General features: G+C 38.3%; 3 protein-coding genes and 2 long non-coding RNA genes across 6 annotated transcripts in view; 3 read left to right on the plus strand and 2 right to left on the minus strand.

The window, feature by feature from the left end:
• Positions 1 to 1,419, plus strand: part of LOC145051028 (uncharacterized) — a 2,226-nt gene extending 807 nt beyond the window's left edge. The window contains exons 2-6 of the mRNA XM_078999180.1: positions 1 to 242; positions 340 to 875; positions 1,127 to 1,168; positions 1,251 to 1,303; positions 1,414 to 1,419. The exon at positions 1 to 242 is cut by the window's left edge and continues 176 nt beyond it. Of these exons, the coding sequence (XP_078855306.1) occupies positions 1 to 242; positions 340 to 875; positions 1,127 to 1,168; positions 1,251 to 1,303; positions 1,414 to 1,419 (879 nt within the window). The remainder of the gene's footprint in view (positions 243 to 339; positions 876 to 1,126; positions 1,169 to 1,250; positions 1,304 to 1,413) is intronic.
• A 1,857-nt stretch (positions 1,420 to 3,276) lies between these two features.
• LOC145055331 (uncharacterized) lies at positions 3,277 to 25,736 on the plus strand. 2 transcript variants are annotated; one of them, XR_013685140.1, is made up of 2 exons: positions 3,277 to 4,045; positions 25,108 to 25,736. It is a non-coding gene; the product is annotated as an uncharacterized LOC145055331 (long non-coding RNA). The 2 variants fall into 2 exon arrangements; XR_013685139.1 differs by lacking the exon at positions 25,108 to 25,736 and adding an exon at positions 16,333 to 17,091.
• On the minus strand, positions 13,175 to 14,042 carry LOC145055332 (uncharacterized). The gene is made up of 2 exons (XR_013685141.1): positions 13,550 to 14,042; positions 13,175 to 13,454 (listed from the first exon to the last, which is right to left on the minus strand). It is a non-coding gene; the product is annotated as an uncharacterized LOC145055332 (long non-coding RNA).
• A 29,058-nt stretch (positions 25,737 to 54,794) lies between the features above and the next one.
• LOC145051029 (uncharacterized) lies at positions 54,795 to 55,832 on the minus strand. The gene has a single exon (XM_078999181.1). It carries the CDS (start codon positions 55,830 to 55,832, stop codon positions 54,795 to 54,797), a length of 1,038 nt encoding a protein of 345 aa, XP_078855307.1.
• A 710-nt stretch (positions 55,833 to 56,542) lies between these two features.
• Positions 56,543 to 57,866, plus strand: LOC145051030 (uncharacterized). Its single transcript, XM_078999182.1, has 4 exons — positions 56,543 to 56,598; positions 56,914 to 57,045; positions 57,164 to 57,438; positions 57,661 to 57,866. The coding sequence occupies exons 1-4, from the start codon at positions 56,543 to 56,545 to the stop codon at positions 57,864 to 57,866; spliced, it is 669 nt and encodes a 222-aa protein (XP_078855308.1).
• The last annotated feature ends 14,223 nt before the right edge of the window (positions 57,867 to 72,089 follow it).

Here is a 72,089-nt window from a genome sequence, read left to right on the forward strand (position 1 = left end):
ATTGATGGTACACACTTGTATGGTAAGTACACAGGTAAGATGCTCATTGCAATGGGAGTTAATGGTAATAATCAGATTTTGCCACTTGCATTTGCTATTGTAGAAAATGAATCTTATAATACTTGGAATTGGTTTCTTTCTCATGTCAAGAATCATGTGGTGAAAGACCGTGAAGGCATATGTCTAATATCGGATCGTCATGGGGGAATCCTTAAGGCTGTCAATGAGCATGGATCTCCATGGTTAGAGCCACGTAGTTTTCATAGGTATTATTATATTTCTTAATTATTGTTTATGACATTTCAATAACTTGCTTCATTAACTTACATTTTTTTAAAGGTATTGTTTACGACATTTCATCAACAACTTTTATGACAAGTTTCATAATTCAGTGTTGAAAGCTTTAGCTTATCGTGTCGGGAGTCAGAATCAAATTCGAAAGTTCAACTCCATCATGGAAGAAATTGGAAAGCTAAATCCACATGCTCGACATTGTTTGGAGAGCCATCCACTTAATAGATGGACACTTGCATATGATGGTGGCAGGAGATATGGGTTAGTCACAACAAATTTGTCAGAGATTTTCAATAGTGTACTTAAAGGTGCTCGTTTTTTACCAATCACAGCTTGTGTGCAACTTACATTCTATAGAATGGTGCATTATTTTGAGGTGAGACGTCCTTTAGGATCTAGTTCTCTAGCTAATGGAGATGCACATACTCCACATGTTATTGCAAAACAAGTAGCTTTGATGGCAAAAGCAAGTGCACATTCCTTGAGATCTTTTAATCGAGAAAAAGGTATATTTGAGTTGATAACACAAAAAGGTCGAAATGTGCAAGTAGTTAATTTGGAACAAAAAACTTGCACATGTGGTAAGTGGGAGACATTTAAATAGTTGGCAATATGTTGATAAATGTTACTCGATTGTATATTATTGTGCTACTTGGACATCTGAGTTCTCCCCGCTTCCTCATGAAGCATATTGGCCACAATCACCATTTAATGCATTACTTCCAAATTTAGAATTATTACGGAATAAAAAAGGTCGGCCTCGTTCAACAAGATTAAAAAATGGTATGGATATTAAAGAACGAAGAAATGTCACTCTTTGTGGAATTTGTAGGCAACCGGGTCATAATCGAAAACGGTGTCCGTCTAAGCCAAGGTAATTAAACATATAATATTTTTTATGGTATTGTTGTGGCTATTCTCTTATTTTATTTTATTTTTTTTAATCGTTTTTACAGGTAAGGATCTGTTATCGGCTCAAGTTCAAGCTAATTGTGATGTTTTTCTTTTTGTAACAAACAATATTGGAGTTTTTTTTTAATTGTGGTGTTTTTCTTTTTGTAACAAACAATATTGGATTTTTTTTAATTGTGGTGTTTTTTTTTTTTTTGTATCAAACAGTGTTGAGTGTTTTTTACCTTAAAAACATTTTGTTTGTAATGTTCGAGTTTTACATCTTAAAATATATTGTATGTTTAATTTTATGATGGCTAAAAAATTGTATGTAAAAAAATAGATATTTAAAATAAAAAACAAAAATAAAAAACATAAATATAAATTTTTATTCAAAAAAAACAGTAAAAGTTTGAAAAAAAATTATTATTTAGAAAAACAGTAAAAATGTGAAATAAAAAAGAAACGGAGAAAAGTTGGATATATTTAAAATAAAAAAAAACATTAAGAAAAACTGAAAAATTAAACAAAAATGAAAAAAAATACTAAAAAGGTAAATAGTTTTAAATGTATACTAGAATGGAAAATAGTTTTGTCTATAACCCTACTATGGACAAAAACTCCTATTTTCAAAAACAACTTTGAGCTTTGTTTTCTTTCGAAACATAATTTTAAGACATTTTATTTGACTAGTCTTTAACTAAGTTTTTACTTTTTATGCACTCATCCACAACTAATCAAAACTAGGGGTGACAATTGATGAAAGACACGACAAAAATACATGTCACGAAACGAAATTGAGACGAAATTGAAATTCGAATTCGTGTTCGTGTCAAGTGTAAAAAACATGACGTTTTGTCGTGTCGTGTTCAAAATTTGACACGAAATTGACACGATTTAACATTTTTTGTCATGATTTTCGTGTTTTTTGTGTTTTGTATGAATAAATATTAATTAAATACATTAGTTGTTATTTCATGTTATCTTTGTCGTGTCGTGCCGTGTTTGTCGTTTTTTAATCGGTTCGTTTTCGTGTTAGTTAAAAAAACCCGAGATCGCGTCGTGTCGTGTTTGTGTTAAATAAAACCTTGTCGTGTTGTGTCGTGTCGTGTCAGACAAAAACACGACACGATTGCCGATTTGCTAGGGGTGTGCGTGGGTCGGTTTTGGACCCCAACCCAACCCAACCCGTAAATGATCGGTTTCTGGTTTTCAGAACCCAATAGGATCGGTTTCTGGTCGGTTCGGTTTCTCGGGTTCTGATATCGGTTTGGGCGGTTTCTCAGTTTCTTGGGTTCAACCCATACACTTACGGTTTCTGCGTTTAAATCCATGGGTTTTGGGTTTAAACCCATTTTTCAGAAATGGAGCAATAAGTTAAATAATTCAAAAAACACCTAATTGAAGTTAAATACTTCAAAAAAATGAGTTTTACAACCAAATAATCTATTACAACCAAACACACAATCAAGAAGTGAAAAACTGAAAAGCAATTGTAACCAAGAAGTGAGAAACTGAAAAGCTATCAGGGAGAAATTTGAAAACTGAACCTGAGAAGCGAGAAGGAATCGTCGGAGGCGTAGCGGGCTAGCAACTTTGGAACTTGGAAGGGTGGCGCCGACGGTTTGGGAACAGGGTTGAGCTCGTCGGAGCTCTTGCTACTGGAGTGTACTTGCATCGTCGTCTTCGTTCGGGGGAGGTGAGATGAGCAACGGCGTTGCCGCTAAGTGAGAACTGGATGCGATTTACAAATTAGCCACATTTAGGCTTGTAATATTAAATATTGTGTGTTTTTTTTAATATGTACATGGTTCGGTTTTATGAGTTTAGTGGGTCGGTTTTATGAGTTTAGATATGGGTCGGTTTCTATGTAAAAACCGAAACTGAACCCGATTTTTCGGTTTCTAAAAAATTTAAACCCTAACAGTCGGTTTTGTTTCGGTTTCGGTTTTTTCGGTTTTAGTCGGTTTCTCGGTTTCTTGTTTTGGGTTTGCTCACTCCTACGCATTTGCCACCCTAATCAAAACCCTTTTTATCAAACATATTTATTATACTACCTGATAAGGTATACCGTATACGCGACCTAAAATTACTCTGGAGGCGTTTCATAAATCTTTCTGTTGTCTTAGAGGAAAAGGTTTGAGACGTCCATTTTCTATTTTTATCGTAATGTTCAAACTCTAGAGTGAAAAGTCACCCAGCCTCTCGTCAACACTTCTCTCCTCTTTGCCCTAAATCGACAGCCGCCACACAAACCATCGGCAGTTCGGCACCTGCGTCGCCGGTCTATCGCCGCCGGTCCATCGTATCCGGTCAATCGTCGCCGGTTCACACCCTCCCATCGACGCACCTCTGTTCTCCACTCGAAGTCAAACAGGTACTGCTCTCATGTGGCATACATCACTTCCCTGCTAATCAAATTATCAATTGCTAATCAATCGGATCCTTGATTCCATTCAACCAAATAGTAGCTAAAATCATAGCAACTTGAAACATGACCTTCTTAACAAACAGAAAAGCTTTGATTTCCTATCATTAAATTAGCACATAGTTTACAATCAGCTGCATTTTTGTTTATTCTGCCATTCTACCAAACTGTTGAATTCGAACCATGCTCTCATGTTATCTCCATACTTCTCTTTCATCAATCACAACGGAAATCCAAATTCCACTATTCATTCTCAAACCATCTCTCTCACATCAGAAAATGTATCATTTTTTTTAATATTTTAATTTGGTTGTTTTGGCTGATATAAAGAAAAACATTCTGAAGGGAGATTATCTCTTCCAGCTCGTAACTTTTTGATATTTTTTTCATGATTTCCTCCCTCTCCAAGGCCTGCACACAGATAAATATGTTGTAAGTAATCTTTCTTTATTTAAGAGTCATGAAATCTGTGAGGCCTCAATAAGTAATTACATGTATAACATAAAAGAGTTATTAAACTTCACAACTTCCAGATTCTACTTTAGACTATTTGGCATGCTAGTTTATCTTCAATAGATCTGTAAGTTAGTAGTACATTTTAGTTTCTATCTCATATACAAAATTTAGATTAACTTATTGCTCAATTTAACTATCCCACTTGAGTTTTCTTAAATTATATCATTGTCATTATACATTTATACTCTTTTCAAGAAATTTTCTTTTATCATTGCATATGGACAAGTCTTGGATGAAAATAGTTTACAGGACAAAGGACCCAAGATATGAGTTGGGTGTGATTGAATTGCTTAATTTTTCATATTGTGATAAAGAAGTGTTGTCAAAAGTTCCATGCCCTTGCAAAATATGAAACAATTTTCGACATCATAATAGAACAACTATATTCTCACATTTGATGCAAATGGGAATTGTTAGTTAGTTATGTTAGAGGGATATGTCATGGTGAGTCATACAATCTGTCGGATGATGATTGATGATATATCAGTTGATGGGGCTAGTGATGATTCAAATGATGACGACCTTGAAGAAATGTTAAATAACATAGGTCAAACATTGATCATGTTCATATCTATTTCTAAAAAATATAAGATTTTTTGAAAGTAAAATGCTATTTTCTGCATGTTTTTGTAAAGTTTGCTGTCTATTTTTGGTTTTTATGGAAAATATTTGAAAGATATACAGAAACTAGCACTTGTAGCAGCAAACTTTAATCATCTTCATATCTATTTCTTAGAAAATATTTTTTTTTTGAAAATACAATGCTATTGTCTGCATGTTTTCTAATGTCTGCTACCCATTTTTGTTTTTTTTCTGGAAAATGGTTGAAAGATATGTAGAAATAGCACTTTTAGCATCAAACTTTGATCATCTTCATATCTATTTCTTAGAAAATAAGATTTTTTGAAAGTACAATGCTATTTTCTGCATTTTTTTTTCTGAAATTTGCTGTCCATTTTTGATTTTTCTTGAAAATATTTTAAAGATATACAAAAACTAGCTCTTGTAGCATCATACTTTGATCATCTTCATATCTGTTTCTTAGAAAATAAGATTTTTTGAAAGTACAATGTTGTTTTCTCCATATTTTCTAAAGTTTGCTGCCAATTTTTGTTTTTTTTCTGGAAAAAAACCTAACAAGCTATGGATCGATCAATGCAAAATCATGATTTTGGAAGTGGCAAAAAAAAGACCTTTCTCATACTCACCACCAGATTTAAGATGAACAATAACAAAAACTATAAAAATAGAAAAGACAAAGATGGAAGAGATTCCTAGTAAAATGAACCAAAAAGAAAAAGAGGAAGCAAAGAAATATTGATCATGATGGAGCTCCTCCATGATTTAATCTTACAAAGCCTTCACCATCCATCTTCAGAGTAAAAACAATAATAATCGATTTAATCACTCCACTTATATCCACCATTACTTCCTTTTTCATACTCACCTCAAAATCAAATAAATTTTCAAAGTACCAGTATACGTCAAGAAAATAAAAGAAACAAAAAGAGCTTCTTAAGATGAGATGAAACACTATCTTGCTAGTTCTTGAGGTGGGCGAATGGAGAAGATAAGCTGAAGAGTAACAGTGGTGATACTTTGACTTGAATTTTTGAGGTGGAATCTAATTTAAATTCTTTATTTAGTGAAAAAAATGATATCATTAAAGAAACCAACAATTACAAGTCAAAGCCTTCTTTTAGCCAGTAAAAATAGTTTTTACTGTATGCCCTTAAACTACAAAAAAAAAACGTGAATGACCATTTAAAACAAAACCAGATTGTTGGTTGGGCTAGAGTGACATTAGCCCCATCTATTTCTTAGAAAATAATTTTTTTTGAAAGAACAATGTATATTTCTGTATGTTTTCGGAAGTTTGCTGTCCATTTTTGTTTTTTCTGGAAAATATTTAAAAGATATGCAGAAACTAGCACTTGTAGCATCAAACTTTGATTATCTTCATATGTCTTTCTTAGAAAAATAAGATTTTTTTTTTAAAATACAATGCTATTTTCTGCATATTTTCTAAAGTCTGCTGTCCATTTTTGATTTTTCTAGAAAATACTTGAAAGATGTGCAGAAATCAACATTTTTAGCATCAAATTTTGATTCATATCTATTTTTTTTTGAAGAATAAGATTTTTTGAAAGTACAATGCTATTTTCTGCATGTTTTTCTAAAGTTTGCTCTCCATTTTTGGTTTTTCTGGAAAATACATGAAAGATGTGCAGAAGTTAACACTTTTAGCATCAAATTTTGATAATCTTCATATCTATTTTTTTGAAAAATAAGATTTTTTGAAAGTATAATGCTATTTTCCGCATGTTTTCTAAAGTTTGCTCTCCATTTTTAGTTTTTCTGGAAAAATATTATAGGCCCAAGGACACATTCGTTTTCAGCAGAAGGAAGAACAAACCAAAGCACCCCAATACTAAGTTATTCCTTGATGTCTTTTATCTTTATGATCTTTTAATTTCTGTCAGTTCTTTCTTTTGTAATGCTCCTCCTACGTTCTGTTATTATGGGGGGTGATGTGTGCAAACTCACTTAGTTTTAAACCTACTTTTAATTATCAAGTAACACACAAAAGGCAGTGAACCTATCAATTGTGGTATAGCTAAATAAGCAGGGTATCGATCACAGGGAACGGCAAATTAAATTAAAAACTAATTTTATCTAAGTTAATTAAGAAGTAGGGGTTTTCTCTAGTTTTACAAGACTAGAAACTTACTAATTATTACTAATTTAAGACTAAAAAATAACGACTTAACTAGATTCAATAATTGGAAAGGAACTTTTGTTTAGTTCAAATTGGTTAACTCTATGGTTGATTTCAAGGTAATGGTGCAATGGATTAATTATTTCGTTGGTTACCAATTCAAGTGATTAGATTCGTGTTCACTACCCTAATCCTTAGCAAATAAACTAACTTAAACAGTGGCCAATTGTCTAATTTAATTATATTCACTAGATTAATTATTCGGGTTAAGTTAGACTTGCAATAGTTAACTAATTTATTCTTTTAATTAACTCCTTGTTTGATGGTCATCTTACAAGCTTGCACATGAATTTACTCAATTTTCTTATTAATTCTAGTTTCATATTCATTAATCCTAGACATATAGCATAGTGATCACATAGCATATGAGGTCAATAATCAATAGATGTTCATGCTAATCAATTATCTTCCTATTAACAGAAAATTAATTATTATTCACACATAAGGTTATTTAGCAAGCTAAAATAACAAAAATTCACCAACTTGGAATTAATCCTACCAATCAATCAAACCATATTGTCAACTTTGTATCCCCAAACAGAAGTCTAAAGGTTTTAGCTCATAATTGAAGTAAGTAACAGCAAACAAACAAAGTCAAATTGCTTAATCATAATGATAAAACAAAAGAATAAATGGAATGATGAAATTTTGCCTCAATTACTCTCCGGAATTGAATTCTAGCTTCCTTCGTCGTCTTCTAGGGTTTCTCTGACTTCTCATTCGTAGCAAAGTACTTCTGAATCGTCCCAGAACTCTTCTCTATCGATCTGTGGAATTATCTTTAAATATACGAATCGACTCGTCGAGTCATGTGGTGACTCGTCGAGTCCCTCTCACATTCCCCGTATTGTGATAACCTTCTGGGATCCCGAGTCATTATCTTCTCGATCCTTCGATTGGACTCGTCGAGTCGTCACCCCTACTCGCCGAGTCAAAGCCATTTTAAGTGTTTTTCCTTCTTTATTTCTTCCTTGATCTTCTCACTGCTTCTACCGCTTACGAGCTTCATCTTTGGACTGAAAAACATAATTTAACACTTTTAAGTACCTTTTGTCCATAATATGCAATAATTTAGCTAATAAATGAGTAAAAATGTATACTTAATATGAACTATTTATGCACATATCAAAATACCCTACACTTGTCTTTTGCTTGCCCCCAAGCAAAACTGAATTTTAAACATATTAGAATCATATATAAAAACTCCAATCTAACCCAGCCATTATGCCAAGACCGCAACGCATGCATTTGTGTCTAAAATTTTTTCTAAAGACCTCCCATACTCCAAATACTCACAATCCTCATAAACATTTGCCCACTCATCCCGAACTATGCTCATTTTATGCAACCCTCCAAATCCATCCGCAGAAAACCTCTTACCCTCAAGGTGTTTTTAATTGAGCAACCCGAGCATACATAATCTAGAATTACAACTTTTTGATACCACTATGGAGCTCTTTTGAATTCATCTCTTCTTCGATATTTGCTTTGATCTCTTTGAATTCACCACCTTTATTGTTTGATTTTCGGGTATCTTCAACTTTTTGATTTCTTGGAATTTTGATATTTTGATCTTCACTTTAATTGCTCCAAAATTCATACAATTTCTCTTGTAATTCTTTTTTTTTTTAACATGTACCTCTCTTTTTTCACTCAAATCCCTATCCAGGAAGATTGTTATCATTAGCCAATAAAGGTTGAGGTTGAGCGCCCCTGCTTAAGCATGTAGGGATTTGAGTGAAAAAAGAGAGGTACATGTTAAAAAAAAAAAAAAAAGAATTACAAGAGAAATTGTATGAATTTTGGAGCAATTAAAGTGAAGATCAAAATATCAAAATTCCAAGAAATCAAAAAGTTGAAGATACCCGAAAATCAAACAATAAAGGTGGTGAATTCAAAGAGATCAAAGCAAATATCGAAGAAGAGATGAATTCAAAAGAGCTCCATAGTGGTATCAAAAAGTTGTAATTCTTAAATCTTTCAATTACAAAGATTGTTGACAAGGTAAGCAACTTCTTTAAAACTTAAATCTTTCATTGCTTGTTATATATATATATATATATATATATATATATATATATATATATATATATATATATATATATATATATATATATATATATATATATATAGGAGTAAGATCAAATGAGAACACCAAAAAGGTTGAGAACGTGAGAACAAAGTATATTCATTTGTGGAGAAATGATAAATTTTTACGCCTTTAATTTCAATTGAAGAGAAAAAACATATTCATGTTGATTGTGCATAAAAATTGATCATTTCTCCACAAATGAATAGATGAATCACAAATGAATATACTTGTTCTCGTGTTTTCAACCTTTTAGGTGTTCTCATTTGATCATTTCCCCCGGTTCCAAAAAAAAATTTGATCATTTCCCTATATATATATATATATATATATATATATATATATATATATATATATATATATATATATATATAGCTTAGGTTATTGTATTGCAACTGATTACTGTGTGGATGTAAGAATGATTGTGGACCAATCATTTTAGTTATTTTAATAAAGACATTTATCCCTATTAATAAATTAAAAAAATAGAATAATACCATTTAATTAAAAGAAAGGTAAATATGTACATTTCCATTACTTTCAAATTAGGAAAAACAAATTTTAGAATAAATTTTTTTGATTTAAAGGGATTTTTAATTATCTTAATTTTGGATTTTTTTTAATTAGTTCATTGTTAGTTGTGTCAGAATGTTAGTTCGTCATAATGATGCTCTATTATATTGTTTTGTTAGAATGTTATTCTATTAGAATATTAATGAAAAATAATAAAGTTCTTGAACTTTGAATTGAATAATAACAACATTCTAATATATTCATAAATATTTTTACATGCTGATACATTTTAATACAATTATACATATTCTAATAGAGTGTCATCAAAATGAATAATATTCTTAAGAATAACATTATCAAATATACAATTATTGAACAAATACACTTTAGCTCTTTAATGTAACTTGTTATTGAACTCAATTCCAAGTCTTTCTCTTGTATGATCAATCATTGATTCCTTCTTCAAGCCATTATGAAAGAATAATTCATTACCAAATGAAAAAGAAAAAACTAAAGTCCTTTGTACAAATCTGCAGAGTTGTGAATTGCTTCAAAACTCATAACCAAGAATTGTACAAAATGCACAAATCACAGAGGTAATATCGAGATTCTATTCCAACGTAATTTAAGTTCAAGATTCAATTCAAGATTCAAATGATCAATATACCTGTAAATCAATTTTGGTATAATGTTCACATACAACTAGAAGATACAACCATAAATTGTCAATAAAACATCATACAACCAAAAATTACCAAGTTGTCTTGACAAAATTAAATACTTCATACAACAATACGCAGTTCTCATCAAGAAAGTGGATAGAGAAAGATCAAAACAGGTCTCACAATAAGCATTTGAATCCAAAAAATCAAATATACCTCCATGATTTCTCTTCGACAAGTTTGGATAAATCTCCAAGTCACCTTCCCCCAAAAAATTCTTACCTTATATCAAATTAAATAACAAAATATATCAAATTAAACAACAAAATCCTGTCGATATAAGAGTAATACGCAAAACCCTGACGACCTACTAGAAAACAGGAAATTTTAACTAAAAACATATATATAAAATTAAATATCAAAACCCTGGCGACCTACTAGAAAACAGGAAATTTCATTTGGGAAGTTGAGACTTCAGTTAATTTAAAGTTTGAATTGAAGAAACAATGTCGATAGAAGAGTAATATGTCAAACCCTATTCCAGTAGAACCAGTCGGCGACCAACAATACAATACTAGAGGAGATGAAATTCCAGAAAACAAAAATCAATTTGTTACAAGAAAGTAGAAATCTAAAAAATAAGAATCACCGATTACCGAGTTAGTGAGAAAGAGAGGGAGGGAGATCAGGTGCATCTCGCTTCAATTGTTTATCAACAACACTTCAATATTCCCGGAACACAACAATGCACACAAGAGTGGCGTATCAAGCATCAAAGTGGCGTACCTTGTGCCATAAATGGCACATCCTCACTATAATGACGTATCATTGATGGTCCACTCCAACTCCAAGTACTCCATTGTAACTCTAAGTCCTCAATGTAAATCCTAAGTGCTTCATGTTAATTTTCATACCCCAACACTATTACCTATCCAAACAGAAGTATTGACATTTTCAACTCAAAAAACTAGACATGGAGCAAAAAGGAAAAAAAAAAGGGGGGGGGGGTGTCTTTCATACCATCTTCAACTCAAGAAACCATGGAGATGTGTTTTTGTATGTTGGAGATACAAATCATGGATGTATGGAAAAAACATCATGTCTTTGTTGTTAGCCCACAAAAATGGAGATACAATCTACATGGATAGGTGAATATAAAAAAGTATTCATTCAGAGTTTCGAGAATGCAACCTCTTATGGAAAAGATCGAAATGTCAGTAAATAAGGATTTCCAACCTAGCTTCCTCCCTCGCAAGAACTTTTGGTGTGGCTTATACATGTACATGCAAGGAACTTGCACATTGGCATCTGTGTTATGATAGTCATCAACTATATGACCCGACTTTACTGTCCAGACAAGCTAAATCGGCGGCCATTGTTGTATCGGTGTTGACACCTTCTGGAGTAGTTCTTTGCTTGTTAACTTTAGGAATGTCATAGGTTTTCGCCTCAAGTTACCCATAACAACAATCAAATCAATATGGCTATCACCATGAGCATGCACGCTCGCCAAATAAATAATAAAACTAGTCATTAGGGATGTTAGATATGCACATATAATGACAATTAGCTAGTTTACCTTATTAAACTGAATGTGTTTCAACAATCTTGATCGAGGGAGGATTTCTAGTGTACTATTGTAGGTTCTTTATAGCTACTTCTATATCACCGACACCGCTATCTGTAGCATCATATATCCTCCTTCAGTTGGAACTCACCAACAATTTCAGCTAACTTTTCATGGTTGTTTGCCTACAAAGGAACACAAACATCAAATGCCTCGGTACAAACTCTAGCAGCCACCACAAGGAAATCAATATGACTTCTTTTCAGAAACCATAAAACTTAGCGGATGAGGGAAGTGCTTTGGGGCTGACCAAAACGGATTACCATTTATGGTTTTCTTGTATGGAGGAAAATCATATACCAATTGCCTCATGTTGTTGTTGAAGTACTCTTCAAACCTACAAACAAGACAATTGTAGTTATCGATAAGAATAAACCAATTAGAGCTAGGTGGACTAAATGCCTAGTTATCATAACTAAAAATAACTCAATAACTTTTGGAAATTTTTGTTTGTGATTTAGTTTAATAACTTCACATTCAAAAAGCAGTAAAGCAACATTTAAATCGACAAGAGCAACTTTACATCGGTTTATACATGTCTAGGGGCAGCACCCCTAACAGGGTCCAAGGGGCATTGGCAGTGGTTTTGCTGATTTACATCGATTATGACTATCATGCATTTTCCCCGCTAAAATCTCTTGATGACATCATGATGATGCAAACGTTATTTATGTCCATTAACTAGCAGTTTTGACTCCAAATTTGGAGGCAACCGCCATAACCACTTTTTCCTCCGGTATAAGAACATTCTTCATGTTCCAGAAAACGAGCTACAAACCATATACTCTCAAAATCTGATTTTAGGATTTGTTCTATCTCTCAAGAACACATTAACGTGTATTCTGTGTTTCACAATCTGGATTAGGTCTGTCATTCAGATTGGTTCATTCTTGGATTATCCCTCCGGTATAAGAATATTCTTCAAACCGCCTCCATGTACATATTCTTCTACATGCACATACATATTCTTTTAGGTTTGATATAAGGCATTGGCTTCTAAGGGTTTCTTCACTAGCATCTCTTCGAATTCTACTTTTGCGAAGCAACGGTCAATGCTCTTGACATGGGTATCTTATACTTATGTAACATGTCGTTCGAGGTGTGGTAGTTATCAATGGCTTGGGGTTTTACCACTCTGATGTCACACATATTACCCTATTTGCCACATTGTAGCATTGGTTTGTTGAAAACCATGCATTTTGTTTTTATCAACACAGAGCATTGCCTCCTTGTCAACAGAGTTGACAATGACATCTAACTTACCCTGCCAAAAGCTACGACTAAACGGATATTGGTACACAAAATCCACATCAAATAGAAGATGTTTGTCAGGGATGTCGCAGAAGCAACAATTTTTGATTTTAACTGCCCAATGTTACACCCACGATACAAAAACTGTTTGCTTAGTTGCTTGTTGACAACTACATTTGGATATGCAACTATCAACATCCTTTCTCGACCACATGATACCCCCATTAATGCTAGGCTCTTTGCGAACTTGCACCTCAAGGAACCACACCCTGTAAGAAGAATCTTGGAATTGAGTTCCAAACATTACAATTTGTCCCTCATAACGACTATTGATAGGCTTAATGCATGTCATCGGGTACCAAGGGAACCCCAGGAAGAGACATGGTCGAGTGCAAGTAAAAGAGCTGAAAACATTATTATATTAAGTGTCAGATTGAATAAAAACATAACTATGATGCTCTGAAACAGAAAGATAAAAAAAGGAATGTGATGAATTAACCTAGTGAACGAGGCAAAACATTGTAGACAATGTCATTTCCACATCTTGAGTAATGATTCCACCAAAAATGATACATGAGCCCCACAGGCAAAACCACACAGTTGTTTATACTTAAATTTGACACTTGAGATCAAGGCTCTTGTGATATCGCCGCGTACCAAATCTACTGAACTATCATCCAATTCCACTTCTTGAGCACTCTTGTTTAGTTCTTTCAGAATATGAACAAACCTATGTCCACTATCTTCTAATGAAGCCATTGGAAAGCATCCCATACATCTGTATGACAGAAGCGTAAATGGATTCATGGTGATTGAAGTTGGGGTCGCTAAAACCAAATAATTTTGAATGTCTATGGTTCTCTCTTAAAGTCCTAAAATGATACATCTCTGACTTCTTGACCCCTTCCTACATATGGCTCATAGTTCTTGGCGTTTTATTTAATATAGAATGACTTGTTATTAGGTTGACAACTTTTCTTCTCGAAGATCTCTCATCCCTTGGATCATACTAAACTTGATATCGTCACTATATTCAAACTCTAGGATCTCATCGTCTTAACACTATACAAGTGCAAATGCAGGCTCCAAATTTGTAATATTGGTAATCATGTCGAAGCATGGTTCTTTAATTACTTTCAACATCGCGTACAATAACCATATAATTGTTGAATATTGATTAGAACAAACAATCTTGATCGAAGGAGAACAACTTTATTCATGTAATATTGGACCAACAACTATACAACTGATTCTTGCTATATATATATACACACACACACACACACACCAGTTGTATAGTTGTTGGTTCAATATAATTTTACATGAATCAAGATTGTTATCTTTCAATCTAGATTGTTTATTCTATTCAATATTTAACAATTCTATGGTTACTTTATGCAATGTTGATGGTAATTAAGGAACCATGATCCGACATGATTATCATTATTATAAATTTGGAGCCTACACTTGTAGAGTGTTTAGATGATGAGATCCTAGAGTTTAAAAATACAGACCTGGTTTAGTATGATATAAGGGATGAGAGAACTTCATGAAGAAAAATTATCTAACTTGACAACCAAGTCGTTATATATTGAAAGACGCCATGAACTACGAACCATCATGGGGGAGGGGGGGGGGGGTCAAGAGGTAGTATATGTATCATTTTTTTTGAATCTTAGAGATAACCTTAGATATCCCAAAGTATTTTGTTTTAACAACTCCGAATTTGATCACCATGCATCCCATTATGCATCTGACATACAAAGCTTTCGATATATTCATGGGTGATATATATGGGGCGCTTTCACGTGGCTTCATCAGCACAAATATTTGTTGATATCACAGAAGAACTAAACAAGAGTGCTCAAGAAGGAGATGATAGTTCTGAAGATTTGGTGTGCGATGTTATCACATGAGCCTTGATCTTTGAGTGTAGAATTCAAGTATAAGCTCCTACGTGATTTTTCCCTTGGGGTTTGTGCGCCATGTTTGGTGGAATCGTTGCTCAAGAGATGGTAAAGGCGTCGTCTAAAAAGTTTTACCCCATTCGCTAGGTTAATACAACACATTCCTTTTTATCTTTTTGTTTTAGAGCATCATAGTTATGTTTTTATTAAACCTTACACTTAATATACCAATGTTTTAAGCTCTTTTACTTTTACTCGGTCGAGCGTCTTCCTAGGGTTCGCTCGGTATATGATGACATGCATTAAGCTTATGAAGAACCGTTATGATGTACATATCGCCATGAGCCTAGAATTGATGGGTGTGTCATGTTGTCGAGAATGGATATGGATAGTCATATATCCAGATATAGTTGTCAACAAGCAACTAAACAAAAAAATTGTATCATGTGTGGAACAGTGGACAATTAAAATAAAAAATGCTAGTTTTGCGACATCACTGATTAACCTTGGAAAACATCTTCCATTTGATGTGGATCTTGAGTACCAAGATCTGTTTAGTCATAAATTTTGGTAGGGAAGTTAGATGTCATTTTCAACAAGTAGGCAATTCTTTGTGTTGATAAAAAATGCATGATTCCAACAAACCACTACTATAATGTGGCAAGTCGGGTATACATGTGGCATCACAGTGGTAATTCGGTAATTCCCCACATCACTGTACATAAGTATAGAACATTGCTTCGCATAAGTGTGGTCAGGATTCGAAGAGATGCTAATGAAAAAACCCTTAGAAGCAAATGGCTTCATATTATACCCAAAAGAATAGGTATAGCCAATAAGGTCTATATACCTTCTTTGTTGAAAGTTAAGCCAAACTTAATTATTGAATTTAATTTAATTAGTAATTGATGTTGTCTTTGAACCAATGCCATGAAAGGGTGTAACGATTCTGGAAGCTATGTGGCAGTTATACTAGAACCGTTGCTTCTAGTTAATGGTATTTAACAAGTAACCTATGTGTGTGCATAAATCATTTATACATGTTCCGTGGGCTATTTCTCCAACATTCTTAAAATTTGAATCGACTTCAATGTTCTTAAGAATTTTTAGTCGGAAGTTGAAAGTAGCTAGTTTTGACTCTAAATTGTTTTTGCTTTTTTCGTAATTAGTTTAAACGAGTTAATTATTTTTTGGATGTATACATATTTACTAGATATTGCTTTACTGCTTTTTAAGTGTGAAGTCATTATACTAAATCAGGAATGGAAATTTCCAAAAATTAGGGAATTGTTTTTAGCTGTGATAATTAGGTTTTTAGTTCGCCTAACTTTGCTTAGTTTATTCTTGTTGATAATTATGATTGTCCTGTTTCTAGGTTTGAATAGTACTTTAACAACAACATGAGGCAATTGGTATGTGATTTTCCTCAAGATAACAAAACCATAAATGGTAATCCGTTTTGTTCATCCCCAAAGCGCTTCCCTCTTCCGCTAAATTTAATGGTTTTTGAAAATAAGTCATCCTGATTTCCTTGTGGCGGCTGCCAAAGTTTGTGTTGAGGCATTTGATGTCTGTGTCCCTTTGTGGGCAAACAACCATGAAAAATTAGCTGAAATTGTTGGTGAGTTGCAACCGAAGGAGGCTATTGATGCTATAAATAGCGACATTGGTGATATAGAAATAGCTATAGAGAAACTACAAGAGTACACTAGAAATTTTCATCGATCAAGGTTTTTGTAACCCATTCGGTTTAACAAGATAAACTAGCTAATTGTCATTATGTATGCAGTATGCATATCTAACATCCCTAGTGACTAGTGCTATTATTTATTTGGTGAGCGTGCATGCTCATGGTGTAGCCATATGGATTTGATTGTTGTTATCAGTAACTTTAGGCCACAGACCTATGGTATTCCTGAAGTTGACAAGCAGAGAACTACAATCATTGTTCAAAGAACTACTCCAGGAGGTGCCAACACCGGTACAATAATGGTTGTCGGTTTAGTTTGTGTAAAAATTAGTTAAAATTTGACGGTCAAACCATCGCGAACCGATATGTATTAAAGATCAATTGTGTGTAATTTTATGTTTATACTGTATATTAAAGATATTATACTCATCATTACTTTTAGAACGTCTCAAACAGCTCTACAAACCGTCTATCGTTGAGGATCAAATCGAAAATCACCAAAATTTAATTCTATTTGTGACGTTAAAAATAAATTTCTGCATCGAGTATACCTAAGACAGTAAGCAAGCTCTTTCAGAAAAAAATTACGTATCGTGATTTTATAACACGAGATTCGAAAAACGGAATTTATATCACAAAATATATTATACATGTTAGAACCTATAATATTCACCATAAGGTTAACATTGACTTCAATAATGTAGGAAATGGCTTCAAATGAAAGCTAAGAGGACACTTTTATTTTTATTTTATTGGTTTCTCTTCGTTCCTCTATCCTCTCGTCTTTCTCTCATCTCTTTATCCTTGTCGGAAAAACGAAACCAAAGGGAGGATGTTGCTGCCTCCGTTCCAGCCACCACCCCCTCTCCTTATCGACAAGCAAGCCGTACCAGACTTTTTTTTTGTTCAGGCGTCAAAAACAGCTTTACTAGGAGCTTCCTGTTGAGAAAAAAATGCAAGCCGACAACCTCCGCTATATGCCTTGCCCATCCCTTCACGTTTTCTGCCGGCGAAGAGATCAATGAGACCAAGAGGATCATCGGTCTCGATGGCTTCTCCTCCCTTGATGATCTGCCATCATCGTACCAAGCTCCACCATCATTGCCTAGCCATCTTGAGACCAACCTTCTTTTTCCTTTTCCAGTTGAATCCACTACCGGAGTTTCCCATTACTGCTTTCCATTCGTGTTTTTTTTTCTTTCTTGATATTTTGACGACGAAGACCCCACCCCCTTTGTTGGTATTGATTTCCCCAAAAATAACCCCTCACTTTTATTAATTAATCAACATCAGCCCCCATTGGTTTAAGTTCTTACAAATCAACCCCTTGTTGTATTAACATGATCAAAACAACCCTCCATTTGGTAGTTATTGACCAAAACAACCCTTCCAATCATTATATAAGATTTAAAGCAGCCCTTTTGATTAAAATCATTACAAATATAGTCCCAAAAATGTTTCAAAGTTCAAGAATGGTTATTTGGTGGTTTCACATGTAAAGCTTCACAAAAACAAACCTAGATCAAGATCAGACATCGAAAGTGAGTTTCTATGACCTTTCTTTTACAGTTTTAATATTTGAGGAGAATACATGCGGGTTTAATGAAGTTTTGATGATTTGGGGGAGGATGCATATAAATCATTTTTACTAAAATTGTGAAATTTGTCGCATATAATAACAGAATTGATTTTCGGATTTTAAGAATCGTTACCTAAAGAAATTATGTATCGTATCAATTATGTAACTTATCGATTTCTATGGAAATTGTTAGTTTCACATTGGTTGAAACCTGGAAAATGTTACAAAAGCAGTTGTTATGTTGTCCAAATTTTGTCATGACAGACAATAAAATGTGGAAATCCTTTAAGTCTTACAAATCTCAAATACTAAAATACTCCAATCAAATATTGTTCCTAAATAATAATAAAATTATAAGTATTCAAAATCTTATAACTAAAAGTTTATGATTAGGATGCGTAGACACATCGTTAGGATCCAACACACACGTGTTTCGTATATGAGATATGTTTGTGTCTGAAATCCACATGAGTTAGGATCATTTCCTAAGCTGCATGGGCTATGTTTATAACCAAATTAAGACTGTATATCGTAGTCAATGTCCTCTGTGTTATAACCGTTAATCCGTATGAAATGTGGAATGTTGGGTATAGATCGACGATATTGATTTATAAGGTTGACATCCCGCCAACAGTTGCTAGCTACAACCATCGTCCGATAAGGCAAAAACGAGCGTTGACGTTCCTACACTATTTACTCCACGACGTTGATAAAGCGTTGGTGTGAAACTTTAAGCACGCCCATATTAGTGCCATTGAATATTCAAATTTAGATGACGTTGATAAAGCGTGGGTGTGGAACTTTTAGCATTGAAGTTTCTACACTATTTACTCCATGAGGTATGAAACCGGTCGTTTTTATTGGCTTGGCGTGATTTAGACCACCATGAATATTTTTGACTTTTTTATTTTTATTGGCTTCACCTAGTTAAAGAACCACATGTATTTTCTATTTTAGATTTTTAAGAAGATACTGCCATTCAATATTCAAATTTAGATGACAATAATGTTTATGTCGTATTTTTGCAAAAATACGATGATTTTACATTATTTTCTTGCATCATTTGTCTTTGTAAGATTACCGGTCTTTTTATTTTTATTGTGTGTAGATTTTATTAATACTTTTAAGAAACATTAAAATAAAATGAACCTAATGAGTTGCTTTGTAGAAAACAATATTTCAATGGTAAAATTGGGTATGGAAAAAGTGATTAATTTGATCTTATTATCTCCCTAAAATCTCGCTAAATTTAATTTATCTCTTTTTCTCTCGATAAATTCTCAGCCACAATCTGTTCTATTTGTTGGCTCTCAATGTTTGCCTTTTCTTGGATAGGGTGGGAATTGGTTAAGTTTATGGGTTCGTCGATTTTTTCGAATTAGTTTCTTCGGTTTGAAATTTTTTTTGTCAATCGAAAACCAAACCGAACAAAATTCAAACCCCTCTAGTTGGAACTGAAAACCAAATTTCGATGTAGTTTGAATTGATTTGAAAACCGATAAACCAAATTGATAAATAGATAAAATGTTTTTTTTTTTTATCTATTAATCAATTTCTGTTGCGTCTTTGGGGCTTTTTAGAAAACTATATATCAAGGGTAAATTGGGTGTGGAAAAAGTGATAATTTGATCAGCTCTGTAACATCTAATTATCTCTCCTAAAATCTCTTAAATTTCACCTCCCTCTTTCTCTCTCGATAAATTCTTGGCCACAATCTGTTCTAGTTGTCGGCTCTTAATATTTGCTTCTTCTATGATAGGGTGGGATGGGTTCGTTGGTTTCTTGGATTTGGTGTCCTCGGTTTGAAATTTTTATAATCACTTGAAAGGGTTTAATGGTTTTTGATGTGTGTAAAACCCACTAGTTTTAAACCTACTTTTAATTATCAAATAACACACAAAAGGCAGTGAACCTATCAATTGTGGTATAGCTAAATAAGCAGGGTATCGAACACAGGGAACGACAAATTAAACTAAAAACTAATTTAATCTAAGTTAATTAAAAAGCAGGGGTTGTTCTCTAGTTTTACAAGACTAGAAACTTACTAATTATTACTAATTTAAAGCTAGAAAATAACAATTTCACTAGATTCAATAATTGGAAAGGAACTTCTGTTTAGTTCAACTTGGTTAACTCTATGGTTGATTTTTAAGGTAATAGTGCAATTGATTAATTCTTTCGTTGGTTACCGATTCAAGTGATTAGGTTCATGTTCACTACCCTAATCCTTAGCAAATAAACTAACTCAAACAGTGGCCAATTGCTTAATTTAATTATATTTACTAGATTAATTATTCGGGTTAAGTTAGACTTGCAATAGTTAACTAATTTAGTCTTTTTAATTAACCTCTTGTTTGATAGTCATCTTACAAGCTTGCACATGAATTTACTCAATTTTCTTATTAATTCTAGTTTCATATTCATTAATCCTAGACCTATAACTATGTGGTCACAATATATCATATGAGGACAATAATCAATAGATGTTCATGCTAATCAATTATCTTCCTATTAACAGAAAATTAATTATAATTCACACACAAGGTTCTTTAGCAAGCTAAAATAACAAAAATTCACCAACTTAAAATTAATCCTACCAATCAATCAAACCATATTGTCAACTTTGTATCCCCAAACAGAAGTCTAAAGGTTTTAGCTCATAATTAAAGTAAATAACAGCAAACAATCAAAGTCAAATTGCTTAGTCATGATGAATAAACAAAAGAATAAATGGAATGATGAAATTTTGCCTTAATTACTCTCCGCAATCGAATTCTAGCTTCCTTCGTCGTCTTCTAGGGTTTTTCAGGCTTCTCAATCGTAGCAAGATACTTCTGAATCGTCCCAGAACTCCCCCTCATCGATCTGTGGAGTTATCTTTAAAAAAGCGATCCGACTCGTCGAGTCAAGTAGTGACTCGTCGAGTCCCTCTCACATTCCCCGTATTGCGATAACTATCTGGGATCCCGAGTCATTATCCTTCTGATTCCTCGACCGGACTCGTCGAGTAGCTATCTGACTCGACGAGTAGAAGCTTTTTTTTAGTGTTTTTCCTTCTTCATTCCACTCTCTAGCTCCTAACTGCTTCTCTTGCTTCCTTTTGCTTCCGAGCTTCATATTTGGACTGAAAAACATAATTTAACACTTTTAAGTACCTTTTGTCCATAATATGCGATAATTTAGCTAATATATGAATAAAAAACTATACTAAATACACACTAAATATGCACATATCAGTTTTAAAACATGAAGTACGTAAAGGTTTAAAAGTGATTAAAGGATTTATTTGATCTCACATATGTAATATATGAATTGGAGCCTCATAACTCCATAATTGGTATTGGAATCATTCATATATGATTAAAAGTAATATAATGTCTTAATTGAAAAAAGAGAATAACATATATGTTTTCAGGTTATATGAATCAATCTAGTAGAGTCTATGCTGTGAAAAATGTCAATGTGGCGACTATCTCTCCATTGTTACTTCTATTGAGCTTTTAGAGTTTCTAGTAACCTAATCTCCACTTTAGGGATTTAAATCATCCTGTTTACCATGTCGATATTTGTATTGGGTGTTTCTTAATCATTATTAAGTGTTGAAGAGTTCATTGAAACCATTCATACAACAAGTAGACCCTTAGTAAAGTATATTGCCCTTATAGGAAAAAGTATGCACTTTCGTTAGCTTTCAATAGATACACAGTTCATGTGGAATTATTTTGTTAATTCACATGGGCTGTCTGAGAGGATTTTACTTTTATCCTTTTATCTTTGTCTTTTGGGTTAAGTTTTTCTTTCAATCACCTCCGTTAGTATTATAATGTTAAGTAGTGAATGTATTAGAGTATTTGTAGCTTAGGAAGTTTGGGAATCATAATTTACTTATTAAGTAGGGTAAAAGAGGAATACTTATGCCTAATTAAACTTGTATAGGTGAAGATTAAGTTTTATATTTGTTGGGAGTTAAAGTAAAAACTTCTTGCAATATTAAGGGGAATATTTCTTACCTTGGAACACTTGTCCCTGCTATAGGATGTACTTTGACTTGTATTTTCTTCCATGTGCAATACTATAACTATATATTGCTTGGATACTATGTGTATACGTTTAACATCCTAAAGTACATTTTTCTTTCTTTCTTTTGTTCTTTTTTTTTTAAATCAATCATGTCATCTAAAATAAGGGTTCAACCCATAACACTCATAAAACCAATGTATCACAAACATAATCGAAATGCGAAAGCTGAGTTTTAATTTTAAAATTCATAACACAAAATATAATATAGATAAGTGTCGTGCCCTCATTTTTTAAAACCGATGGAAACTTTTCTTTACACTTTAAAATAATGAGTTGTCTTTGTTGCGGAAAATACAAGTTTAATAAAACGTTTTGAGATAACAAATATTGTTTCATAATATTAAAATACCAATGATGTCATAATTAATATTCAACATAGATTACAACATAAATACTTAAAGGTCTTGAAAACTATTACAAGCTCATATCTTATTTCACTCGACATCCTATTTAATTTCTAACAGCCTTAGTTTCGATACCTGTTATGCATATAAATTGAGTGGGTCAGGTTTGTGAAAACCTGATGGTGAGATACATAGGGTTTTCAAGCCTATAATAATTTAATGATATTAAATCATATTAATAATCCTTCAAAAATAAACATTACCAAACAATATAGATATACATAAATCCAACGTAAATATCTATAAGACACTCTACCCAGACATACTCATATAAACGATTCTCATAAATCTTATTTCAATGATTATATAGAAGAGTCACCTAACCTGATGAATCTTTTAAGTAACTGTTTGAGTACACAACTAGGGGATTCATTGGCCAGTGTAAGTCATTTAAAGGCAACCAATGTTCAAAGTATTTGATAAATATGGTATTCTATTTTATCTACGTCTCTGGGTTATAAATCTACATTAGCAACGAAATTCACAAGACCGTCTAGGATAATCAAGTGTTGTCAGAGTAAATCTTACTATGGTAGATGACTCAAACATACTTTCCGGTTGTCTGAATCAGACACATCATTTATAGTTGTCTAAAATGTTTATATATATATATATATATATATATATATATATATATATATATATATATATATATATATATATATATATATATATATATATAAAATGTTTAACGAAAATCTTATTCACAATAACGATGACGTTTCAATAATCAAGAAATGGTCTCCTCGTTTCTTTAAGCTTTTTTAATTGTAAATATTATACATTTTCTTTTGTAAATGATTTTTTTGGCTGTAATGTTTTTTTCCCCTTCTTAGCCGTAATTTTCCTTCGTTGCCATATTAGTCACAATTTTCTTTGAGTTTTTATTATATTTTTTTCTTAGTGTTTTTAAATTTTGTATTTGATCGATCATTTTAATACGTGTCTTGAGCTCTTATTCAACGTTTCATTATCTTTGTTTTTTAATATTTTACGTAAGAAAATGAAGTACGAAAGGCTAAACGTTTTATTTATCGTGATTATTATGTTTTTTTTTTTTTAATATTTTTCAGATTTAAGAAAAATAGATTTTTTTATGGAATGGATATCCATTGGGATCCCCAAATCCGACGGAGATTTTTCTACCCGAACCCATTGGGGATTAGGCAGATTGGAGGCGGGTACGAATTTGAGTATCAGAGTTTGGGTGTGGGGATGGGTTTTATAGTATCCGTCAAAATCCGCCCCCGTTTGCATGTCTAGCAACAACATAGTAATTGCCATTTTTTTTAAGAATTGTATGCCATTAAACTGGAATCTGGAAAAACCATTCGTGGCATCTAGTCGTGAGCATCAATATATTTATGCAACAAACATGAAATTAGAGTAATTTGTATTTTCAAAATAGCATGTACCTTATTTACGCCATCATTTTTCCAGTATTAGTGTTGAGTAGTACAAAATCGAATTCATGAACATAGTATGTGTTATAACTAATAAAAAATCGAATTTATCACTAGCTGAGTAATAAAAATGTGATACACATTATCAAAATCATAACCTGGTAAATGTTTTCTTAAGTAGATAAAAGCTAGCACCACCATCGTTTTTTGATGGCGACACCCATGGCAGTGGGTGTGTGAAGGTTGCTCCACCTAGACGTGTCATGTCGTGTCGTCTCGGGTTCGTGTCGTGTCAATACATTAAACGGGTTGAAAGGATTTGACCCTAACCCGACCCGTTTAATTATCGTGTCGTGTCGTGTCAATCCGTTTATTTTCGTGTTGGTTTCGTGTCGGGTTTCGGGTTAAGGTTTAGACCTTGTAAATATGTTGTAACATATCGGGTTGAAGTATTTTAGTGGTTGGAAAGTAGGAGTTGTGGAGGCAAAAAGAAAAAAGTGAAACACTGGAGTTATGAGATGGAATGACAAAATTTATAGTAAGTTTAAAAGGAAAAATGAAAAGAGTTAAAGTTGGGGAGCAAAAAGGATAGGTGGCGAGGATGACTAAAATTAAGTAACTTTGAAAATTTGAATATTACTTCTAATTCTTGAGTTTGGCCCACTACAAGTCTATAACATATAGTATACTTATAAAAATATGAAATTTATTATAAATAATATATAATTAAACGGATCATATTCGAGTCATCTTCGAGTTGAAAGTCTTAACCCTAACCCTACCCGTTTAATTATAGTGTTGTGTCAACCCGTTTACATGAATGTGTCAAAATCTCTACCCCTAACCTGCTAATTTCGTGTCGTGTCATGTTTTGCCAGGTCTAGCTCCACCATCTCTACGTACATTTACATACTTTTTTATATTTTATGAAGAACACGCATAATCGGTTTTAGATCCACGTCACTGAAGTTCTGTTTGGCTACTTCAATTGCAGTAGAGAGAATCACGGGCGGAGGTCGGCAAGCATGAGAGAGAGGATTTAGGGGTTTTAAAGAAATAAGTAGGGTGGAAATAAGTTTCGTGGTTGGTAGTTATGGTTTATGGAGGTGCGATGGTTATGACAGATAGGGTTACTGGAGGTGAGCTAGTGGTCAGATGATGGTGCATTGGCATTGGTTGTAGGAGTGACGGAAAAGAGAACGTTTTTTCTTACCGGTTCCACATACTCCTTTAAGGTTTCCAGAAGAACAACCTACTGAACAATTAAGGAGAGATATGGTGATGGTAAACGGTGGTGATGAAGAGACGAAGATGGATGTGCGATGGTGGTTAAGGCGGCTGTTGAGATCAGGGTTTCTAGAAAAGGGGAGAGAACACATTAATATTTGTGGTTTCTTTCCGGATTTCAATGAGTTTTCAAATTTGAACAATTTTTTTTACATAAAATTCAAGGAATTTGAAAGTCTTTCAGCTAAATTAGATAATACTGAAATATGAGAAAAGATACGAGACGCCGGCACAATAAAATAAGATATATGCATTGCAGTGGATGTTTGTAATTACTGTATTATCATTTGGACGATATAAATTATAATACTATTTTATTAGTGGTTACTTGTATTATTAGTTTAATGGTTTGGACGTCTTAAAAAAAGTATTATTATATTCAACCTAGTGATAGAAATAATTAGATTTCTTTATATATATATATATATATATATATATATATATATATATATTTCTTTTTTTGCACTTAAGAGTTTGGCCACAATTGTTTATGGTACAGTAAGCTTGCCTAGTCATCGACTTCATCACACATATTTCTCTTGCCTATTCCAGCTACTTCAAATGAATGTAGATCGATTTCACCATTCATCTTTCCATCTTTAATAACTTCACATACATTGATTGTTACACTCCACCATCATCGACCACCGTCAACGCCTTTTGCCCGACGGTTTCCTGATTTCCATCCCCAAGTTCCTCAATCATCACAGATGAAGAAAAATTGACCTTCTCACTTTGCTCTTTGGTTGTGGCCTTTGCTGTTAGACAAAAAGTGGTATTGGCACCACCGAAAAAAAATGGTGTTTGTGCGTGTTCTTTTACACCAAGGTGACTTTCAAAAAATCGAAGTGGTGTCTTTATCGTCGCCGATTTCGGAAATTCAATTGAAGTGATAAACATTTGTTTACCATTTTTCGATTAAGGTAAACTTGTGTCTTGCACGTTCTGATTTAAAGTAAAGTTCCCACACCCCATAGTTTATTTACAGACGTTTTAATGTTCTTAGTTGACTTCATATGACTTGTAATGATGTAATTATTTCTGTGATTAGAAAATTGCGTTGTAAGACTTTTTTTTATCCTTGATGTTTTTTTTTTTTTTTTTTTTTTTTTTTTTTTTTTTTTATAAATAAGTTTGAAGGTCATCATGTTGTATTTTGTATGCTTTGAATATTCATCTTATGATATTAATGAATCTGGTGTTTTGTACCCCTCTGATAAGGCATTTATGGACATGGCTGAAAGTGTCATCCGTAACGAAGAAAAACTTCATCTCTCATTTGGGCTTTCAACCTAAAGTTTCTTGAATGTCCGGATTGTTTCATGGTGATAGGTTACCTCATCCTTGAATAAAAAGTAAAAAGTAAGTGTATCTAGCTAGTATAGAGTGATTTTGACACTTTCTTTTCTAAGGTAGCATTTAGAAATCATTTGTATTCCAATTGCAAAAGTATTTTTGAAAAAACATATATTTGTATGTTGAATATGAGAAAAAACTATACATTATAGGAGTAGCCAATGAGGAAAATCATTTCAATTAGAATAGGAGATTACAGTCAATTAATGTATTTGATCTAACAAATGTATGTTACCTTTTTGATCTATGAGAATGTTTGACATATGTTGCCTAGTTAGATAGTTGGTATCATTTAGGGATTTTGAAGCTCACTGATATGTTTCCTTTTTAATGTTTAATTACTTAACTACATTACTCCAACCAAAAAGCTATTAAAGGAAGAGTTGCATCTTTCCATTAGTACTGGAGCAACAATGCTAAGGTAAACCATCAATTTCTAAAAGGTGAATTCTTATGTGTTGCTATTATTCTTCTCTATATTATAAACCTAAATTTTCCTGAAAAAATGGTCAAATTGGTCAACAAGGATATAAGTTCTAGAAGGTGGTGAGTAAAGCTTTGCCCAGTAATGGAAAATCGACTAGAAATGTGTTTCAACTGTGAATGTTTCGGTATGTTATAGGTTAAAAGTTAATTACCTAAAATTGATAAATTATCATATATTATGAGAAGGAGAACGAAACATTCCTTAAAAGGGTGTGGATACCTTCTCTATCACAATGCGTGTTAAAGTCATGAGGGCAGCAGATCCCATAAGAACTCTGCAATTAAACATGCCTGGGCGAGAGCAATCTAGGGATGGGTGATCCGCTGGGAAGTTTTCGTGTCGGGAGCCCAAAGCGGATAATATTCTGATACGTGCTAGAGGGGGATGTAGGCCTGGCAATGGAGCGGGTTTTGACCTTGATCTGATCCAAACCCTTAACAATTATACGGGTTTGGAGCATAGTTTTTGATTCATTTACCCGTTAACGACCCGTACCTGCTAACCCTTTTATTAAAAGGGCCGAGTATGGATCATCACCGATCCGCTCCATTTATAACCCTCATATAAATTTTAGAATTATACATTTATATTTTATATTGCCTAAAATTTACTTTAAATTCCAATCGAAAGTCCAAAGAGAAAAGGCCAAAGACTAAACTATTTATACATAGGACTCGGGGACTCAAATTCTAGACTTTCAGTCTTCTCCCAAGAATCATGATGTCATTTCATTTATATTACATCTTGTAATCACCAATTTCATTTATAAATCAATAAATTCATTTATCAACTAGAAGAAAGTTTGTAATTGTTATTCTCTATCAATGCAATCGAGGGTCAAAACCAATTGGAAGTAACTACAATAATGATTTTAATTCCAATCGAAAGTTTTCGAGTACATAATGTGTTTTCTAAATAAGCATTTGTTTTATTTAACAAATATGATTTTACGATTTAAGTAAAATGTGTTTGATTATTCAAAAAACCTACAGGTTACGGGACGGGTTTGGATATCTGCTGATTCGGTGGATAAGGTTATGAGTTTGATTATTCAAAATCTTGCGGGTTACGGAGCGGGTTTGGATCGGGTTTTTGAATTTGTTAAAAGGGTTTGGATCAAGGTTGACTCACTCCAAACCCGCCCCATTGCCAAGTCTAGGGGGATGTTACAATCCAAGCATCTTTCCTAAAAGCAAGAACAACCAGTTCACAAAATTCTTCTCCTCAACCATCTTCGACTTCATGCTATTAATTAATCTTGTTTATCCATATGGCGGCATGATCAACAATATCATAAATTTCGGGCCTACATTTGTACAATGTATTGATGATGAGATCCTCAAGTTCTAAGATGGTGCTGCGGGCCAATATAGTAATATCCACGGGCAGAATGAAATTCAAGATGAGATGCCTAGAAATATTGTTAAACAAAATGTGCAAATCTTTCTCAATTAGTGAAGACACCTCCAACTACCAACAATATATGGAAGGCAGTCTCATTACGTAGGTGAATAAGCGGACTTCGTGTCATTTTTGGACTTTAAGAGAGAACCTTACACATCCTAAAGTATTTCATATAATTAGTGATCATAACTCTAAGTTTGATAACCATCTTTTATGTACTTGGCTTACATTATAAGGCATTCGATAGATTGATGGGTTATATGAGGTGCGGACATGTGGCGTATTCAAAAAATGATGAAATGAGGTTTGTTAATATCGCAAAAGAGTTGAACGAGACTTTGGTACAAGCTAGCTGATCTCGAGGGCTAAATATGTGAGAAGTGGAACAAGCTAATACAACAAGATGCTTGATCTCGAGGGCTAAATATGTGGAATTGGAAACATAAAAGCTCCAGTGAGATTTTGTTAGTGGGGCTCGTGTCGTGATGCCCTCGTTAGTCCAATGGCTAGCATGTTTGGGGGATCTTGGCTCAAAATATGGTACAAGCAAGCTCTAAAATGCTTTATCCAATTAATCGAGTTATTCATAACATTCCTCTTTAAGCTTCAGATTTTTATTCAACCTAACAACTTATATAAAAATGCTTTCAACTCTTCTCCTTTAATTTGATCGGGTGTCGATTTCCAAGGGTGAGTTACGGTTCTTAAAGCTAACTTTCAGGAGCGTTTAAGATATATTTTGGCTTTCTTTTGTAATGCCTCAAAAATCACAACCAATTTAAACTTTTCAAAACAACCCAATTACTATTAAAAGTGTTTACAAAACCATTGTTTCCAAAATATTATTTAAAATCAGAGTTTCCTAAGATCAACCACATAAAATCAGGATGTGTATGGTCACGTCTTCGCCTTCCCATGATCCTCGGAAGTACCTGAAACCATAACCCAAAAACTGTAAGCCAACGCTTAGTGAGTTTCCCCCAAAGCACCACCACATAAACATAACAAACAACAACATGCATAAATGAGCCTTTAGCATGACTGGACCGCCTCGCAAGGCCTACGACCTATCTGGACTGCTCCCAAGCCTTCGACATGTATGGACCGCCTCGTTGGGCCTACAACCTATCTGGATCTCTCATCGGGCCTTCTGCCTGACTGGACCGCCTTGCAGGGCCTACAACCTATCCGGACCGCCCCGAGTATCTTGGCCTTAAGCACAAAGCAAGACCACCTCAACCTAACCAACTATAACATGTCGACATATACATAATAGATAAACATATAACCAATCAACAAACAAACATGCAGATCTACAGATCACTACTGCATGCTAACATCCTATATACCACGATATAAATCTAACATATCACTACATCATAACAACATCCTATATACCAGGATAAAGATCTAAAAGATCACTACATCATAGCAACATACAGTAAACCAAGATATCAATCCAATGGACCGGGCCTGGTGCCTTCGACCTGTAAGTACAGTGAGGAAAACTCATATCTCAATCTGAACAATAGCTAATGAGGTCCCAACTCCGAGTCTCAGCTCTAAACGTTACCTATCCATCCAAATGACCAATTCTCAAACACAATCCAAAATACCCAAAATACCCCTAGGTCAAACTTGGTCAACCCTGGTCAAAGTCAAAGTCAACAGTTAAGGTCTCAAAAGTCAATATCCCTTCCTAGCGGAGTACGCCCTGTATACCAAGAGAGTACGCCTAGCGTACTCTGATGTTGACAAAAAAGCGGGGCACTGACCGCGTAAGCGCAACGTACCTTCAGCCCAGTTCCAAAACTCTATTAAGAGCTTATTCCATTAAGCCCTTCAGTCTAAAACTTAGATCCAAGCCCAAAATGATGTCCTAAGTCATAAAGTTTCCAACTTTATGACTTTGCATGGCTATTAAATGCTTAATGTCCATAAGCCTATGTTCTTAACCCAATAAGACCATCTAACACATGCATGGGTTACATACAACACTCAAGGTTATATTTTTATGGTTCATAATAGCTCCATAATGGATAAAGTTTCCAACTTTATCTGTTACAATGGTCCCAACAAACAAGATCTAGTCTTTAAGACTCAAAGGGACCCAAAAGCGCATCTTTTCAACTTAATCCATTAAGTCTGTAACATCCCAAAATTCAAGACTAAAAATTTCTTTTAATAAAGTATCACTTAAAGTAAACTCATCATTTCAAAACATAAACAGAGTATTAGTTTTCAAAACACATGTTCATTATCAGAGTAAAACATTCCCAGGCTGACTAATCTATGGTGTGTGTCATGCGATCATCCCGAGCTCCATCATCCCCTACCGGAAGTACCTGAAACCAAAACTGAAAGCCGTAAGCACGAAGCTTAGTGAGTTCCCCAGATACCACATACCATACAAACCATTCATAGCCAAGAACCATACATAACCGACTTATCCATAATCAAGTAAGGTGCTATGTGCCAAACATAGTCTTGCCATTATGCCACGGGCCGCACGTGGTCTTCCTGGTCAAGCCTGGGCCGCTTCCTGGGTCTTACAGACAAGTGCCAAGGGCCACCCCCTGGTCTTACAGACGTGTGCCAAGGGCCACCCCCTGGTCTTCTATGCAAGTATCACAAAGACAACCGTACATACTACTCTACTTAGCTAAACAGCATACAATGTGCCAGAAGCCACCTCCTGGTCTTTCATATATATAGCATACAATGCGCTAGGAGCCACCTCCCGGTCTTTCATACATATTGCCTAGGGCTAACCCCCGGGTCTTCCTATCATCCATAATAACATATTGTATGCCAGGAGCCGCCCCCTAGTCTTTCATGCATATTGCCTAGGGCTAACCCCCGGGTCTTCCTACCATACATAATAACATACTGTGTGCCAGGAGCCGCGCCCCTGGTCTTTCATGCATATTGCCTAGGGCTAACCCCCGGGTCTTCCTACCATACATAATAACATACTGTGTGCCAGGAGCCGCCCCCTGGTCTTTCATGCATATTCTAAATGGGCCGGCATTGGTGCCTTAGACCCATACAAACAGTGAGGAGACTCACCTCGCACTGCTGAACTCTGCTGATAATCCTCTGGTTGCTGACCGACAACTCTCTAAACTCCTGCTCCACTAGCTACCCGAGCTACCAATATCAAAGCAACACTGAGTCTAACTGACCCCCGAAAGATAACCAAGTCAACTCAGGTCAAAGTCAAAGTCCTGGTCAAATTCAACCTTCCAGGTCAACCCTACTCGTCGAGTCACCCTACTGACTCGCCGAGTTCATAAGTCCAGAGTCCTTCCACTCGTGACTCTACTCGCCGAGTCAGTCCATGACTCGCCGAGTCTACCGATTTCCGAGTCCTGACCTGTCCAACTCACCAAGTCTCTAATCGACTCACTGATTCGAGTCTAAGCTCGAAGGGTTTGGGGTTTCGCGACTTGACTCGCCGAGTCCAAGACAATCTTCATCCAACTCGCCGATTTCATGCCCAACTTCATCCGACTCGACGAGCTGTTCATCCCACTCGTCGAGTTCCTCCTCATCTTCAAGCTACTCGCCGAGTCCACTCAAAGGACTCGCCGAGTCCATCAAGTCCTTCATACATGCAAAGGACTTTTGAGTCATGCAGGGACTCAAATCTGTAGATCTACCCTTCCCAAGCCTATTCCTCACGTAAAGTTGCAAACTTTACGTGTAGAGAAAGAGATCTAAGCAAAATACACCATAAACTAGGGTTTAAGGCCAAGGGGATTCAACATTGACTCAAGGGCTGATACTTTAAGCTTCTCTAGTCCATAACACACTTGGATCTGAAGTAGCAACTCCAGATCCGGCTTCTAACTCGAATGGGTGTCAACCATGGATTAAAAGCCCCAAATCTCACAACCATGGAAGACCTAAAGGAGAGAGGGACGACTTATTACCTTCAATATCTCAGAAAGGCTCCACAAACTCCGGATCTATAGTCCCTTCTTGCTCCTCCAAGTTCCTTCTTCCTTCTCCAAGCTTTAATGCACCTTCCAAGGCAACAAATGGCTCAATCAAAGGTTATGACGGCTAGGGTTTGGTATCCAGGGCTGAAGAGGCAGTAAGGGAACCCTAGGAAGAAGATTAAGACGTTTATATAGGCTCTAAGTCCCGAATTTAGGGTTTTCCACGCACAGACCAGACTCGCCGCGTCACCTTGGCCTACTCGCGGAGTCGGTCACTTACTCCTCTGCCTGGATCCCGCTCGGACTCGCCGAGTCCCTCCGTGGACTCGCCGAGTCGACCCCTAAACTTAGTGTTTTCTTTCCTTTCTTGGTCTTCAAAACTTTGGGTGTTACAACTCTCCCCCACTTAAATTAAACTTCGTCCTCGAAGTTTGCCATGGCCCACTTCCTGCGATCCGACTTCAATACCCACCAATTATCCCAACACCAGCTGCCTACCTTCGCTGGTCTTCCACCTGGTCATTCTGACTAACGTAAACCTCGCGGTTAAACCTCGCGTCAAACCTGACCCTGAACAACTCAGAAACACAACTTACTCAACCGATAATCCTTCTGGTACTCACCGAGTACTGCACTGAACCTATAGGGGTTCACCCCTTCTTTCCGTGGGCAAATTTCTTGCCTTCCTGAGGCAAAGCTCCATATCTAACTATTTCCTCTGACACTGTGAAGGTCCTATCCTTCACCAACTTCATCACCCCCGCTATTCCCAAAACGGGTCATCACCGTCTGTAATCACTGACACTCCTCTCTGCCAGAACTTGGTGCCGAGCACCCCTCGACCAACTATCTGAATTTCACCATAGACTGCTTACCAGCACTGCTACTGGCTGGAAATTTCTACTATTCCTTATCTGCCTTCCGGATGAATTGAGATCACCTTGGTCCCTACCAATCTACCAATATCTGGATTACCGGCTCCCACCGGTCGCTAGCCCCAACTCAACTCCTAGTCACTCCCAGCGAATTTCGAAGAAACTTTACCAATAATCGCTCAATCCACTCTGCCACTAAATCATACACCTGACACATTCACTCTAACGAGTAGGGACCGATGAATGCTACGGGCCACCCCGTAGTCTTACAACATTTCCACGCTGCCAGCCAACCAAAGTTACGGTCCGCCCCGCAATCTTGCTAAACCAGTGCTACGGGCCACACCGTAGCCTAACCATACTCACATACGATTGCTGCGGGCCATACCGCAGTCTTGCTAATCTAATGCTACGGACCACACCGCAGTCTTACCAATCTAATGCTACGGACCACACCGCAGTCTTACTAATCTAATGCTACGGACCTCACCGCAGTCTTACTAATCTAATGCTACAGGCCACACCGCAGTCTTACTAATCTAATGCTACGGGCCACACCGTAGTCTTACTATACTTCCCTTACTATCTAGCCACTGGTGAATGCTACGGCCATCCGGTAGTCTGACAACACCTTCCCACACCGTCTAGCTGCTAACGGATGCTACGACTAACCCATAGTTGATCATACAGCACCACCGAGTACTCCCAAGTGGTACTCATGTCCCAAATGGAACTCCCAACCGATTCCTATGAAATCCGCGACCAGAAATTTCGAGAATGAGGTCTCACAGTTGGCAAGTTTTCCAAACTTCCAATTTACACTATCCTCCAATCATACAGTCACCTGAGCCGTCTTTCTTACTAACAAGAGAGCGAACTTATCCCAGTTTCAAGACCCCTTCTACTCCCATAACCTGATTGTTTCTCCCCCACTTAGCCTCAGCTAAGTCTTTACTGCCTGCGAAAACCCGAAGATTTCCATTCCTTCCTTCCTTACACGATAGGCATGATAACCACCATCGCCCTATCCCTGCTAGCGATCCGTCTCTAGCCCACTCCAACTACCGTATGATTACCGAATACTAGATGAACACCGCCCGCATCCCTGATGCTAAAAAAAATCCTCTAAGCTCTGACTACTGTCCTTACAGTCCGAATAACTGGGCACAAACTCCTTGGTGATAAGCCACTTTCCTTGGTGCTTCCGAAAGCCATCCCGAACGCCCAGATTAAAACCATCAAACCCCGATGATGGTGGCTGACCACTTCCCGAATCATTTTCAACCGTAACCGAGATGATACTGAACACTTCGAACCCGAAGTGAAAGATGATCTACACTAGCTACTAATAGCTCCTGGTATGCAATTGGCATATGGCAATTCCAAAATACAATCCAAATACAAGCAGAGAGACAAATCATACATAAAATTGCCTGAGTCCAGGGTAAAAACTTCCCTAATTCACATAGGAATGAAAATAGCCATAGATACGTACCTGCAACATTCCTTTCTGTAATCCAGATCTTCCGCATCTGTCACTGCATGGCACTACCTTCTCGCTCATCCGTAATCCTCATAGTCGTTGGGGCAGGCGCACTCCCTGCTCCTCCCCTCATCGTCGGGCAGTCGGTCCTCTTGTGGCCCACCTGATTGCAGTGAAAACATAATGGGCTTGCCCCCCGTGGGCAGTCCCTGCTGACGTGACCATCACTGCCACACTTGTAGCTGCCGGAACCCCTGGAATGACACACTCCCTCGTGCGGTTTCCCGCACGTGCTGCACTGACTTCGGCCCTGCCGACCCACTAATCGCTGATCTGAAGTCTTAGGTCTCTTCCCGGAACCCTCCAAAGTGAATGTCTGATCTGAATTCCTCTTCGCAATGTGCTCTAGATCGATCTCCCTCTCCCTAGCTCTGGCAATCATAGAGTCCAGGGTCGGGCATGCCGAGAAGCTGACATGCTCCCGAATCTCCGCTCTCAACATGTCATGATAGCGGGTCCTCTGCATCTCATCATCCCCTGCATACTGAGGAACTAATAGGGCCCTCTCCCGAAACTTGGCGGTAATCTCCGCCACCGACTCTGTCGTCTGTCTCATGTCTAGGAATTCTCTAGCCAGCTGCTGAAGCTCCACTGCCGGTGCAAACTCCGCCCTAAACCTGGTCACGAAGTCTGACCAGGTCATAGCCTCGACGACCGAGGCTCCCAATGAGTCCCCAACTGACTCCCACCGATCTCTAGCTCTGTCTCTCAAACATGCCGCCGCAAAGCGGACCTTCGACCCATCCGGGTAGAAGCTCGTCAACTGTGCAGACTCAATGTCTGCGATCCATCTCCTGGCAACAATGGGGTTCTTCACCCCGTGAAAATCTGGCGCACCACACCCTCTGAAGTCCTTGAAGGACAGCGTGTGCGTACTTGCCTGGCCAGACGCCAAATCACTCCTGAAAGCTCGGAGGCGATCCTCCATCAGCTCAATGATCCCCTCCTTGATCGACCCGAAAATGACCGGGGTTGCCTCAAGGATGCTTCTCGTAATCTCAGATGCGATGAACTCGCGCAACCCATCATAAACTGGTTCGGATCCCGCGCCCGAACCTGATCCCGAACCGGATCCTGACCCGCCCACTGGTCTCTCCCGCAACGTCACCATGCTGAAAATATAACACAACCACTATCAGAATACTGATCACCGCTGCGAGGCCAAACACACGCACTACCAGGTTCCCGGTCTTGTCTCGGCCCTTCCCAAATCGAGTACGGATCCTCTGCTTTCAGTAGTACAGGCCCATACTACCTTCCACATCTATCCGTACTTTCCTCAAGAACTGCCTTGACTCCACCAGGTCCCTTTCTACTACTTTTGCTTCCAACACTACCTCATCCTAGGCTGACCCTAGGGAAACCTCTGACTCAACTCAAACCAGTCCTCAGCTACTGAAGGCTTCCTCGCGATGCCAATTAGCCATCACCTGGATACCATCACATGTGACGAGGCTCAGATAATCCTTCGAGTAAAAGACTCGTCCCTACAACGGTTAGACTCAAACGAGAGCTGCGCAATAGGGCCAAGTCCAGCACTCTGAGATTATTCAACCCTGATCACATGTGACGTGGTGTATCCACTTAATGGCTAACTCCCATCACTCAAAATCCCACAATGCACAAAGCAAGCAACATTCAGACGAGGGGAAAATCTAACCACAACATACTCAAGCAATCATACACATATAGCAAAAATCTGAACTAGCATGCGACACAAACTCATAACTCAGGCATAACCTAAACAGGCTATCCTACTACTGTCTAATCAGTACTACTATGCAGCTCAAAAGCACAAATAACAGGCACATAAGGCATCATCCCTAGATCCTTAGTCCTATTCTAGCATGCTGTTCTATTAACTGATAATCAAAACATAGACTTGTATGGGTATTTTGGGGTACTTACTTGAGCTCGGCTGATTGCATGCACCACACCTCTTTTCTCTTTTCAAAGTTCTTTTCTTTCTGAATTCTTTTTGCTTTTCTAAAACCGTTTTCTTCCTCAAAACTCTCTTTTACAAAACTGTCTTTTCGTTTTGAAAACTCTTATACCAATCCCTCAGTTTGAGTTCAGACATGCTCGAGAGCATGTCCGAATCCCTCAAACCAAGGCTCTGATACCAACTTGTAACATCCCAAAATTCAAGACTAAAAATTTCTTTTAATAAAGTATCACTTAAAGTAAAATCATCATTTCAAAACATAAACAGAGTATTAGTTTTCAAAACACATGTTCATTATCAGAGTAAAACATTCCCAGGCTGACTAATCTATGGTGTGTACCATGCGATCATCCCGAGCTCCATCATCCGCTACCGGAAGTACCTGAAACCAAAACTGAAAGCCGTAAGCACGAAGCTTAGTGAGTTCCCCAGATACCACATACCATACAAACCATTCATAGCCAAGAACCATACATAACCGACTTATCCATAATCAAGTAAGGTGCTATGTGCCAAACATAGTCTTGCCATTATGCCACGGGCCGCACGTGGTCTTCCTGGTCAAGCCTGGGCCGCTTCCTGGGTCTTACAGACAAGTGCCAAGGGCCACCCCCTGGTCTTCTATGCAAGTATCACAAAGACAACCGTACATACTACTCTACTTAGCTAAACAGCATACAGTGTGCCAGAAGCCACCTCCTGGTCTTTCATATATATAGCATACAATGCGCTAGGAGCCACCTCCCGGTCTTTCATACATATTGCCTAGGGCTAACCCCCGGGTCTTCCTATCATCCATAATAACATACTGTATGCCAGGAGCCGCCCCCTAGTCTTTCATGCATATTGCCTAGGGCTAACCCCCGGGTCTTCCTACCATACATAATAACATACTGTGTACCAGGAGCCGCCCCCTGGTCTTTCATGCATATTGCCTAAGGCTAACCCCCGGGTCTTCCTACCATACATAATAACATACTGTGTGCCAGGAGCCGCCCCCTGGTCTTTCATGCATATTCTAAATGGGCCGGCATTGGTGCCTTAGACCCATACAAACAGTGAGGAGACTCACCTCGCACTGCTGAACTCTGCTGATAATCCTCTGGTTGCTGACCGACAACTCTCTAAACTCCTGCTCCACTAGCTACCCGAGCTACCAATATCAAAGCAACACTGAGTCTAACTGACCCCCGAAAGACAACCAAGTCAACTCAGGTCAAAGTCAAAGTCCTGGTCAAAGTCAACCTTCCAGGTCAACCCTACTCGTCGAGTCACCCTACTGACTCGCCGAGTTCATAAGTCCAGAGTCCTTCCACTCGCGACTGTACTCGCCGAGTCAGTCCATGACTCACTGAGTCTACCGATTTCCGAGTCCTGACTTGTCCAACTCACCGAGTCTCTAATCGACTCACTGATTCGAGTTTAAGCTCGAAGGGTTTGGGGTTTCGCGACTTGACTCTCTGAGTCCAAGACAATCTTCATCCAACTCGCCGAGTTGTTCTTCCAACTCGCGATTTCATGCCCAACTTCATCCGACTCGACGAGCTGTTCATCCCACTCGTCGAGTTCCTCCTCATCTTCAAGCTACTCGCCGAGTCCACTCAAAGGACTCGCCGAGTCCATCAAGTCCTTCATACATGCAGAGGACTTTTGAGTCATGCAGGGACTCAAATCTGTAGATCTACCCTTCCCAAGCCTATTCCTCACGTAAAGTTGCAAACTTTACGTGTAGAGAAAGAGATCTAAGCAAAATACACCATAAACTAGGGTTTAAGGCCAAGGGGCTTCAACATTGACTCAAGGGCTGATACTTTATGCTTCTCTAGTCCATAACACACTTGGATCTGAAGTAGCAACTCCAGATCCGGCTTCTAACTCGAATGGGTGTCAACCATGGATTAAAAGCCCCAAATCTCACAACCATGGAAGACCTAAAGGAGAGAGGGACGACTTATTACCTTCAATATCTCAGAAAGGCTCCACAAACTCCGGATCTATAGTCCCTTCTTGCTCCTCCAAGTTCCTTCTTCCTTCTCCAAGCTTTAATGCACCTTCCAAGGCAACAAATGGCTCAATCAAAGGTTATGACGGCTAGGGTTTGGTATCCAGGGCTGAAGAGGCAGTAAGGGAACCCTAGGAAGAAGATTAAGACGTTTATATAGGCTCTAAGTCCCGAATTTAGGGTTTTCCACGCACAGACCAGACTCGCCGCGTCACCTTGGCCTACTCGCGGAGTCGGTCACTTACTCCTCTGCCTGGATCCCGCTCGGACTCGCCGAGTCCCTCCGTGGACTCGCCGAGTCGACCCCTAAACTTAGTGTTTTCTTTCCTTTCTTGGTCTTCAAAACTTTGGGTGTTACAACTCTCCCCCACTTAAATTAAACTTCGTCCTCGAAGTTTGCCATGGCCCACTTCCTGCGATCCGCCTTCAATACCCACCAATTATCCCAACACCAGCTGCCTACCTTCGCTGGTCTTCCACCAGCGCCCGCGCCCGCCACTATGAGGATTACTGATGGCCGCCCTAAGGCGAAAGCTCCAGCGGTGAAGAGCCGCGCATTCCAGCTGACTACCGAGGAGGCTCGAGCCGCGCCAGACGTCCTGGCTGGTATGTGTTCGTTATCCTCTGTCTCTTTTATGTTAAATGTCTGTATGTATGCTTATTATGATTTATGTTAAACGTCGAGGTGGATATTGCGGATGATCGCACTGTGAGTGCTGCGAGGGTGTGTCAGGACTGCGTCCTGAATGTGCACGGCGAAAGGTTTCGCGTTGATTTGGTTCCCATACCATGGCGAGGATTGAAAGTGATTATTGGGATGGACTGGCTGGGGGCCAATGAGGCCATGATCGATTGTGAGCGGCAGCTAGTCCGAGTTCGAACCCCAAGGGGGGAGAATTGGTTATCCACGGAAAGAGGACCACGCAGGGCCCGACCCTCTGTTCAGCTGCGAGGGCAAGGAGTTTTCTTCAACAGGGCTGTATGGGATTTTTTGGCCTATGTTTCAGATATGCGAGTGGAGGCAGTGACGGATATCGATAGTGTACCAGTAGTGCTGGATTTTAGGGACGTTTTTCCCGAAGAATTACCCGGAGTGCCTCCGGAGAGGCAGGTGGAGTTTCGTATTGACCTGGTACCAGGTGCCGCCCCGATAGCAAAGACACCATATCGGTTGGCGCCACCCGAGATGCAGGAATTATCTGCACAGCTTCAAGAGCTACTAGACCGAGGGTTCATTCGTCCGAGCAGTTCTTTGTGGGGAGCTCCGATCCTTTTCGTGAAAAAGAAGGACGGGTCGCACAGGATGTACATCGATTACAGAGAAATGAATAAGTTGACGGTGAAGAACCGTTATCCTTTGCCTAGGATTGACGACCTGTTTGATCAGCTTCAGGGAGCATCGTGGTTCTTTAAGATTGATCTTCGGTCAGGGTATCATCAGATGAGGATTCGGGATGAGGATATACCGAAGATAACTTTCAGGACTCGTTATGAGCATTACGAGTTCGTGGTGATGCCATTCGGGCTCACCAATGCTCCGACCGCGTTCATGGATCTCATGAACCGGGTGTGCAGGCCGATGTTGGATCAGTCGGTGATCGTTTTTATTGATGATATCCTGGTCTACTCCAAGACCAGGGAACAGCATGAGCAACATTTGAGAGAGGTGCTGGAGACCTTGAGGACGGAGAAGTTGTATGCGAAGTTCTCCAAGTGTGACTTTTGGTTGCAGGAAGTACAGTTTTTGGGTCATGTCATCAATCAAGAGGGTATTTCGGTTGATCCAGCGAAGGTGGAAGCTGTGATGCGATGGGAAGTACCGAGGAATGCCTCGGAGATTCGTAGTTTCTTGGGATTAGCGGGTTATTATCGGAGATTTATTCAAGATTTCTCCAATACTGCGGTGCCATTGACCCGTTTGACCAAGAAGAATGTGGCTTTTCGATGGAGTGAGGATCAGAAGAGGGCTTTTGAGACCCTGAGGCAGAGGTTATGTGAGGCTCCGATCCTAGTATTGCCCGAGGGATTGGACGATTTCGTGGTATATTGTGATGCATCGATTTTAGGACTGGGTGCGGTACTGATGCAGAGGGGACGCGTGATCGCATATGCCTCGAGGCAGTTGAAGCCTCACGAGGAAAATTACCCCACACATGACTTGGAGTTGGGGGCAGTGGTGTTTGCCCTCAAGATTTGGAGGCACTATTTATATGGGGTGAAATTCGTTGTGTATACCGATCACAAGAGTCTGAAGTATTTGATGGACCAGCAGAACCTAAATATGCGACAGAGGAGATGGTTGAACATGCTAAAGGACTATGACTGCGAGATCCTATACCATCCAGGGAAGGCCAATGTAGTGGCCGATGCATTGAGTCGCAAAGCGACGGGGTCGCCGATCAGGGGTATTTGTATGAGGGTGACGGTAAGTCCACCCTTGATAGACATGATTCGAGAGGCTCAGGTCGAGGGGGTGAAGAAAGAGAACTGGAAATTGGAAAGAATTCGGGGGGCAATATCCTCTATTTGTTAAGGATAGTCGTGGCTTGTTGACGCAGTGCGGCCGGGTATGGGTGCCGATGACAGGGGGAGTGAGGCAGAGATTGTTAGAGGAGGCGCATAACTCCAAATTTTCTATACACCCAGGTGCAACAAAAATGTATAGGGATTTGAGGCTGAGTTATTGGTGGCCCTGCATGAAGCGGGAGATCGCCGGGTATGTGGAGCGATGCTTGACCTGCAGGAAGGTCAAGGCCGAGCACCAGTGACCTCATGGTAAGGTTCAACCACTACCCATTCCCATGTGGAAGTGGGAAGAGATCACTATGGACTTCATCACGAAGCTACCGCTGACAGCGAGGGGAGTAGATGCCATATGGGTGATCGTGGATAGACTGACGAAGAGTGCTCACTTCATTCCGATCTACGAGAGTATATCTGCAGAGAAGCTGGCGGTCATTTATGTTCGAGAGGTGGTGGCTAGGCATGGAGTGCCGGTATCAGTGGTTTCAGATAGGGATGTTTGGTTTACATCCAGGTTTTGGAAGAAGTTCCACGAGGAACTGGGTACTCAGCTGCATTTTAGTACGGCATATCACCCCCAGACCGACGGCCAAAGTGAGAGGACGATCCAGACACTGGAGGATATGCTGCGGGCATGTGTGCTGGATTTCGGAGGGAGTTGGGATACGTACCTCCCACTGGCAGAGTTTTCGTACAATAACAGTTATCATGCCAATATCGACCGAGCACCATTTGAGATGTTATATGGACGGAGGTGCAGGACCCCAGTGTGCTGGGATGAGGTTGGACATCGAGTGTTGGAGAGCACGGAGGTGGTACTTGAGACCACCGGACTGATTCAGCAGGTGTGTGATTGATTGCGAGTCACACAGAGTCTCCAGAAGAGTTATGCGGACCGACGGCGGTCAGATCTCGAATTTCAGGAAGGAGACTTTGTCTTACTGAAGGTGTCACATTGGAAAGGGATTATCCGGTTCCGCAAGAGGGGCAAATTGGGACCTCGGTTCATAGGTCCGTTCAGGATCATAGCCCGGGTGGGCAAGGTGGCATATCGTTTAGAGCTCCCAGAGGAGCTTAGATGGATTCACAACACCTTCCATGTGTCTCAGCTCCAGAAGTGTGTTGCCGATGAATCTTCAGTCATATCCTTGGACGACATTCAGTTGGATGGGAGTCTGAATTATGTCGAGAAACCAGTTGCGATCCTGGACAGGAAGACGAAGAAGCTCTGTAATAAAGAAGTGAAGTTGGTAAAGGTACAATGGCAGCACCGAAAGGGTTCCGAATGGACCTGGGAAGCGGAAGATGAAATGCGAGGTTTCTATCTGGAGTTGTTTGGACCAGCAGGCTTCGAGGACGAAGCCTAATTCAAGCGGGGGAGATTTGTAACACCCTGATCCTCAGGTATTAATAATGATATTTTGGTTTGGTTTTTGAGAACCTACTCGGCGAGTTGGCCTCCCTACTCGTCGAGTAGTAGTGGGTCTGTTCGCGAAGTTTAATGATCTACTCACCGAGTCCATTATGGTACTCGACGAGTAGATTCTGGCAGATGAAACCCTAGATTTTGGGGCCTTGCACCCTATTTAAAGGGTCATTAGCCTCCCTTGGCCTCCCCTTTACAGCTCTTTACCTCCCAAAAACCCTGTTTTGAGTGTGAGTGTGTTTCTTGGTGATTTAAAGCTTGAAGGATGGATTTGGTGAAGGAATCACTTGAGGAATCAAGCTAGAAGAAGCAAAGGACTCGTGGGGATTCAAGATCTACTTCTGTGTAGCACTTTCTGAAGGTATTAAGCTGTCTCTTGGCTCATTTCCACCCAAAACCCTCTTGTGCATGGATTCTAAGAAAGGGCTTTTGTGTTTAAGCCAAGATCTGGAGTTGTAACTTCAGATCTGAACTCCTTTTGGCCTTAAGATGCATAAAGTTATCAGTTGGGCTTAGCATGTGCCTTCCCTCAAGTGTATGACTCCATTCCAAGCTTAGATTTGCTATTTTAGGGCCTTAAAGCCTTGCATGCACGTAAAGCTTGCAACTTTACGTGGAAAGCATGCCTCAGGAGCCTAGATCTGTAGTTTGGAAGCATTGCATGGCTCAAAAGAGTCTGTATGGCTTGAGATCTGTTAGGACTCGGCGAGTCGCAGGGGGAGACTCGACGAGTCATATGAAGGCAGGCATGGACTCGACGAGTTGGACGAACAACTCGGCGAGCCCGATGAATATTGCTATGAACTCGACGAGTTGGATGAACAACCCGGCGAGCCGGATGAAGATTACCTAGAACTCGACGAGTTGAAGGAACAACTCGGCGAGTCGAGTAAGATTCCCCTAATTGTTGGATGTTCGTAGACGTGTCGAGTGGCAAGCAAGGAAACTCGGCGAAGGACCTTAGATTATCAATCAAGACCGTATGAACTCGACGAGTCACCTCAATGACTCGGCGAGTAGATGTTATCCCGGGAAACTCGGCGAGTCACTAGTTGTACTCGGCGAGTTAGGGTCAACATGGACTGTTGACTTAATCTTGGCTATATTTGACCAGGATGGACTTTGGGGAAATGACTTGATATTGTATGACACTTTTTAGGCAGTTGCGTGGAGCAGCCCGTAGGGTATATTTGGTCGCAAAGTATCAGTTCAGCATTCGTGACAGGTGAGTCTTCTCACCATACCTATGGGTCTAAGGCACCAAGGCTGTCCCATTATGTGATTATGATATATATGTTAGACGTTCTGTGTTTTGTTATGTGATTGCATGTTTTGTACGAAGACCCCGGGGGAAGCCCGTGGCATTGGATGTAAGACCATGTGGGGTAGCCCATGGCAGTCCTAGGTGAAGACCATGTGGGGTAGCCCATGGCATTGGATGTAAGGCCATGTGGGGGACCCCATGGCAGTCCTAGGTAAAGACCATGTGGGGTAGCCCATGATAGTCTCACAGGTTTCATGTATGCATGGCTTACATGACATGTGTGTAGCTTTTATAGCTAACATGATATATGATATGTGGTTTGTGTGTGTGTGGTATGCTCTGGGAAACTCACTAAGCAATTCGCTTACAGGTTGTTGATTGTTTCAGGTACTTCAGAGCCTAAGGGCAAAGGCAAGGCGTGATGACGTGGCGTGCACTCTACCTCTCTTTTTGTGTGTTGGGACTCTCTGATGTTTTCAAAAATTACAATGAAATTGTAATAATTGTGAATTGGGAAACAAATGGTTTGGAAATCTATGGATTACGGGAATTGTTTGATTAGTTAAAAATGAAAAATTTCTTGGTAAAAATTGGGTCGTTACACTTCTCCAAGGTGCACCAAGAACACTCCAAAGCACTTAAAAACACTTTTTTTTTTCTCACAAGGCTCAATCTAGGGTTAGGGTTTCAAGGGAAGGTGTTAGAGAGGTGGAGGCTGAGAATGGAATTGGTTGGGGGCAGTTAAGTAGCTTAAATAGTAGGGGTGAGCAAAAACAACACTACAACTAAAATTAACCGCAAAAACAACATAAACCGCAACTGCAATCAAAACCGATTGTGAGGTTTTCGGTTTTTCAAAAACCGCAAATTTGCGGTGCGGTGCGGTTATTAGTTTTCAAAAACCATGCAAAAAAGGATTGCACCGCATTTATTATATATATATATATATATATATATTATTAATATATTAAATATTAAAAATAAGATAAGTTTCATAGATGAAAGAAGGACAAAATTCTAAAAGACGAAAGTGTTGATTTTTTGTTATGTTTAACTTCGGAAAATGGTGAAATTTCATAGTTTTAAGATATTTATTGTTAATTACTAGTGATTTTACGTTTTTAAGATATTAGTTATTTGTGATTTAAGTTAATTGTCTTATACCTTATTCTTTTTTTATTATTACAAGTAATATGTTTGAACTCTTAAAACTGTTTGAACTCTAAACTGCTATTAAAAACCACACAAAATAACCATACCAAATCCACGTGGTTAATAACCGAAACAAAAAAAAACCGCACCAAACGGTTTTGAAAATGGATTAACCGCATTTACAGTTAATGGTGAGGTTTTGGCCAATAACCGCACCGAACCGCACCGCGCTCACCCCTATTAAATATGACTCAAACCACGAAAATAGGGTTTGGGCACTGATTGTGTATGCCCAACGTAATCAATTTACACCCAGCGTACTCACACATACTCGGTATGCCCAGCGTACGCAGCTGGCCCAAAAATTGTCCTGACTTCAAACGACCATAACTTTTTCGTTCCAACTCCTTTTTTGACATTCTTTATATCCACAGAAAGATATTGAAGAGCTCTACAATATAATCTAAATATCTTGGAGTAAAAACTTCTCGAACAAAAATTCATATTTCATGCTAGAACCCGACCTATGACTTTTCCTTTTCTACCCTTCGGCCTAGAACACAATTTAAAGGTAAAATCTCTTAACTATCATTACCTCCTTCCACTAGGACTAAACTTTGTCTCCTTAAGGCCCAAAACCTCTCACAATCAACTTCCGATCCATGGCTCAAAAATGGCAGGAAACATGATGTTACATTTTTTTATAGGATATGTCTTAGGGTGTGAAATGGCCAAGTGTCCATTAATTATACTATTATAGAAGTGTCATATTGAACGAAAGGACAGTTAGCATTCGTAAATGAAAATGTGGTTGTCACCTAAACAAACAATTTCTTGATAGATAATGGAAAATTGGGCATACCCAAGTCAAAAATTGTTGCTTGTGCGGTTTCACTGATACACCCTAACCTTCACACCAATCTTTTGCTGATTGATGTGGGTTATGGATACATAGCCCCATTTGGTCCTAGCTTTTGGGAGAAGGTAGACGTTGTTGTCAGCATCGCAAACAATATGAAAGCCAGGTTATGTGTCATCAGTATCAAACACGAACACGACATGTAATTAATATGTTGTGTGATACATGAAGGTATTCCAACACCGTATTTCAATGCATCACCACCACTCTTCTCTTTCTCTAGAACCACACCTCCGGCGAGAAGGTAAGGTTTTTGGTTTGAATTTGATGTTTCATCATTTTTTTTTTAAATTTCATCGGTTAGATTTTGTTGTTTTCTGTGGTTGCATTACCTTTTTGCCTTCACTTTTCCCCTTCTAATGTAGCTCCTTTACGAGGTTATTCACCACACACCTCCGTCTCAATCGTCATCACCACCGTATATTCCTATTCTTCCCACATTCACCACCATAAGTGTCTCTCTCTAAACCCTTTCTCTAACTATGTGTCTAAACCTTTAAATGGTGTACTCAGATTCATGTTTTGTGTTGCAGATCTAAAACATTGTTCAGATATGTGTTTGGTTTTAGGGACACAGATCGACAAAGATGCAGTTCAAAACAAGCAACATTTCAGATTTAGCAATCCTGGTGAAACAATTTATGGATGGTTTCAGTGCTGAAAGGTGAGTAGTAGACATGAGGCATGGGATGCATAATAATCGTCCACTATAATACTTAACTCTTAATATATAAATTTCTTTATGTTTATATTACATGTAAGGATATGTACTTATGTTGCTTTTGATGCATATATGCACAAGAAAGATGAAGAAGCTTTGTATCAAGACCTTCCCCTTCAATCTCCTGAGTATAAAACTTTTGGATAGAGCGACAAAAACTTGAACATAAAACTAGAAAACATAATATCAATTATGTAAGTTTTTCTATGATTATTATCTTAAAATTGGCTAATTGAAATATGATTTTCTTGGTAGATGTATTTAATTATCTAAAAAAAATCATGGGTTGATGATTTACCATTAAATAAAAGTAGATTGTTATTTCTTGCATTTACCCATATATATACAATTTGATGTATTAGCTACAATATTAGTAAGCGTGATCACATTTAATATGTTTTAGCATTCCACTTTAAGTATTTTATGTTGGGTCAAAAATATGGTTTATACTTTACTTTTTTGGGCAATTATATTTTTGTGTAATATTTTATGAATTTATGGTCTAGTTTACGGCTGAGTTTACGGCCGTAAATACCTTACGGCCGTAAACTCATTTACGGCCCATGTGTGTCCGGCCCATATTCAAGTATAAATAGAGGTGTTAGGGTGAGGAGTAGAGATAAATGAACACAAAGAGAGTTTACGGCCAGAGAGAATAAGGAGCGTATGTGTGTGAATCTTTTGTATCTGGAGCTTTAATTCATATCAATACATACAGAGATTCATAATATTCTTCTTTTCCTTCTCTTCTTTCTTGATCTGACATCATCCGTTTGATTGGGATTCCACACAATCAAACGGATCTGACTGATACACGGGCAGATTAGGGACTTACAATTGGTATCAGAGTCTGGTTGTATCAGTCAAAAGGATTTATTGTTTCATCTGGAATCTGAATAATTGGTGTTTCCAGTCCAAGCTTACGGCCGTAAACACCGATTTCTTGGGCCGTAAACCCTATTTTGGGGCATTATTTGATCTTATTTTCGAAATATTTTTGCGTTTTTGGATAGATCTCGCAAAAATAAGGGGGGTTTATTCTTCGTGCTTTTCATAAAAAAAGGTTTTTGATCGAGTTTTGGAGCTTCAAAGTCGAAAAATCGTTGTTTTTCAAGTAATCGTTGAAGGGTTCACGGCCGAAGTTTACGGCCGGCGGCGGGGTTCACGTTTATGGCTAGGGTGCACCGGAGCTTACAGCCAATCGGAAATAGTTCTCGGCCGGAAATAGTTCTCGGCTCGGATTGCGGCTCCGTTTGCGGCTTGAAGGCTCGGCTCAGTGGCCGGCTAAGCAGCAACTCGCATCGCAGCTTCAAATCAAAAAGAGGGAGCGACTTTGCAACAGACAGGAATCGAACCCGGGACCAGCGACTTACCAACTGAGCTGACTTCCCTCACGTTACTTCCCTTCGAAATTTAGTTCAAAACCTGTCTTTCTCGGTTCCCATTTTCGCAATTTGACAAAATCAGCCCAAAAATTCAAAATTTTATTTTTAAAATCCTTTTTCAACCCAAAAATTTTAGTTTTTAAATTTTGACTTTTAATTTTGACTTTGACTTTGAAAATTTGACCTTTGACTTTAAAAACTTAGACTTTCTCGTTTAACTTTTAAAATTTCAAATTTAGCTTTTCGGTTTGACTTTTCAAGTTTGACTTTTGAGTTTGATTTTTTAAATTTGACTTTTAAGGTTGACTTTAAAAAAAAGGGGCATTTTAAATTTGACGTTTAATTTTTATCTTAGCTTCTAGTTGTGTTTTTTAATTAATTTTAAGGTCTACGAGGGAGTTGAAAACATGAAAGAGAGTCGTCAGGATATGTTAAGACAAAATTTCAACTTTTTCGATTTTATCCCTGGAGAAACCCTTGAAACTCAGTTGCAGCGATTTTCTACACTCACTACTGAGATGAATATAGCTGGGATCTTCTTGACTAAGTCCGAGATCAACAAAAAGCTATTGAATTCACTTCCAAAATCGTGGGATATGAATGTGGCTGACATCAAGAAGACAAAAGATCTCAATCGTCTTAGTCTGGCTGATATAATTGAAGAACTTAATGCTTTGAATTGTCGAGAAACAATGAGTTCAGCAAACCTTCCGGTCAATGAAGTGTCGTGTTCTCATTCATGTGAAGTTTCATGTTCTCAATCATGTGAAGATACGATTAAATTTCTTCGGAATCAAATTGATTTATTTAAAAGAGAAGTTGAGGACCTGAGATATGAAGGATATCAACTCAGGAAAGGACAGAAACCCCTGAAGGCTGAGTTAGAAGCAAAAACCAGGGACTTTAGGAAACTTCAGGAAGACTACAGTAACAAATGTGAAAACTATGATTATGTAGTCAAACAAAATGCTGAGCTAGTGGCTAAAGTTGAATCTTTGAAAGGAAAGTTTGAAACCGCCAAACTTGATGTTAGAAAATATGATTTCTCAAGTGAGGTGGTTGCAAATATGATAGACCAAAGCATGCAGTTTAAAAGGAATCAAAACAAGGGTCTAGGGTATGATAGTGTACCTCCTCCTTACAATCATAACTACACATCCATCCTTATGAAACAAGAAGAAATTGACAGGGAGCCACATCTTCGATATGGCAAACGAGTTGGATTTGTGTCAGGAGGAGTTATTAATGTTGAAAATACTGATGCTTCTGTTACATGTGCAGGTAAAGTAGTAGAGGATGAGAACAAGGGGAGTTCTTCTAAACAAACAAACGACCCCTTGAACTGTAAATATGTTGCTTCTAATCAACCTGTCGTTGGTAAATACAGGCCACCAATTCCAACGCAACAGAGTGCCTATTGCAAGCGTGCATCTGGGAACAATAAGAGACAAGGCAAAGATACGCCACCAGGGGCAGGAAGAGATAACTTCACAGTGAAGAAAAAGACTTGCTTTCACTGTGGAACACCTGGACACATTGCCCGAAACTGTCCTAATCGCGCATACGTTCCATACTGCGCACAAGAATGGCAAAACGCGCCAAGTGGGAGATACTTCAAAAGAAACCCTTCCAGGTCACGTTCAGACAATGGTGACTGGAACGCCCAGAAGGCCAAGAATCAAACCCACAAGGCAAAGAATATGAATCCCAAGGGAAAGACGGAAATGTCGGCCCAGAAGTCTAGTTCAAGACATGCTCCTGTGAAGCCAAGACCAGTTAGGTCAAAGTCATTTAGGCAGACGACTTCAAGTACCGAGCCACCCATCGGATCAAAAAAGAAATGGGTTAAACCCAACTACCAATGGGTACCAAAGGCTCAATCTCCCAAATCAACTAATGACTCTAATATTTCTTCATCTTCTGTTTGTGATAAACAGGATATGTCATGGGAGAGGGTACCGTGCAAGGATGACAAAGGTCGACCCAGTTTCAAAATGGATTGGGTTCCAAAGACCAATTGATCCCGCTCTGTGCTGGAGCAGCTATGGAGGCATATCATCAGACTTCGGTTTGTTGGTAGTGGCTGCTCCTGGCATATGATTGGGGACATCTCTCAACTGTACAACATTCAGAACATTGTTTGAGAGCATGTGTCCTTTTGCGGGAAAGGAAGAAAAGAATGGATCACATGGGGTTAGTGCTTAATGATATGAAGAATTTTCGAATTTGTTCTGAGATTATGCGTGCTGTTCTCAGACCTTCTGGATGCAGATTCAATCGGTGAATTACGGTTTGCGTTTTCTTTTCTATACTCCCAAGTTTTTCTTAACCTGATTCGCTTTAAAGACTAATTTTTGTTTTAGGATAGTTTAAATTTGCGCATTTACTTTCGTGTCTCTCCTATGCACAAATTTAGGGGGAGAAATAAAAACAAAACAAAAATTAGAAAATTTTCAAAAATCCAAAAACATCAGAAAATCAGAAAATAAAAAATATATTGGTTATGAAATGTGTTTGAGGGAGATGTTTTGGGAAGTGATATTATCAAGTGATACCAGGCAACCTGAGTCTGCGTAACGTACCCGAAGTTGAAGGGTCTATGCTCTGGTTTGATGCGTCGGTAGGCACGAAAAATTTTAAATGGACTTGACTAGGGAGAGTTGAACTTAGGAAATTTATAGACTTGAAAAATCTTGAACTAGTTAGATACGTTCAGCCTAACAATACGACGCTCGGATAGGTTGAGCAGGGAGATATATATGGGAATCTACTCGTCACATTAAATGAACCCGTACTTGGAACCGTGGTTTAACTTTTCCTCGATGTGCGGATTTTGTCCTTAATTCCGGTTGGATGGGGCGATTGGTAAATTCCGATAAATTAGGTCTGTAGAATATCATTTTCTTTCTTTTCGTCTGTTAGTCATATGTTGTCTCCTTTGCGTGACTTCCAATCCGACCTGGTACACAACATATGCAACTCTATTTCTCTGCAGGCTATATATAAATGTGTGAAATACTTCTTATCTGTTAGCCATATGCTGTCTCCTTTGCGCGACTTCTAATCCGACCTGGTACACAACATATGCAACCTTCTTCTTCTCAACCCCTCTGAAGTGATAAGTAATAGAATTCTGAATCTCTTCTCTCTCTGAATGGTTGTCTGCTCACCCGGTGTAAGGAGTACTCTGGAAGTTCTTGATGGCTGGGGCATATCAGGAAGCGGGAAACACGTTCCAGTACACTTAAAATTGAACTCATACAGATTGTCTGTAGATCTCACTGCTCAATTTAGGTGGACAACAATATCTCTGGTCGTCGTCAGATGAATGGACCTTAAGATATAGTATCTAAGAAATTAGGATCAGATATAAATTTTAGGTTTTTAAGTTCATCTTGTCTTGTAACAAATAGTATATCCTAAATTTGTCACAATTTTTCGTGTTTAAGTGGACAACAATACCGACGATCGACCAGACAAAGATGTGAATATGAAAGGTACCGACAAGTGGATAAAGGTTGTCTAAAAACTTTGATCCCAAATCACTCTTAAAGTTAGATATCAATTTTAATTTTGTTAAATTTGTCATTGTTTCTTCTAATTTAAAATATTAGGGGAGAATTAAAAATTAAAAATCAAACAAAAAAAAATTAAAAATCCAAAAATAGTGTTATTTCTGTTTTATTTCTTGTTCAGAAAAATCAAAAATCCAAAAATATTTTTGTTTCTATTTTAATTTGTGTGCTAAGTTTTCTTTTAGTTTTGTTTTTGTCTTGAATAGTGATTTCAGGTATAGATAAGACTCATGGAGTTTGTGTTGAAGATTTCTGAGCCAAAGGCTTCGTCCGTGAGCATCGAAGAATTCGCATTCGAAGGAGCAAGAAATGAAGATCATTCTTTCAACATTCAATCCTTCAACCCCAGAAGCAAGGTGAAGCTGCAATTGAAGATTATGTGACGGATTGCATTGAAGCCTCCTCAATCAGTCTGCTGCTATCTTTGTACCTGTTGAAGTGATCCAGAAGATTTGTTCTCTCTGAAGATTCTCAAGTTGAAAGCGCTATCTTTCAAGAATCAGTACATCAAGCCTCCTCACCCAACGTGCGTTCAATGCCAAATTCTGAAGAAAAGCCCAACTGCTCAAGATGAAGTCATTCATTGAAGATTCATCAAGTTCATCTTGAAGTCGTGAAGAATTTGAAGATTAATGCTAAAGCCAAGTTCCCAATGAAGATTATCAAGAAAGCCAGCTACTTTTTAGGAGGAGCTTGTTGGGTTATTAAGAAAAGAAAGCTATAAACCAAGGGGGAGATTGTTGGGTCAAAAATATGGTTTATACTTTACTTTTCTGGGCAATTATATTTTTGTGTAATATTTTATGAATTTATGGTCTAGTTTACGGCCGTAAACACCTTACGGCCGTAAACTCATTTACGACCCATGTGTGTCCGGCCCATATTCAAGTATAAATAGAGGTGTTAGGGTGAGGAGTAGAGATAGATGAACACAAAGAGAGTTTACGGCCAGAGAGAATAAGGAACGTATGTGTGTGAATCTTTTGTATCTGGAGCTTTAATTCATATCAATACATACAGAGATTTATAATATTCTTCTTCTCATTCTCTTCTTTCTTTATCTGACATCATCCGTTTGATTGAGATTCCGCACCATCAAACGGATCTGACTGATACACGGGCAGATTAGAGACTTACATTTTCCTATTATAGCCCTCTACCTTGAAAAACATTTTCAATGTCATCATATAATTGGTTTTGATGTTCAAATCATTTGTTTTGCCAAATTGATTAAACCAACAATTTGTTGGAAGAGATCACATCGATGTTTATCTTTTATATTATTATTGATGTTAATCTTTTATATTGTTTAATTGTGTAACATTTAGAAAACATTATAACTTTACTAAAAATAACTATTATGATAAACTTTTAACTTTTATAAGAGAACTTTAAGATGCTGAATACGGCTAGAAGTTTTAAACACATCCGTGTATCTTTTATAACTTTTACAACTTTTACTTGAAAAAATTTTATGGTAATAATTTTAATAATATATGAATGCTTGGATCTTAATTTCTAGAATACATTTAATTTTTAGGACGAAAATGCTTTAAAAGACTAAAACTTCTTTCAGTTTTAACTAATAATCCTTCATGGTAGTTTTTTTTCGAGATAAAAATTTGAAATATTCATTGCACAAAAACAGTCATATCCCAGTAATGACTTAATTTATTAACAAACGTCCAAATTTACATATAATACTATTATTCCCAACACATTAAAATCATTACAAAATAGTAAGTATGATAACCACAATGACATGTTATTTTTCAACAATCACCGGTTATTCACTATATTTTATTCATCTTTATAAGCAGTTGTTTGTGTAGTAGCTAGAATTGGCATTGTTTTACATCACTTTTGCTTTTAGATTTATTATTGTAGTGAGTTGGTCTCAATGGCTGCATACACTTCACGTTACCCATATGAAGTTGTTCTTAAGCTTGTTATCAGAATTGAAAAAACCGAACCCAAACCGAAAAACCTCAAATTTTTTCAAATTGCAAATTGCTCAGTTAGGTTAATATATTAAGTCATTATACTCCTATTAATAATAATAATAAAATTAATAAAAGAAACAAGTACTTGTGTATTTAACTCTTCAAGTTAAGCTCATTAAATAAAAAAGAAACAATCCTTTAATTTCAAGACCCTCACTAAGTATTTAATTCATTTTATTTCAAATATATAGTTAAAAGTACGCGACCTTATTAAATCTTCTTTCAATTAAACACTATTATATAAAAAATCTCATTACTCATTAGGTTTCACGATAAATTTGAGAAAAAAAATAGAGTCTAACATATCTTATGTTTTTACTAATAATATTGTATTTGGTAAAATTATATGATACTATGAGATACCTTATTATATAGATTTTATTTAGAGACAAAACACTTGGGCCCATACACATGACTAATATTATTGGGTCGGAGTGTAATTATAATTTAGGCCCGAATTTAGGTTAAGGACCGACCTTAAAGTGTATCACGATCAAATTAATTGCTTGTTAATTATGATTAATAAAGATAATAATTTGCTTCTAAAAATAAATATTTTATTTTATTGGCAACAAAAAATCTAATTATTTAACAGTCAACAAGATTAAAAGACCAAGCTCCCGCCTTTTTTTCAAATCAACCCAAACCCAACAAATAAGAGTTATTTACGACCATTTGAATTTGAAATTAGCTAAATTTTCGTAAAATGGCTGATCACAAGTTCAGAAATCAGATCAACAGATAATCAGATAATGATAATAAACAAGTAATCAACAATTTGTAGGAAAACTAAAAGAATGATAAACAATCATTCTTTGTATATATCTCCATTAAAGATCCAAAAAGAAAACTAATTATAATTACTGAAACTTACGAATAATAACCATTCCCTGATTCGCCACGATCGAAAGGTCCATCTGGATCAACTTGTTTGCATAACCCTAAATACGTCAAGAACAGAACCCTATCTTTCGCACCAGTTCGATGGTGTCCAGTGTGTTTACAGAAATACTTCAATTGATCCAAAGTACAGCATCCAAGCATCTGTCCCAAAAGCAAGAACAACCAGTTCACAGACTTCTTCTTCTCAGCCATCTTCGGCTTCACGCAGTTGTCTTGATGACATAACTTGCATGTGGGCAACGTTGGATTCATCCATGTCGCCGGAGCTCGTTCACGGAAACGGTACTTGTTCTCCGCCACGTAATGGGAGACTTCCGAGAACTTTTGAACGAGATTGTATTCGATTTGGTAGCTTTCATCACAACGCTTGCAATGTACGTCGCCGGAGATGGTGGTGATGCCGATTTCAGTTAGGTAGTTCCGGCTGTGTACTTGAGCACGGCGGTCGGTTGCCCATGGGAAAGGTGGTTGGATGGTTGGAGGTTTACCTTGTCGTGGTGCATGTGTAGGGTTTCTACGTTGGCGACGTGTGGCTGGTGGTGCGACCACTACTGATTGCGGTTGTGGGACGTGGGTTGAGGGGAGTTCGTGACGGTTATCATCTGGTTGTGGTGGTGGTGGTTGCTCCGGCTCCGGTGTAGATTGTGGGAAGTAGACGCACATTCTAAGGTCTTTCTGGATATTGAAATCTTGGTTTTCGTTAAGCGGCGGTGGTGGTGGGAACAACGGTGGTTGTTGTGGTTGTTGAGGTTGTTCCGGTGCCAGAGTTGATGGTTCGAAGTAGAAACACAGTCGAAGGTCGGTGTGGATATTCAGGTCTTGATCTTCGGTGAGCGGCGGTGGTGGTGACGGCGGAGGTGGCGATGCCATTTGAATGCCGATCTGTATTGGCTCTATTTCAAGGCGGGGACGAGTTCTTGACGCCATGGATTCAGATTCATCAGGAAAATCTTCATCACGAAGTGAAAGCTTTCTTGTTTTCATGATTGGTTGTTTGTTTTTCATGATTGGTTGTTTGTGATGATTAGAGAGAGATTAAGAGATTAAATAGAAGAATCGTTTCTGTTGTAGGATTCAGGAGATAGACTTCTTTCGAACTTCGAATTCTTCTTTCCAAATTCTATCTTTTTCCTATTTTGGTGGACAGTTTTACAATACACAATTAAAATATTATTAAATAAAATTTTATCTTTTAAAAACATTATCATGTAAACAAACTGTAATCCGCTTCCTTTTCAAATACAACTGTATTTAATTTATTATTAATAAAATACAATTTAATCAACCCGATATTACATATTTTTTTGTTTAATAATATGATGTCTAGCTAGTATTTACAGAAAATCAAAATGTTCCTAGCTTGTTAACATTTACTTTTCCAGTTCCTTAAAATAAAATATTTCTTTTAGTCTCTCGGGTGTGGGCAACGCCATTCAGGCGTTATCTGATGTGGCAGCGCCATAACGACGCCATAATAGGGGAACACCGCCCCGAGTAGCCGTTATTACGTGTTATGTTACCATACGTTATCACGATCACGGGCTATAACGCGTTGAATAAATCAAACGGTTGAATTTTCGACCGTTTTTCAAACGGTAATATTAAAAAAAAAAAATTTACACTATAAAATATATACAACTTATATCATTTTTAACTACAAAAAACATAAATCTCTCTCAACTACATAATTCTTTCAATATTTCAAAACCGAAAATATGAATCGTCTTGATCCGGCTCATTCGTTCAATGATGATAACGACGATGACGATTTGTACGTGACTATGATGTTACCAGTATTATATGGATAACGTACTACAGTCAGATCCAGCTCACTACTCACGCGACGTGCGACGTTAAATAGAGATCATGAGGAAGGGCATAGACGTCTAGTTAACGATTACTTTGCGGAAAATTGTGTCTACCAGCCAAGCGATTTCAAAAAAAGATTTCGTTTGCGAAAAAATGTTTTCCAAAGGATAGCCAACGCTATGGAAGCAAGGTATCATTTGACTCAGCTTTTATAATTTACAAAATGTCACTTTTAGATAAAATAAATAAAACTTTTGCATGTTTAATATTTAATTAGGTATGAATTTTTCCAAATGAGATATGATGCTAAAGGCAAACGAGGCTTCACAGGGTTGCAAAAATGTGTAGCTGCAATTAAACTTATGGCAATGGGGGAGTCGCCCGATTCTGTTGACGATTATATGAGAATGTCTGAGAGGACCGCACGAGAAAATGTCAAGGTATCATTTGACTCAGCTTTTATAATTTACAAAATGTCACTTTTAGATAAAATAAATAAAACTTTTGCATGTTTAATATTTAATTAGGTATGAATTTTTCCAAATGAGATATGATGCTAGAGGCAAACGAGGCTTCATAGGGTTGCAAAAATATGTAGCTGCAATTAAACTTATGGCAATGGGGGAGTCGCCCGATTCTGTTGACGATTATATGAGAATGTCTGAGAGGACCGCACGAGAAAGTTTTTATTTATTGGCAAGAGATGTTGTCGAAACCTTCGGTGACCAATACTTGCGCAAACCTTCGTTGTATGATATGCAACAACTATATGCGGCGCATGAAGAAAGACATGGTTTTCCGGGTATGCTTGGGAGCATTGACTGCACACACTGGAAATGGAGAAATTGCCCCGTGGCGTGGAAAGGCCAGTATTCGAGCGGTCATCATGGAGCGCCTTCGTTGGTATTAGAGGCCGTTGCTTCACAAGATTTATGGATTTGACATGCTTTTTTCGGGGTTGTGGGTTCTAACAACGACGTCAACGTTCTCGATCAATCATCAATATTTGACGACCTTTTGTCAGGAAAAGCACCGGATGCTCCTTTCACAGTGAATGGAAATGAATATAAGTTTGAGTATTATCTTACAGACGGAATATATCCACAATATTCCACGTTTGTGAAGGCGTTTCGACACCCAATATATCCAAGAGACAAATATTTCAAGAGACGACAAGAAGGAGCACGTAAGGACGTTGAACGTGCTTTTGGGGTTTTGAAATCAAAATGACACATAGTTGAACATGCAGCGAGACCTTATGAGTTAGATACTCTATGATATATCATGTATGCATGTATCATAATGCATAACATGGTTGTCGAAGATAAAGGACGCAATATTGCAACGTATTCGCCTACGGAACCAAGACATGTGCAATTTCAACCAGGGACATCAGAATATTTACATAGAGTGGTTGATATTCAAGATCAGCGAAAACACAAGCAACTTCGTGAAGACTTGGCGGATTACATCTATGTTGGTCATGAAGATGAAGATGAATAGTTTTAGGGCAAAAAATGTAGGTTTTATCATTTTTTTTTGTTTTTTTTGTTTTTTTAGGTTTTTAAATGTGTTTGTGTTTTGTTGTAATTTTGTTATGTTGTTTTTAATTTAAGATTTATTAAAATTTTATTTTTACGTTTCAAATATAACGCGTTAAATAAAAAAAAAAGAAATTCGAAATATAGAAAAAAAACATAAAAAATAAATAAAAAATAAAATAGAAAATAATTGGTGTTATCACATATTATTAGATGTTGCCTATTTCCACAGTGGGTGTTATAACACCACGTATGAGGAGGATGCTGACATGACACCTTTTGGGTGTGGTAACATGTGATAATATGTTGCCCACACCTAGTAGTCTTAAGAACTAGTTAAATAGTTAAATCAGTTTTGTTTTCGCCTATTAAATCCAAAATGTGTGATGTATTTTTGTCAATGGTAAAAAGATGTCATCTAGGCATCACATCTGTTTTTATATTTTTTATAAAATTTACCTACCATTTAGGGTATGGTAATGGTTTTATCTATGAACTTTTTTTTATTTTCATTTTTTTAATAAAAAACATACTAAAATTTAAAATAATGTAAAAATAAAAATTACATTTTAGAAATCCTAAAAATAAAAAATAACATGAAATTAAAAATTACAATAAAAACCTAAAAAATAAAAAAATAAATAAAAACATGAAGTGAAATTTAAAAAACAAGAAAAACATATCATCCAAATTTCACTTGCGTTTGAGCTTATATTTTTCACGAATCGAAACCTTTACCACTTTAGCCATCTCCAAATCTTCGGCGTTGAGGTGCCTCACATCTTGCATCAACAATGAATATTTTGTGAGTCGGACACTTTCAGCCATACACTTCTCTAAAGTTGTATTCAATTGTGCCATTTGTGCCGTCATTTCCGCCGATTTAGCTGACCACTCGGTTCAAACCGACGAATTTGAAGACGTCGTTTTCCTTTTTTCTTTTTCTCGAGTTTTTGTTTTGTCCATTCCCATGGGACGAGGAGGCGGGTCTATTTCTTCGATGTTGTCATTATCATCATTAAGAGTAACGCCTACGTGACCATTCGACGAAACTTGTTGTGAGCTCGAATATGAAGATGTTCAACTTTTTTTTTGGCAGATTAGCAATTTCTTCATGTGTTGCAAGTTCCTTCCACCTAACACTTTTTTTTTGACAACTTCCCACATATGAATAAACTTAAAAGACTTTAGCATGTCATCTTGGAATGTAGCGTGCGTTTTTTCAACAAACTCGCCTCATTTTCTCCGCTAGCCCATTGCTTTTCAAAGTTTGTGTAACTTCCGTTCCAATGTGTCATGAGTTTGTTAACAAGATTCAATTTTGAGTTACATTGGTCGGACGTCCGGTAATCTGGATCTTGACCCATTCTCTTACAAAACCGCTCTGTAATACATAACCAAAATTGATCACATGATTGACCCTTTCTTGTGTCGCCGTCTTCGGATATGTCGACCCATGCATTTGCTAACTCGGTTTCTTCTTTTTGTGTCCATCTTCTCGGATCGGTTTTCCCTTTTTTTTATTGAGGTTGTTTTTCACTTTTTCTTAGTGTTCAGAATCGGAAAGAATTTTGGTTGAAGGTGTGAAAGACGATTGTGATTGAAATTGGAATTGGGTTTGGGATGGTTGGGTTTGCGGTTGAGATTTGAATTAGAATTGTTATGACATTTGGAATTGTGAATAATAGCTAGGAATATCATCCATTTGTGGTTGGTAAGGTGTTGGTGATATCGGATCGTAACTGAAAAGTGCGAACGGGTTAAAAACATTTTGGTTTGGAGCATTTTGATTGGAAGAGTTTGGATTGTTGGAAAACATTTTAATTAAAAAATGTGTAAATTGATAATGTGTTGAAAGAATGGTATGTAGATATATAATAGTAAATTTGTTTTAAAAAACATGCAAAACTATCCATTGCCAACGTTCATTTCCTTCCAACGGTCATATTTTCAAACATTTCACCCATATAGAAACCTACCGCCGGTATTATACCGGCGGTAAAAGAGATGTTGCGGCCCGGTGTTTACCGGCGGTAAACCATCTATATCAACATACCTCCGGTGAAATATTTTTTATGATACCGTTTAGCCTTAATTAAATATTATAATATCTGATAAGTGTTTGATTATTTGAATTTTGGAGGATTTAACTAATAATGGATATTAACAGTGAATTATAACCGTGGATATTAACAGTGAATTATAACCGAGGATAAGTTCATGTAGATATATGATCATAAAGATATGCTTATACGCATGTATGTAAATATCCATTATTTGAATTTTTTGTACAACATGCTAATCAACACTATAAAAATATATATTTTCATTAACTAGATAATAAAACGGGAATTGTAAAATAGATGATGGACATAAATGTCAAATATCAGACAAACTATTTTCAATTCTAAATCTAATGTTAAAGTGTATAATATATTGAAAAATCATAAATTCATAATGATGGTGTCAAACAATGAATTTTACTAGCTAGTTAGGAATAAGGTTGTTTGTGTTTGGAATATGAGGTGAAATTACGGAAATGCCCATAATCATAATATGGCAAATGAGGAGCAAATAGGTGTTTTAAAAAAACTTATTTACCTAATAGGTATACTTTTAAACTTATTTACCAAAATGGGTTATTTAACACTTTTTTTTAAAAGGTTCCATGTTTCTTTTATTTCTTTCAACCAAAAAAAAGCCAATATTTATAACATACAAAAATCGTAGTTATTGTTTGTTTTATTTTTAGTATAAATTTTTTGGTTTTTTTTGTTAGTTTTTGCTATAAATGTTTATCAATTTTTTTACAATTTGTGATGGATTTTTTGGCACCAAAATATACAATAACTTAGAAAACAACTAATATTTCCCTGCAATAATACCCTCCAATACCTCCTCAATATTTATACAAGAAAATTATTTCGTTAAAAAAGGAACACAAACCCAAAATAAAATTGATACATGGAAGTCTAAGCCAACAAACCCGAGAGGGGATTTGAAACGACCCAAAAATACGACCCAAAAATTTTCATTTTTCAATATAATCAAAACCATAATATGAGCATCATAACATAAAAACATACACGATTGTATCCCAATCATAATAAAATACTGTGCGGAAAACTGGATCATACTATATCAAATCCAAAACAACTGAAACCATCCCCAGGATAAAAGCTAAGCTGTGGTGTGTGCGATGCTGTCACCCCGAGCTCTTCCCTTTGCTTGCGGAAGTACCTGAAACCAAAACTGAAACTGTAAGCACGAAGCTTAGTGAGCTCCCCCAAAATACCACATACCATACAATAACATATAACACATATTGGGCCTTGCCCACTGCATCGGGCCGAAGCCCGGAAACTGCATCGGACCGAAGTCCGGAACTGACTGGGACCTTGTCCCCTGCACCAGACCAAAGTCCAGAACTAACTGCATCGGACCGTAGTCCGGAACTAACTGGGACCTTGTCCCCTGCATCGGACCGAAGTCCGGAACTAACTGGGACCTTGTCCCCTGCATCGGACCGAAGTCCGGAACTAACTGCATCGGACCGAAGTCCGGAACTAACTGGGACCTTGTCCCCTGCATCGGACCGGAGTCCGGAACTAACTGACTGAACATATCATAGCATATCAACTAGCATGAACACATATACTGCATACTGCATCGAGCCGTAGCCCGGAACACATAACACGTAACACATAAAACATAGCCCATAAATCCTGTCTGAGCCACGAAGGCATCAAACATACTAGCTGCTACATCGGACTGCAGTCCGGAAACTACTGCTAACTGGACGGGCCGGCATTGTGGCCTTAGACCCGTCCCTACTTGAAGGAAACTCACCTCGTAAGCTGGCTGCTGAGTGTGTGGCTCGGGAAGCTAACGGCTGCTGCTCCTGAATCTCCTCGGCTACAAGTCCATAAGCACACTCAATCAAATACTAAACACTGCACTTGGGGTAAAATGACTCTTTTACCCTTGGTCAAAGTCAACTCTCTTTGGGCTGACTCGCCGAGTTGGGCCACCCAACTCGCCGAGTCCTACTCTCACTTCTCAGTTCTACACGCTGCTACTCGTCGAGTGTGGCATCGACTCGACGAGTACCCTCTTGATCCAAGAACTCAGACAATCTTCATCCGACTCGCCGAGCCGTATGAACAAACTCGACGAGTTGTTCATGATCCTAAGAAGATTGCCTTGGACTCGCCGAGTTGTATGAACAACTCGCCGAGTCCCTCCATCACTGAGTCTACCCTCAACTCGCTGAGTCCACTCTCTAACTCACTGGATTCACTCGACACTGACCAAAATGAAGGACTCGGGAACTCGCGACCCAACTCGCCGAGTCGTTCTTCCCGACTCGCCGAGTTGCCGCCATGCAACTGATTTTTACTCGATTTTGTTTGAATCCAACACATACAATTGATAGAGCTGAGTCCATTAAGCTGATTTACCACGTAAAGTTTCCAACTTTACGTGCACAACCTCATGAATAAGGGAATTAAGGCTAAAAGATGCATAAAATGGGTAGATCTATGATTAATATGCAAAGTAACTCCAAAAAGACAGTAAATCTGGGCTCTGCAACACCCCATCATTCAGATCTAAAGATATCTCGACTTATTAAGGCATTCATGCAAACATAAGGCTTGGAACAAGCATCAACTAGCTCTTAGGAGAGCCCTAATGGAAGTTTAAAGCATATAACAAGAGGGAACTCCGAAAATACCTCAAATAACTCAGATTTGCCCTTGGATCTTTGCACTACAACTCTTCTCCTTGCTTCTTTCTTCTTCTCCTTCTTCACACCTTCACAAAATGGCACCAAAAACACTTATAAGCTCTCAAAGGGGGATCAGGGTTTTCTCACTGTGTTCTCAGGGTGAGGGAGGCGAGAATGGGGTTATAAGGTGGTTTAAATAGTGGGCAACCCGGGGATTTAGGGTTTCACCCAGACGGATGGACTCGCCGAGTCCAGGATATGGACTCGCCGAGTCCCCGGCTCACGCGTGCTCGCAGCCGCGACCCTACTCGGCGAGTCAGGCTATGAACTCGCCGAGTCCCTCTTGCAAAACTTACAACAATTACCAATGAATTAACATACCGGGAACGGGTCGTTACAGGATTTTGTTTTGATAATAAGTCATAAAAGGAACACATACTAAACTTTCAACAAACCTTTACCCGAGTTTAAGTAAAGGCAAGAAAAGAAAGGGAAAGAAAATATGGAGAGAAAAGAAAGAGAGTGGAATGAAATAAATAACTTTTTTCATGTTCCTAAGTTAGAAGGAAATGGAAGGAAACTTTAAAAAAAAATATGTTCCTGAGTTAAAAGAAAAGGGAAAGAAAAGAAAACAACATTGCAATTTTACCATTGCTTTTTAAGCAATCATATTAAATACATAGTTATAACCGGTAAAAGAATGTTGATCTATATCCTAATAGGAGCATCACACATCCAAAAGAAGCAAAATTATAGATGAAAGAAGCAGAACAAACTCCAAAATGAGCATCAACTAATAATCAAAAGTTGCAGCCAACCAAAGTAGAAACAAGGGCAAAAAAGTCCAACAAACCGGAAGAAGACTTGAAAACATAATACAGAAAACAAAAAGCACCATTACATACTTGATACAATGTTTACTTTCACACTTTTTTTTTGCTAATTAAAGGCTTTATATAAATTTACTTATTTACTAAATTACATAAAATTTTCTTTATGATTGTTGTTCAAAAAAAGGCCACGGTGAGCATATATACAAATTTCATGTTTTCTTAAATTTAATCGACACCTCTGCTGTATTCAATGCAATAAGAAATCAATCCTAATTTCATTTGATTCTCAAAAATTAGTAAACACAATTCAAAAATCAGAATTCTCAGAAAATCTAACATAAGCAATCTAATCTAAGAAAACTTCTACACCAAAATTCGAAGGTGGAGTCTTGTATGACCGAAAGTTGAATGGTGGTCGGCTGGAGCTGTGGCCGGCGATGGAGGTGCAGCCGGAGAGACGAATGAGAGATGGCATCGTGCGTAGTTGGTAATTTCTTCCCGCTTGCAGCTTCCGTCGTTTAGGGCACGTTTAGTTTTTTTTTATTAAATGGAAAAAATCACTTTATTTGGTAAATAATTTGAAAACTATACTCATTGTGGAAATAAGTTTTTTCAAAAACACTTTTTTAGTCAAAAATTCGGAGACTTGAGAGAAAGTCCTTCGATTGGATAGTAAACTTTGTAAAAGCTATATGACGGACTGATTGATTTGGAAGTAATATTTCCCATATTTAGCCCTCTCCCATGATTCTTCATTTCTTTGTTATTGCCGTTTTAAAAATATGGTTTTGGTGAGAAATTACAAGGTTAATGACTTATTTCTATAACAAAGGTCTAATACGGTTTTTTTCTTTACCCAATCTATAAAGAAAATGAGAATTGGTTTCAACGGAACGAACTAGATAAAGTCCTATCAAAAACTAGAAACTAAATAAGGGTAAACATAAAAAATAATATTTTTATTAATTTCTTCATTCGCCTTAGAGACGGAGCATGAAGATCTCAAAAGCCCATCTTGCCAAGTAGTATATGGAATCGATCTCGGACGAATCAGTCAAAAAATTCGTGAAACATCCCAAAAACACGGTCCAAAAATTTCGTTTTTAAACCATGAATATCATCATCATATAAAAATCATAAACCATGTATTTTAACATAAAGTAATATATGTCACATATCAAAATCTTCTATCAAAAGCGTGAAGATCTCAAAAGCCCATCTTGCCAAGTAGTAAATGGAATCAATCTCGGACGAATCAGTCAAAAAATTCGTGAGACATCCCAAAAACACGGTCCAAAAATTTCGTTTTTAAACCATTAATAAAACCATGAATATCATCATCATATAAAAATCATAAACCATGTATTTTAACATAAAGTAATATATGTCACATATCAAAATCTCCTATCAAATATCAGAGTAAATCTTCCAGGCTAGAAAGTTGTGGTGTGTGTCATGCTATTATTCTGAGCCCTTCTCTTTGCTAACTGAAGTACCTGAAACCAAAACTGAAACTGTAAGAATCGCAAAGACATCATACGTAACTACTTCTCGGGACCGCCCCGACATCGGACCGAAGTCCGGAACACATAAGCTGCATCGGGCTAACCCCGACATCAGACCGGAGTCCGGCATGCTATGACTACATAAACGGGTCGGCATTGGTGCCTTAGACCCGTTCTTACTGAAGGAAAACTCACCTTGCACTGTTGGAGTCCTGCTGATACCCATCTGGTTGCTATCTGGAAATTCCCTGAACTGCTAATCCTTCGGCTTACCGAGCTACCAGTATCAAAATAACGCTTAGACCAAAATACCCTCCAAAAGTCAAACTAAACCCTGGTCAAAGTCAAAGTCAACGGTCATCGATCAAACTCAACGCTCCGAGTTGACTCAAATCGCCGAGTTGCTCCATCAACTCGTCAAGTGCTAAAACTCTGAACATTGAAATCGTGAACCAACTCGTCGAGTCGACCTCTGACTCCCCGAGTTCCCGGGCTAACCATACTCGTGACAAATCGAGTCAACTCGTCGAGTTCACCCAAAACCGGAAAAAGGGACAACTCACTTAAACTCATCGAGTCCCTCCCTGGACTCGCCGAGTTCCTCAGTCTATTGGACTATCTTAAAGGATTAAGCTCCCATACTTCAGATCTGAACTCCAAACTTCATAAACACTCTAGAAATTACTTATTAAGGGTAAAGTTTCCAGCTTTACCCATCCTAAGTCCTTCCTAATGGGTTTAGACAAAACCCCAACTCATTAAGACATAACTCCATGGTCCAAAAACCCTTATTACACCAAACCAAGACATGGAAATCACGATCTAGACTCTAGACATCCAATAGCCACGTAAAGTCTTGGACTTTACTTCCTTGCATGGCCTTTAGGGCTCCAAGAGGACATAATAATCTCTTTAAGCTTGCATGGGACTTCCTAATGGCATAAAGCTCGCACCTTTATGCCTTAACCACCCCAAATACTTCCAGATCTGAAAGGATCATGCTTGGGGGACGTCCAAAACCCAAAGACAACCATTCTTGGACCAAAAACCTTCCAAAAAGGGACTATAAGGAGATCTAATAAACCAAAAGCCAAGATGAAGACTTGACTACCAAGAAATGCAGCAAATGGAGTGTATCTTTTGGATCTACTTCCTCCTTCTTGAACCTCCAACTTCCTTCTTCTTCTTCTTCTTCCTCTTCAAGAGCACACAAATCACACCAAGGTGGCTCAAACACTCACAAGGTGCACTAGGGTTTTGTGGGTAAGGGTTTAGGGTCTGAGGGTTGAAGATGAGGCTGAGAGAATGAGAATATGATGCTTAAATAGGGCACCAAGTCCCGAAATTAGGGTTTCCCAACCTAGACCAGACTCGTCGAGTCGGCCAACTAATTCGTGACACGGAACTCGCTCCGACTCGTCGAGTTATTCCTTGGACTCGACGAGTTGACTCATTGACTTAGGGTTTTTCCTTCCCCAACTTGGCCTCCTGGATTCCGGGTGTTACAACTCTCCCCCACTTAAACTGTACTTTGTCCTCGAAGTCCATAATGGCTAACTTCCTTACAATCCGCTTATAACTTCCCTACACGATACGCACTTCCCTCTCCCGGTCCAATCCTCGGTAGTCCACCCTTCGGAGAACCGCTTTCGGTGGTCTTCTGCCTGGTTATTCCGCAAAACAAATCCTTGGAGATAAAAGCCTCGAGAGCACTTCCATCACCAACAATCCTGAGAACATGCTTCTTATCCAACCTACAATCCCTCTGGTACTCCTCGAGTACTCATGCTGAACATCCTAGGGGTTCACCGCTTCTTTTCCTGCGCGTTAACTGGCCTTCCCAGGGCAACTTCCCATAATCAACAACCTTCTCTGTCTCTGTGTGGGACATCCATAATCTGAGTTACCGGACTCCTACTGGTTACTAAACCCAAGGTCAAACTCTTAGTCGCTCCCAGCGACTTCCGAAGAAACTTCGGCTATCTAGAACTGCTCTATCTACCTTGACACTTTGGCTCCATAAGTCCTGGGATCCTCGATCCCCTATCTTGACCCTAAGGTCTCTACCAGGTCCCTCCTGCACTGCTATAATCACACCGGCCTTGCCCACGAGTCTCACCCAAACTATATCTCGGAGTGGCCTCCCCCATAGGTCTCACCTATCTAGAGTTATGCAGGACCAACTTCATCCTGAAACTCAACGAACTATCCTTTCTCGATCTCTATCATGCTAAGTAGGAGATACGGGCCTTGCCCACACTCCTTAACTAGGAGATACGGGCCCCCGCCCACACTCCTCTAACTAAACTGCTAATGAATGATACGACTATATTGCAGTCTTACACACCTTCTCACACTGTCTAACTGTAGGCTACCTTCCTGAAAACATCCAACAACATGCGTTCCATAGTCTAACATCCTGACTAACTTGCGAGCTCCCAGGAGAAACCCCAACCTGATTTCCAAAACCAATCATGAACTACTGCGAATACATGAATCTAGCATTGGGAAGTTTTCCAAACTCCCGACTTCCACGCTGCTCTATCCAGACAGCTACACAGGCTGCTTTCTTTCTCAACAAGGATGTGAACACATCCAAGTTGCGCCCTTACTTTAGTTCCTGACTACTAGGTGGTTCTCCCCCACTTCGATTTGACTAGATCCCTATAACTCCCAGCTTGGAAAGGATTCCCAGTCCTTCTCTCCACCTAAAGGGTCGATTTGCTGACAACCAATGCTTACCACTGTTGGTGCTCCAAAACTAACCAATACTAAATCTGAACCACTCTAGAAGACTGACAGAACACCTCCCGATCTCCACTCACACTTGCTACGGTGACTGCATCCTGAGATCCCGCTCTAAAGGGAAACATCTTCGAACTACTACTTTAACATTCATGGTATGCAGATGGCATATAACTTAATCATAAGCAGGAAACATAATATTCTAAAAAACCTACCAATATCGATGTAGTACCTTAACAATAAAATCATAAACATAAGCTGAATTGGAGATACATACCAACGATCTATTGCGGCTCGATCTTGACTTCCTACGGAACCATGGGCGTTGGAACTTGAACCCCTCTCTCTGCCGAAGTATCCGTGAAGAAACCTAAATTGCCTTAACCACTATACGGGGGCAATTTGTTCTGAAATGACCAGGTTGATGGCAACGGAGGCACCATTCTTCCTTCAATGTGCATTCTCGGTGGAAGTGACCCTTCCATCCGCACCTACCGCACTGCGACCTGCTGTGAGCATTCTCATGTGCCCCATTACCCCTTTCACATCCATTACGACCACTCAGGTCTCTGGCGTCAGCTATGGCAGTGTCCGACTGCTCAGCTTGTTGATCCTAACTAGAAGTCCGCTTCCTCTTCCCTAACTGCATATCTAACCCAATTTCTTGCTCCCGATTTACTCCGACTACCCCATCAACCGTCTGAACAGTCGATGTCTGACCCTGAAACCTAGAGGCTACCCTATCAGTAACACGCTTAGTAATGTCGGGTAACTCCTCACGTACGACTCACGAAACCTCCACAGCGATCCAATCATGTAGTGAACCCTCCTGGAGACAAGGTGTGTAACCCACCTCTGATCCCTGATGATAAGGGCTAATAACGGGATCCACCCTACCGAGGGATCCCAGAGATCCATAAACATCGGGCCCTAGAGGAGCCCCTAACTTCCCCGCAGAAATCTCGGCCCGGAAGGCCTCGAAGAGGCTATCCAAAAGCTCCAAAATCCCATCCTTGACTGTACCGAAGATCAAAGGAGTATGATCCAATAGGTTGTGCATAATCTCTGCTGATATAAACTCTCTCATCTGCTCCCCGAGCTGCTCGACTCCTGAACCCGAACCCGATCCCTCCCTGGCACCTGAACTACCCACTGGTCTACCACGTAGTGTCACCATACTGCAATATAGCATGACTATCATCAGAATACTCATCATTATCGAGGGATCACACACGCACCATAAGTTCCCAAGTTTTATCTCAGCCCTCCTTGACTCAAGTACGGATCCTCTGCTTTTAGTAGTATGGACCCATACTACCTTCCACATCTATCCATACTTTCCTCAAGGATTGCCTCGACCCCACCAAGTCCCTTACCACTACTACTGCTCTCAGCACTACTCTCATCCTAGGCTTACCCTAAGGTAACCACCAGTCCACCCTCTGCCATCAGTTGCATAAGGAGTCCCTACTATCTTCCTGTAACTAGCTCGCGAATACTATTACATATCACTAAGACTAGATAATTCTTCGAATGAGAGATCCTGCCCTACAACGGTTGGACACATACAAGAGTTGCGAAATAAGGCTAAACCTAACCTTCTGAAATTATTTAGTCCTCGCAATATGTAACTTAATATATTCATTCACTAGTTAGTAAAAGATAACTAGAACTCCTAATAGCACAAAGCAAGCAACATTCAGGCGTTGGGAAAACTAACCACATAATCCAATCAAGTTGTTCTATTCTCTAATCAGGAATTTGTACTAGCATGCAACTCATAAAGCTCATACACATATAACAAGCACATAAGGCATCCTCCTATATCCTTACTCCTAATCTAGCATGTAATTCTCATAAGCATATCATATCTAAACAAAAATGTATGAGTAATTTGGGAAAACTTACTTGAGCTCGGTTGATTGCATGCATCGCACCCTTTTTCTCTTTTCGAAATTCTTTTCTTTCTCAAAACTTCTTTTCGCTTTTTCTAAAACTCTTTTCTTTTCTCAAAATTCCTTTTTACAAAAATTGATTTTCCTTTTGAAAATTTCTATGCCAATCCCTTAGTTTGAGTTCAGACATACCCGAAAGTGTGCCCGAATCCCTCAAACCAAGGCTCTGATACCAAATTGAAACATCCCAAAAACACGGTCCAAAATTTTCGCTTTTAAACCATTTATAAAACCATGAATATCATCATCATATAAAAATCATAAACCATGTATCTTAACATAAAGTAATATATGTCATTATATCAAAATCTCCTATCAAATATCAGAGTAAATCTCCCAGGCTAGAAAGTTGTGGTCTGTGTCATGCGATCATTCCGAGCCCTTCTTTTTGCTAACTGAAGTACCTGAAACCAAAACTGAAACTGTAAGCACAAAGCCTAGTGAGCTCCCCCAATCTACCACATACCATACACATAACATATCACAAATAACAATATTTTGGGACTACTCCCAACTGCATCGGGACGAACCCTGGCATCGGCTTACCCGACATTGGGTTCACCCCAGCATCCGACCGCATCGGGCATCGGGCTCACCCCGGCATCGGGCTTAACCCGACACATACACAGCATAACGTTTATCATAAACACATAACATAATCACATAGTCTGCATCGGGCTTGCCCCGACATCAGACCAAAGCCCGGAACATATAACATATAACATTCAAACAAGCATACATCGGGCATGCCCCGGAACACTTAAGTCATAGCATATAAACTAACATACATCGGGCTTTCCCCGGAACACATAACTCATAGCATATAAACTAACATACATTGGGCTTGCCCCGAAGCACATAACTCATAGCATATAAACTAACATACATCGGGCTGAAGCTCGGTACACATAACACATAACATATAACATACAACATAAAACATGCATGAATCACAAAGACATCACGCACATGTAACTACTTCTCGGGACCTCCCCGGCATCGGACCGAAGTCCGGAACACATAAGCTACATCGGGTAACCCCGACATCAGACCGGAATCCGACATGCTATGACTACCTAAACGGGGCGACATTGGTGCCTTAGACCCGTTTCTACTGAAGGAAAACTCACCTTGCACTGTTGGAGTCCTGCCGATACCCCTCTGGCTGCTATCTGGAAATTTCCTGAACTACTAATCCTTCTACTTCCCGTGCTACCAATATCAAAATAACACTTAGACCAAAATACCCTCCAAAAGTCAAACTAAACCCTGGTCAAAGTCAAAGTCAATGGTCATCGATCAAAGTCAACGCTCCGAGTTGACTCAACTCGCCGAGTTGCTCCATCAACTCGTCGAGTGCTAAAACTCTAAACACTGAAATCATGAACCAACTTGTCGAGTCGACCCCTGACTCCCCGAGTTCCCGGGCTAACCAGACTCGTGACAAACCGAGTCAACTCGCTGTGACAACCCGAAATTCCCGTTTGTTTTAACGTCGTAATTAAGCACGTCAAAAATTAGCCAAATTTATCCCAAAATATTTTTGGCCGGATTTAAGCCCGTTGGAATATTTTAAATAATATTCGTAAAGAGAACCAAAATCAAGGAAGTAAAATTTAGAATTTGCCATGTTTAGCGTAAGTCGCGGAACTCCAAAAATTTAGAATTTACGGACAAAAACTCGGAGTTTTTGACCGCGAACCCCCGAGAGTATAAATATGACACTTAGTCATTTTCTCTTATTTTTCCAACTTCCACCTCAAGAACACCCAAGGATTCTCTCTCAACTATCATAAATTCATCCCGTCAAATCCGCCAAAATCGATCATTCAAGCTTCCTATACGTAAGTATACTTCTCCTAGCTAGTTGTTTGATTTGAACACATGTCAAAACCTTGAAGAACACCAAGAACAAGGTGTTTACGGTCCAAGGTGTTCTTGGACCGTAAACTCCAAATTGGGTGCCAAAGTGTGCCTTGGTTCATTCTAAGCCTTGAAAACTAGCATATACCCCTTCCCAGATGAGCTTAGTATTCGAAAATTATCTTTTCCCCATGATCTTATGAGTTTACGGTTTGGGGAGATCATCCCAAAAACCGTAAACACCTCCTAGAGGTGTTTAGATGCCCCTAATGCCTTCTAATG

This window comes from Lactuca serriola, chromosome 5 (genome assembly GCF_051521515.1).
Source record: "Lactuca serriola cultivar US96UC23 chromosome 5, Lser_US96UC23_V15, whole genome shotgun sequence".
Classification (NCBI taxonomy): Eukaryota; Viridiplantae; Streptophyta; class Magnoliopsida; order Asterales; family Asteraceae; genus Lactuca; species Lactuca serriola.

What these genes read in the sequence shown, in the direction of transcription:
- LOC145051030 (XM_078999182.1), top strand. Translation starts at nt 56,543, where the DNA reads ATGAATCGTCTTGATCCGGCTCATTCGTTCAATGATGATAACGACGAT. An exon ending in GATAACGACGATGACGATTT is followed by an intron (nt 56,599 to 56,913) that starts GTACGTGACTAT and finishes ATATTTAATTAG; the next exon opens with GTATGAATTTTTCCAAATGA. An exon ending in AGAAAGACATGGTTTTCCGG is followed by an intron (nt 57,439 to 57,660) that starts GTATGCTTGGGA and finishes ACCTTTTGTCAG; the next exon opens with GAAAAGCACCGGATGCTCCT.
- LOC145051029 (XM_078999181.1), bottom strand. Translation starts at nt 55,832, where the DNA reads ATGAAAAACAAACAACCAATCATGAAAACAAGAAAGCTTTCACTTCGT.